Source organism: Seriola dumerili, unplaced genomic scaffold, assembly GCF_002260705.1.
Source record: "Seriola dumerili isolate Sdu_G_001 unplaced genomic scaffold, Sdu_1.0 BDQW01000138.1, whole genome shotgun sequence".
NCBI classification, from domain to species: Eukaryota; Metazoa; Chordata; class Actinopteri; order Carangiformes; family Carangidae; genus Seriola; species Seriola dumerili.
Genome location: NW_019174393.1, coordinates 18741281 through 18813369, shown reverse-complemented (window position 1 = coordinate 18813369; position 72089 = coordinate 18741281). Strand labels below are relative to the sequence as shown.

Below are 72089 nucleotides of genomic sequence, written 5' to 3'. Positions count from 1 at the left end.
TATCAAGTAAGTAAGCAAATTACACTGATCTATCATCTCTGTGTGAGATCTACTGTAGGTTTGAGACAGAATGTTGTTACAGGAGTAGAGCCGCTCATTTCAGGAATAGATCAGTACGTAGGTTGTGTGCGTAGCGAGAGAGAAGGAGAGAGAGAGAGAGAGAGAGAGAGAGAGAGAGAGAGAGAGAGATTGGTGATGCTGGCGACCGGAGAAGAGAGTGAGCTGCTAAGTTAGAACATAGCAGTGTAGCTGTGAATGTAGCAGTAAATGTTTGTGCACTTGAGGCTGTTTGTCAGTAAATAAATGCTACGACTCCTAAGGACCCAAGTCCCTGCCTCTTCCCTGTGTCTCCAGTCCAGACTATGAGCCAGGAAAGATTAACAACATTGAGGCAGGCAAATGCATGATTCTACATTGTCACTGGAGTGTGTCATTCTCAGATAATGGAAAATATTTTGCTTAGCTCTGACTTGCCTATCTGTAAACATCTGTATCTGTGGAACACGTCACAGGTGTTATAAAGTCCCTATATTGGTTACCTGTCAGCTTCAGTATTGATTTTAATATTCTTCTATTTGTTTTTAAAGCACTTCACGGTCTTGCAGCGGCAGATACGCCTCACATGCTGACACTCACGAACCAGTACGACTCCTCAGGTCCTCTGAGTCTGTTAGTTGTTTCAAAGTGCAGGATTCAAACCTTTGGCGAGGCAGCTTTTAGCTTTTATGCTCCGAGCTGATGGAACAGTCTGAGAGCAGCTGCAGGTTTTGAAACCTTTAAACCTAAACTCAAAACCTTCCTCTTCAGCCTGACTGTTAATTAAATATGGTTTTTAGTCATTAGTCACTTCATTTTATTCACTTGTTTTATTGTATCTACGTTGTGAATTGTATTTTATTGTACTTTATCTGTTGTTTTATTATTACGTTTATTTGCTTGCTAATGTTATCATAGCTTTTTCAATCTATTTTATTGCATCTCATTATCAGCTTTCTTACTTGATTTTTCCTTTTTCTTTTTAGCTCATCAGTTGCCTTTCAACTCACTTTCAACTGCACTAACCTGTATGAAAAGTGCTATACAAATAAAATTTGACTGATTGATTGTAAAAGTCTCCGCACACCACTGATTCATTTGGAGTCGTGTTTGTGTTCACCTGCTAAATGTAAGTTCAACATTCCCTCTCTTTTTGCTCTCTACCCATTTCTGAGGGAAATACTGTATCTGCCTCTGTAGCTGCTAAATGCTCCAACATCTTCACCAGCTGCTCTCTGTGTCTGTCTGCTGTTAATTCTCTGTAGGTTCATCACTAAGTTAGCTCCTTTCACATTGTAACTGTTTTCAAATCAGTGTTTCATTGCCATTGTAAAACAATCCATTATTTCTGTTTTAAAGAACAACTGGAGACTTAAAGAACCAGCACACCCTGCTATCAGCGGGCAGACCCACCTGAGGTGAAGAGGCTCTGTGGTTCTGGTGCAGTGGGCCAGTCGGAGTTGCTGTGTGGGGAACTGGGGAAACTGCACAGTCCACTGGGGAGAGGGTTTGGATGTCTGAAGTTACTGTTGTCTGAGAACAGAGACTGGGACTCTGCAGCAGCCACCTCAAAAAGGGAGTGAGCTGTGTGGCCTGTGACACTGACAGGAACCACCAGGCTGGGCTTGCTGAGGCCAGGAGGGGGCGACGGGAAGTCACCGCCCGGGAGCTGCAGCACACGAGAGAGTACAGTCTCTTATTTTATTTATGAAGTACATACATTAAATCCTGATATTCAAGTGTTTTTCAATCGGTTTCATGTGTTAGATCAAATGTCCAACAACCGAGTCTCAGGCCACCGTCACTCACACATTTAATAATGTCTAGAGTCCATTTCTTACCAGTTGTGAGGTTTCACCGTTGCCTATACTGATCATTTCTGGCAGTTTGTCGCTGGGGCTGAAAAAGAAAAGTAGGAAAAAAAAGTAGTTAGACTCAGTCACCAGAAGACTGAGGAGTGTTTTAACCCTATCTGATAATGTCACTACCAACACAGAGTAAAGGTGAACTGTTACAAAGTCCCAAATAAGCACACAAACCACAAATAAAGCCCATTTGCTAATGTGAAGAAACTAGAATCACCGCCTCATGGTTGATTCCTCCACCAACCAGTCAAGTGTCAGGAAATATGGTCACAGTTTCTCCTTCCTGAGTTACAGTGTTAAATAATGACCTGAAGTGTTTCTGCAGAACATGATGATGACACAGTGAAGTTGACCTTTGACCCTTTGAATATAAAATGTCATTGCTTAATTTGATCCTTATAGACATTTGAGTTAAACTGTGTCACAGTCATTTCATCATTGAGTTCTAGAGAATGTTTGTGCCAAATGTGAAGAAGTTCTGTCGAGGCGTTACTGAGATATTGCGTCCATGAGAATGTGACAGACAGACAGACAACCTGAAAACAACATGGCGGTTGTCTGCGCGGAGGCATTTAAAAAAAAAAAATAAAATCATTGAGGTAAAATAGATTCAGCATAATGTATTTCCACAGAACTAATTCCATCAGTAAAACATCATGTCATGTCATATTCACCACTCTGCTGAGAACAGTTTCTTCCCCCATGCGAGTGTGGAGTAAAACATCCACTTACCTATTCATTCTGTATTTAAACTCACATTGTATAATAACCTTCATATATCATCTGTCACTTGTTAAATATAAATACAGGCAGGCTGTATATACTGCACACAGACATGCATACATGCACCCACTGCACATAACCACCTACTGTATGTATATAAAGAAACTTACACTACCCACTTAATATTTATTTCAGCACTGCCTTTACTCTCCCACGCATTTCACCACCTGTTTCCTACTGGTTGACTTGATATGGATATACTAGATATTGTGTGTTGTGTGTTTTCCTCTCCCTCTGAATTGTGTATAATATAGTCATATATTTATGTTTATTTATCTTTATCTCAGCTTTGTTGTCCTTGTGTTGCTGCATATCCATGTATTTCTCCCTGGACACTTGTTACTGATACTGTGTACTGTGTGAGAGTCAAATTCCGTGTATGCACAAACATACTTGGCCAATAAAGGCTGATTCTGATTCTATACATGACGTCAAGACTTTTAAAAATAGATGACTGACCTACTTGGTTAATGCAGCCTTTGTATCAAAAGAGAATGATGAATAATCTACCTTGTGCAGAGTTGTCAAGTTAGTTAGTTTACCTAGCAACGTCACAGTCTGAAGAGAAAGGAGAGAGGTCCGGTATGGGGCCAAGGCTGAGGTCAGGTTTGGGGCCCTCAGGGGAGGAGTGTTCAGAGTCAGAGCCATCTAACGGGGGACTCTTCCTGTGGTCTGACGACAGGCCGTTGGTGGTTTTCCCTGACGGCTGTAGACTATGACACCACACAGACAGAAAGCAAAGAGAGGTCGCTCAACAATGTAAAGCTGTGCTTACATATCTTCATTTACACTGAGTAAAGTGAAGGAGAGAGGAGCATGTCAAAAGACTAGTGAGACACACAGATACATATACACAAAGACAGACTGATGCTGTTTGAATACATGTGTAACGAGTTGGCTTTGCCCTTTGGTTTGTCCCCTGACACAGCTGAGGTCTGTAGAAAGGTCGGGTTGATTTTGTAGAGGTCTTGTAGTTTCTGCTCGTACTCTTGATGCTTTCCTGCCTGGAAGCAAAAGGACAGATCAGAGAGAGCATCACACAAAAATGTCAAATACCAACAGATAGTTTGTTATGTTGGAACTTCAGCCAAACTAAGGCAAAATACAAGTGGTGTATAAGTTAAACACTGGGCTTGAACCTGTGGCTGGTTTTGCTGCCGTTGTTTAAACACTTATTGTATTAACTGCATGTCTTAGCTAAACAGTAAGCAGTAAATATTTGTATATTGATAGATGTGAATGTGAGTGTTGCAGGAACATTAGACCCCTGCAGATGGGACATTCTGAGCCTCAGTTCTGTCAAGAAGTGTAATGTAAAAAGAAAAAGCTCTGATTCATGGATTTAGTCATTCCTGTTGCCCCCCTGCTCTTTAGATTTTTCCAGCAGGGTTCCCATTATGCTTTGGGTGATGTATTATACCGCCATGGAGACAGTGAATTCACCACAACCCATTTTTGCACCATGGAAAATGGCACTGGATTGGCTGCTTGCAGTTCCTGTTTACACTGTTGCCATGGCTGTACAAATAACTGTCACCTGCATTACTTCCACTGAAGAAAATCAATCTCAATCTGCTGATTATGAGGCAAGTTCAGAGTGTCTGATTATTCTTCAATGAGCGATTATCCAAAATGGACATTTGACATCACTGGATTCTGTGAGCTCAGGTTTGACTGAGTTAAGTTTAGTTCATTCTCCGCCTCCACTGACCTGCATCTCCTCTTTTGTAAAACTAGCAGCTTCATCCCCCAGCTCGTGTAAATACATGCAGTCTGGTTTGGGGCACTGCATGCTCTTTAAAAAGTAACTGCAGTATTTTGTAGTTCCTAAAGAAGCCTGAAAAACACAAAACATATTTTACAGTTAACCAACAACCAGCCGATGAACCTTGTATAAACTCTCTCTATACTTTAATCCTTGGAGCTCACTTTCAGTGTTCTGCCATCCACCACCACATTGTTGACACACTGGATTGCTCTGAGAGCATCTTCAGACCTTATATATGTGACATAGGCACTGGCACTGGGTCCCTGAGGAAAAGTCAGACAACAGAGACAAGGCTGACATTAAAAACCAGCTTCATCAGTGTGGCCCCCCCCTGACAGAGGCCCCCTGCTGACGCTGAGGATGGCCTCACCTGTGAACCGGCGTACGACGTGCTGTTGTTGATCACCACTTTGTGAATCTTGCCAAACTTCCCAAAATATTCTGGCCTCTTTAAAACCTGTGAAACGCAGAGAGCAAATATTTAAATGTAATAATCATTTATCATCATCATGGTTATTGCATTAATGATCATTTTTTAAATTTCATTTTGTGTAATTGCAGAAGGCCAGGGAGACGTCTAAATGTTACTACAGGGAGCCTCGCACAGACTTTTAGCTGCACGTAGTTAATACTGATGCAGATGATCTGAAAATTCACTTTAAGTGCCAGTGTGGAGAGACAACCAACATGTTGCGTCATCCAAACCACTTACACTCTGACTAGGTCATGTTTCTTTCACCTCAGAAATACTGCCAAGGTAGATCTGTGGTGTCACAACATGAAATGGAGATGTTAATACAAGCTTTTATCTCATCATGATTAGATTATTGTAATTCACAAATCCTCCCTACAGTGCCTACAAACTGTGGAAATGCTGTTGCCAGGCTTTCAACAAAATCAAACAGATGGTCACACATAACACTTATTTTAACCTCCCTGCACTGGCTTCTCCTTAATTTCAGAATCCATTTTAAGATAACTTTTAGAGCCCTACATGGCCACAGAATACATCACAGATCTCCTTCACCCTCACACCACGAGCCGAGCTCTTAAGTCTTCCACCCTTGGTTTTCTAAACATACCACAAACACGCTTTAAGATCCAGGGCGATGGCGCCTTTCAGTCAACAGCTCTGAAGCTCTGGAGTATTCTCCCACTAAATCTGAGATCCCTTGACTCTGTGGACTCTTTTAAAAAGTAACTGGAAACCATCTGTTCACAAAGGCTTTTAAGTAGCATTTGGTATTTTATGCTTTTAACCAGTGTCCTATATCTGTTTTTCCTCTTGTACATTTCATCTTGTGTTTATACTTTTGCTTTTAATTGATATATTTTGAGTTTAATTCTTTTTCATTTCTTTTAATTGTGAAGCACTCTGTGACTAGTCTCTGCGAAAAGTGCTATACAAATAAACTTTGCTTGCAAAACCCCAACAAGGAAAAAACACTTCCATCTCTTATTGTTTCTCTTCATACAAAGCTGAATAAGGTCACAGTGGTTGTTCAAACCATTTCGCTGTTGTTATTATGCTGCTCAGCCTCTGTGACTCTCTATGAGACTGCAGCTCATAGATGGAGGTTTGGAGTTCAGCCATCTTGGGATAGATTTTCTGTGACAGGGTTTTGTTGCCTTCTACAATCCCTTGGTAGTAAGGTTAGCAGAATTCTCCACAAATGCGTATCTGTGGGAGCATTGTTTTTACTCAAAACTAGAATCACCGACTCGTGGTCGTTTCCTCCATCAACCTGCCAAGTGTCAGGAAGGAGACTGTGACTGTATTTCCTGAGTTAAAGTGTTGAATAATGACCAGAAGTGTTTTTGCAAAACATTATGGTGTCACACTGAAGTTGACCTTTGAACTTTTTGACATGAAATGTCATCACCTCACATCCTCATTTTATCCTTATCATTATTATAATATTTATCCATTTTGTATTTTACATTAATTTATTTATGCATGTCTGTATTTATTTAATCAATTATTCATTTCTACATTTATTCATGTATTTATTTCTGTATTTCTACATTTATTTTTATTTTCATTTAGCTAGATGGGTGTGTGGTATTTCCCCCCAATGCCTAATTTCATCAGACAGATAGACAGATTACATTGCAACATACACTGTGAATACGTGTGTGTGTGTGTGTGTGTGTGTGTGTGTGTGTGTGTGTGTGTGTGTGTGTCTCACCTCAGGGTCAGCCAGCCTCTGAGATAGCCCGACTACAAACACCAGGTTTCTCTGCACCACGCGGACGCTGGCCAGATGTTTCCTGTTCTCTGTGATCTTCTGCTTCTTCTCGTTCTGTTTCTGCTTCTTCTCGTTCTTTATCCTCTGCAGCTCCTCGTGTGACAGAGGCTTGTACACTGCAGGGTCTTCTGGGTATGGCTGCACAACACACACACACATCAGTTAAGGAAAACATCCCCAATCTAATGTTCTACCTGTCAGGTATCATACAAGCTATGGTGTTCAGTGTGAGTCAGCTCTTTGATGAGTAACAGATAATGTAAGAGATAATCAGTTAAATGAAACGGCAAAAAGTCAAGAGGAGGGGTCCAAGTGACTGTAGGAGTCTGAGGGGAAAGAAAAAGTGAGTGTGGTTCCTCTTTGGGTGCTAGCTTAAAACGATATTAGCTCACACACAATTTCTTGACTGTGAATGAAAAAAAGCAATCAGAGAAACATTTTGTGTGTACATATGAACAGACATGTAAATGATGACAAAAACAATTAACAGTTATAGAGATACAGAAATTAAAAGAATATGATGTGTATGGTATGTGTCTATATTATGTGTGTGTGTGTGTGTGTGTGTGTGTGTTTTCAAGGTTAATATGTGATGTAGTCCTATGTATCTGTCTTTTGTGAGAGGGTGAAAAGGAAAGTATAGTGGACATTAATGGTGTAAAATAAATATAATCATAAGGAGAATGTAATAAAAATAAAATTATGAAAAAAATTGTATCCTGTCAATGTAATAAAATAAAAAATGAAACAAAATATAATAAATAAATAAATAAATAAATCATACATAAAAAAATGCTAATATATTATAAAACGTAATATACTATAATATAAAATGCGTAGAATAGCGTAGAATAATATGATAATAGTGTGGTGGTGTTATGACAGAATTGTATGTTTTATTTTTATAATAATTATAAACATGTGATATTATAATAATATAATAAACATTATTATATAATGTAAGAATTATAATTTAACAATGTGACGTTACATAGCGATGGGTGTTAATTCCCCCCAGTGTGAAGATTTACCACCTTTCTGTTTCGTGTCAGTGCAGCAGCTTTTACTTTGTGGAGCTCTGCAAATTTATGATTAGCATTTTATAGATTAAGTGTTTGACGATTTTATAAAAAAGGAATTATTTAATAAAAAAAGTGAAGATTCAACAAGTATTAATTGAATTAACATGATTCCTCACATAAAGTTCTATAGTTCTGTAAAAATACACTAAATAGAAGATTTAATTCTTGATTCTTTTGTGCATGCTGGTCACCTTACAATGGTGTATTGGTCTAACATAACTAAATCAGAAGTGAGCATTAAGGTTTGCATAACTGAGGTGACCGAATCTCTTTCAGTTGGACTAGTATTAGTTATTATGAGTCTGAGCAGGCTTCAGAGGAGACTGGGGTCTACCTTTCTGCAGGCGGGACAGAGACCGTTCTCGTCCGTCCTGATTCGATGCCAGCAGAAGCGGCAGATCTGGTATCCACAGGTGCAGGGGAAGAAGTTGACGTCATCGATCTCCAGCGGTTCCATACACAGCGGGCACTCCATCGGGTCGTCCTTCACCTCGGGGCTTCGGAGCATTCTATGATTCCACTCTAACTGGACTGGACAGCTTTCACAGGAGAGGGACGGGAGGAGCCGCAGACACTGGAGCAGAGATAAACAGGAGCTTAGCTACATGCTAAATTCAACAGCACTGTATTGAACAATCACTATTGTAGAGTGATTTTGTAATGATGGAAATGTAAAACAAATAAAATACACATTGATTTATTACATGACTTTTACTGTAACTGTATTTTTACTGTGCAGTAGTTCACCAGCAGCCCCCACATCACTAACCCCCCACCTGCTGTGAGTGACCTGAACCTGAATGTCTGAAGAGTTCAGATGATGCTCTGTCCATTTCACATAGAATTTAAGAACACACCCAGAACAGTCAGCTAGCTAATGGTTACTTTTCATCATCAACCTATGTCGGTAAAATTCAGTTAACTCTGTGTGTGGGCTCCAGGCTGCAGCGTAGAAAACACACCTGCACCAACAACGGATGAACTACGACCTAGTCGGTCAAATACTGCATTTCTCCGTCTGTTTGTGACGGACTTTGACTGGATGTTTCCAGAGATCGCTCGTGTTTCTGCTCGAAAACACTGAACCATACTTTGAACGTTTAGTTCTCTCTGCCATTGTGTTTTTGTGTGTGCTGCACGGTGCTCCAGCATGAGACAAAGCTGACCACGCCCCTTATACACACAGGCTCAGAGAGAGAGAGTGAGAGAGAGAGAGAGAGAGAGAGAGAGAGGGGGAGAGAGAGATAGAGAGACATTGGACCTTATCTATACTACACTAAGGCCGTTTAATACCAGGTTTCAGTACCATCCCTACAATACAACACAAACTACAGTTGAAAGTTGGAACATATTGACAACAGACACTGCAGTTACTTCCTGGGACAGGTGAAATTGTTTACCAAGGCTGCTGTATGATTAAAGCCTCTCTGTGGTCTAGAGGATTTATTGTAAAGAAAAAAAAAACAACAACATTTATTTGTAACTAAACAAATGATCGGTGGGCCGGTCGGACTTGATTGACGGGCCGGAGTTGGCCAGAGGGCCGCCAGTTGAATCGGCCTGGTCTAGTTGTTTGTGGACATTTTAATGTGGAAAAGTTACACATTATGACTTTAACTTGAATACACACTAACACACATGGATCAGGCTAGAATTAGGTTGAGGATAGGCATTTAGTTGTGAGGGTTAAAATTAGGGTTAGGGGCAAAGGGATGCATTGTCAAATAGTGTCCTCACAACTACAGTAACACCAACATGTTTGTTCCTGTATTTCTGTGTGTGTGTGTGTATGTGTGTGTGTGTGTGTGTGTGTGTGTGTGTGTGTGTGTGTGTCTGTCTTGACATTCCAGTGTCTTGACATTCCAGAATCTACATTATGACACATTATATGACACATAGTCATATTTAGAGTTAAGTCTCACTCAGAAGACACACACTCCCACTCAGAGACAGAAACCAGTAGACTACACATCTGTGAGGGAGAGAAGCAGTCTACAGTCATGGACCACCCTGAGACAACTACCGTATCTGAGGTTCCACTAGAGGAAAACATCCCAGAACATGGAGAGGAGTGTGAGGTCAACCAGAAACCACAAACGAGAGCTGTATCTGAGGAGACATGAGAGGGAGTCTTTCCAGAGCAAAGAAAGGACTCTGAGGTCAACCAGAAACCAGAAGAAAGTTCCAGATCTGAGCCTTCAGCTTCCAGTGAGGCACAGTGTGAGGACCAAGCCTTGATGAAATGTCAGGCTGTCCAGAGCCACAGCCAGGAGGAGTGGGTGACCCACACCCAAAGGCCTGGTAAAACAGACCATGGCGGGTCTCACCAGTACAGAAGCGTTTCTCCAGACGTCAAGTATGTCAAGAGAGTCTTCAAGGCTGTGAGGAAGGACCCGTCAGTGCCTGCTGGAGTCACTGGTTGTTCTCCAGGACACAGTGGTCGACGCAGTATGAAGGTATTTTTGGTGCAAAACAACTGAGCCCCTGTGAAAGTGGAATTAGTAGTTGTATAAAATAGTCACAGAAAAGATGCTCTAGGAGTTACGCTGTTGTAGATTTTTTTTCTCTCCCACAAACACAGCAGTTACACCTTTTCAAATCCTCCATTGCAGGTGCACAAATCCTGTTTAACAAATCACAAATTAAGAAACTCATACTCTCACATTTTTGCTACAGTTGCTGCAGTGAATGTGGTGCAAAACACATTCACACACCCGTATCAATAATGTGAAGTCATGGACACTCTACAAATCAGAGTGTGAATTTATGCAATGAGAGTTGCACATCTGTAAAATATTTTTTTTCTTGGATATTTTTTAATTGCACAAACACAAGTCAATAACTAGAACTGCTTGAATCTCTTGAATCTCAAATGGCAAGTTTTGAATGCTCTGACTTTTGCACCAAATGTCTCTGTGAAATGTGCAAAGATGTGAGAGTATGAGTTTCTTAATTTGTGATTTGTAAAACAGAATTTGTGCACCTGCAATGAAGGATCTGAAAAGGTGTAACTGTTATGTTGTGTGTGTGCAACTCCTGGAGCATCTTTTCTCTGTGAGCTCAGATTTACTGATACACATGTGTGACTATTTTAAACAACTACTAATTCCACTGTCACAGGTGCTCAGTTGTTTTGCACTAAAAATACCTTCATGATAACGCAGCCATCGTCCGTCCAGTCTCACCAGATTCACCTGAAGGAGCTCCTGACTCGTCTGGCACAGAAGGATTCCTCCCAGACGCTGTGGACAGACGAGCCGATGGTCTTGGCTTTCATGGCAGGACTCTTCCTCTCTCCCCTACCTCCCTTCTTTTCTCCTCTCTCCCCTACCCTCCCTCACTTCCACCTTTCTCTACCTTACACTCCTTCCCTTTCTCCTCTCCGCCATAACTATCCCTTTCTTCTCTCTCCCCTACCTCCCTCCCTCCCTGCCTCTCTCCCCTACCCTTACTCCCTTTGACCTCTCTCCCTTACCCTCCCTTTTCTCCTCTCTCCCCTACACTCCCTCACTTTCTCCTCTCTTTACCTGACACTCCCTCAATTTCTTCTCTCTCCCTTACCTCCCTACCTTTCTCCTCTCTACACTGCCCGTACTTCCTTTCTCTTCTGTCTCTTCTCTCCCCTACCTCCCTCCCTTTCTCCACTACCCCTACCCCCGTTTTCTCTCCTAACCTCCCTCCCTTTCTCGCCTCTCCCCTACCTTCCTTTCTCCTATCTCCCCTTCCCTCCCTCCCTCCCTCCCTTCTCCTCTGTCCCCTACCCTCCCTCCCTTTATCTTCTCTACCCCTCCTCCTACCTTTCTCCTCTCTATGCTAGCCGTCCTTGCTTTCTCCTCTACTTTAACCTCCCTTTGTCCTCTCTCCCCTACCCTCCCTTTTCTCCTCTCTCCTTCTAACCCTTTCTACTCTGTCCCCTACACTCCCTCATTCTCTAGTCTCTCTACCTGACACTCCCTCACTTTCTCCTCTCACCCCTCGATCCATGCCTTTTTCCTCTCTATTCTCTCCCATACCCCTCCCTCTCTCCTCTATCCCCTACCCACCTTTTCTCCCCTACCCTCCCTTTCTCCTCTCTCGCCTACGCTCCCTCCCTTTCTCCTCTCTCCCCTACCTTTCCTCCTTTTCTTGTCTGTCCCCTACTCTCTCCTTTTTCGCCTCTCTACCTGACCCTCCCTCCTTCCTTTATCTCCTACTCTCCCTCAATTTCTCCTCTCTCACTTTCTCCTCTCTACCGGACACTCCCTCCTTTCTCTCCTCTCTCCCTTTCTCCTCACCCTCCCTCATTTTCTCCTCTCTACTTCCAACCCTTTCTCCTCTCTCCCCTGCTTCTCCTTCATTTCTCCTCTCTGCATCCAACCGTGTCTCCTCTCTCCCCTACACTCCCTCACTTTCTCGTCTCTCTACCTAACTTTCCCTCCCTTTCTCCTCTCACCCCTTCGCTTCCTGCCTTCCTCTTTTCTCTCCTCTCTCCCCCACCTATGCTCCCTCAATTTTACCTTTCTGCCCAACCCTCCCTCGCTTACTCCTCTTTCCCCTACCCTCCCTCCCTCCCTCTCCTCTACCCTACCCCTTACTTTTCTCCTCTCTACACTACCCATCCTTGCTTTCTCCTCTACTTTAACCTCCCGTTGTCCTCTCTCCCCTACCCTCCCTCACTTTTTCCTCTCTCTACCTGACACTCCTTCCCTTTCTTCTCTCTCCTCACTCCCTTTCACCTCTCTATAGTACCCCTCCTCCTTTTCTCCTCTCTCCCCTACTCTCCCTCACTTTCTCCTCTCTCCCCTACTCTCCCTCACTGTGTCTTTTTACCTGACACTCCCTCCCTTTCTTCTCTCTCCCCTACCCCCGCTTTCCCCTCTACCCTCCCTCCCTTTCTTCTCTCTCCCCTACCCTTCTTCCCTTTCTGTCTCCCCTTCCCTCCCTCAGTGTCTCATTTCACCTCTTGCTCCCTTCATTTTTCCTCTCTCCGCTACCTCCTCCCTTTCTTCTCTCTCCCCTACCTCCTCCCTTACCTTCCCTTCTCTACTCCTCTCTCCCCCAGCCTCGCTTTTCTCCTCTCTCCCTCTCCTTCATTTCTCCTCACTCCATCCAATTGTGTCTTCTCTCTCTCTCTCTCCTACACTCCCTCACTTTCTTCTCTCTACCTGGCACTCCCCCTCCCTTTCTCTTCTCTCCCCCACCCCCCTACTTTTCTCCTATCTACACTTCCCATCCTTCCTTTCTCCTCTCACATACTCTCCCTCACTTTCAGCTCTCATCCCTACACTCCCTGCCTTTCTCCTCTCTCCCCTACCCTCCCTTCTTTTTTCCTCTCTACTTCCAACCCTTTCTACTCTCTCCTCCACCCTCCCTAAGTTTTTCCTCTCTACCTGACACTCCCTCCCTTTCTCTTCTCTCCCCTACCCCCTACCTTTCTCCTATCTACACTGCCCGTCCTTCCTTTCTCCTCTATCCCCTACCTTAACTAGCTTTCTACCCTCCCCTCTCCCCTACGTCTCTACTCTATTTAAATCATACTGTTTTGTATTATAGGTTGAGATCTTCCCTGTAAAGTGTCTTGTTATGTATGTTGTGATTCTGTGCTATGTAAGTAAATCTGCACTAAAGACTTCTGTGTCATACCTGCTCATTTGTTATTTATTCAATCAATTATCTTTAAGCGTGACACTTTGAAGTTGCACAAAACAAAAGTTTAGTCTGGAGCCCTTAAATGAAAATGTGCAAACCAGAGCTCCCTACAACGACACCACTACTGATTTTGAGGGTGCGGGTGCAGGTGGGGAGAGACCAACTGAGCCAGTGAAGAAGAAGAAGTGATACTTTCAAACACCCTGGCTAATGCTGTACCAGGAAGAATAGCTGCTGCAAAGCAAATGTGCTTTTGGTGTGGAAAGAAAAGTGTTTTTAAATGCCTTTAAATGGCCTTTGTATATAAACATGGTGCCCCCGGTTGACATAAAAATAGAAGGGGCTTTGGAAGATACTTTTATGAATTACAAAACAAAACTAACACCCACTACCTCTAGGTTTCGCCTTAGTGAGCCACTTGTTTCAAATTTATAGAAATGGCAGACGAGGATTAAAGGACTCGGAATTATGGATATCCTGATGAAGTGTTTTTCTGGCTCTGATCCTGATCCAATTCCATATTAGATCCATATTTACAAAAAAAATATACTGATAACCTAACACCAAACCAAACCAGGGTTTTCATTGTCTGTGGTCGATGTAAACGGGAAGTATGATGTTGACATGGAGGCCAAAAATTAATGATGCAAACCCAGTCTCCATTTCTTTACATCTAGTCAAATTTGCATCATTAAGTTCAAATCACGTTGCATTGGCTACAACGACTTCCTGTTTACACGGGTGATATACAGACAACAATCACCAGTATCATCCTTTGATACTGAAGAAAACATCTAACCACTGGAAGAGCAGGCTGTGCTGATTCTATGAGCTCCAATTTAACTGAATAATGTCCCTGAGAACAAGTTTGGATGTAAATAGGTCGTTTTAAATGGTTGAGAACTCAGATGACTTCTGCAATAATTACAAAACACAGGTGGTCCCTGGTTAATATCAGTCCTATGCAACAATGAGCAAAACTGCAGTGCTGCAACACTAGCAGTTCCTCGTTTACTCTGCTTTCCTGCATGGTCCTGAACTGAGTAAATATGTTTCCTCCTGTGTGTGGCAGAAGAGCTTCCCACAGATTAAAATCCCAGTATAATCAGCCTCACAAAGTGCTGCACAAACTCAGGGCCTATTCATATGTTCACGGAGTAAACTGTAACCTTTGTATTGTGCTGTCATGCATGGTGTCACAAGATGAAGAGCTTTCTTTCAGGGAAACACCTGAAATATCTCTACAGGCATGCCAGCAACCTTACAACACAAACATACTTTCCTACACAGGTTCTGCTGACTAGAGCCAGCCTGTGGCCTTCACTGACCTACACAAACAACAAGGAACTAAAAGCAAGCTCACTCTGAATTTTGTCCATCATGCGATTGGGACTCTCTCGTTAATGATTAACTGAAATACATTGTCTGCAAGTTCATAAAAGAAAGATAAACACCTGGTTTTGTGGAGGAGGGCCTTTCCAGACACGGAGGCGGGATTAGACCGGAGGAAACAGGAAGAGGAAAAAAAAAACAAAACATGCACAGCTGTTTGCATGAGATGTCAAAACTTAGTATGACATGAGTACTTTGCTTATATAGATGTTATCAGACAGATCAAGAGTAGGAAGTAATTTCTCAAACGTTACATCAATAACACTATTGTGAGTCACTTTTAAACAGAGGTCCCACTATACGGCTGTTAAGAAGACCCTTCATTATTGTGGCAAATAAAGCCGGCATAATGTGTGATAGATGCCAGAATCAGAGGCATGATGTATAACACATTAGACACACACAGAACTGAAGCAGGGAAAGTCTAGTTCATCTGAACCACCTGACACCCTGAAAAACTTAATATACAAAGCCCCTTTTCAATTTAAAAAAAAAAAAAAAAAAGCCAGAATAACTCAAATGTTCAAAAGTTTTCAACATAAGCAGAAAATTTTGACATTGCCACGGACACATTTGAGAACTAAAAAATACTGCGGTTTGACACTCGGCTCTTTACACCAACAAAATCAGGCTCAGTGTCATAGCAATTAGCAATTGTCTGCTGGGCATGTAGTGTAGTGTACAGTGGGTTTATCTTTTTCAATGACAACAGCTGCCTGTTTCTGCTGGAAGGTACGCTAACGAGAGTGGAGTTTGCAGACTCATACATCCAAAACAATGAGCTAAATGAGGTTAAAAAGCTCCACAGAGCTGAGAGAAACTGCAGAGTTGGTGATAATTTTCTGTAGATGTATCACTATGAGAGAATTCTTTCACATTCTATCATGTTTTCATTTGATTGGATTGTTAGGATCATAAGTGCTGTGGTGGTACAGAGACGGCCGGTCTACAAATCATATTCTTCATTCGTTTGGTATAAAACCAACAAAAATCACATCATCATCATCATCATCATCATCATCTATATATTTTTTTTCTGTGAAAATGAGATAACAATTCTAACTGAAATCACAATATCTGCCAAAGATAATCACAATATGATTTTCAGATATACAGGTAGAAACTTTAGCCTCGTCATCCACAGCAAATTTCATGACAAGCTGGTTCTTAGCTGTAGAGAAATCCTGATTTGGAGGCAGCATTACTGCCCACTGTCCTTTCTGCTGGTACAAATACCTCACCCCTACTTTAAAAGTGTGTTGTTTGTGACAGTCTGCAATACTTATTTTTAAAAAGGAGAAGGCAGTGAAAGTTGTGTGATCAGTTCTAACACATGACAGAAAAACTTTGCCTCAAGGCACGACTGCACTCTGACAGATGGTGTTAGAGGCAGGAACAGTTCTGTCAAAGTCAAAACAGTTCTCTACACTCCTGCCTGTTTCTCTCAGCATGCAGGTTTGAATCACTAGAGGGCTGAGTGAGCCATGTAAAACAACAACAGGACCTGATCCCCCACTGCAACAAACAAATGCAACAGTAGCCTGACAACACAGGCTGAATGTCACAAATGTGACAACTACAAAATGAGGAGGAATAAAAACTGCTACAATCAACTCCATTGAACAATGGAGCAAAATGAGAAGTGTAAAGCCACATCAGCAGCTCTTATCAAACCACTGTGCATCTCGAAGAATGGCTTGTGGATAGCTAACCTTTTTAGAGCAGGATGAGTCTAATGAGAATAGCGTCATGTGTCAACACTGAGCTGTGCCATGGGGAAAATATAATGGCACCAGCACACTTTCACTTTGTCCTGACAACCTTTAGCACTTAACTTTACTTATTCATTCAAAATTAGTGGTTTGCTTTGGTGGTGAGGCCAAAAGTTGCACCTTTGAGTTGAACCATTGCACAACAATTAGGAAACTCAAGCAGCTGATTAACAGTTATACTGTATGATGTGGTCGAAGTGAATATTGCCATTGGTCTTAGTCTGTTTTTTTATCTTTTCATAGCTACATGCCTGGAACCAGACAGAAACAAAGTACATTTACTTGAGTACTGTACTTAAGTAAAGTACAGATACTGTAAAAATACACTTGAGTATTATTTCTTTTTAGAACCTTCCGACTTTTACTCCACTAAACTTAAAGACAAATATTGTACTTTTGACTCTACTACATTTCTATGAAGTACTCTTACTTTGAAGCAGAGCTTTTAGTCAGTGGAATGAATTTTCTTTTATTTAAAAAAAAATGTGATGGACCATACGCTGTATTCATCACAGGAGAAAAACCAATCACAGCCAACTCCTCCACTGTCAGTCATGTTTGAACCTGTCAGTGTCCAAACGATGGCGACGTTAGATAAAGATGAGGCAGAAGATTCTTCAGCAGAGACCTGATCTGATCTGAAGTCTGTGTTTGAAGGTTTAGAAATAACAAAATGAGCTTCTCAGTCTTTTAATTAAATTATGTTTTGTATCATATACTACAGGTTCTACAGACAGACTGTCATTAAGTCAGTACGTTGATTTAGAGTCATTAGGTTCTGTAAATGTGGAATACTACAACAATGAGTTGACATAAAAAAAAAAAAAAAAAATGTACTTTTGAATACTTGTATTACAACACAGTATTTTCAAGATCGAGTACTCCATTACAAGTGAAAGTTGTTTTAACTTGAGTACTGGAATCATATTTGACCAGGAGGATGTATACTTCTACTCAAGTAATGAAATTGTGAACTGTGTCCACATCTGCTCGAAAGAAGACAGGGCTACTATTATTCATACAAATCATATATGATCAGAGCAGGAAACCTAATACTGAAGTTGAGGTCAAGTATGCGAAGTTTGTAACCCTCTTAGCTATAATATAGACAGACAAATAGCGCCCTTGTTTAACTGTCACGCACTTGTAATAAAAGGTATGAACATAGAATCCGTGTTGGTTTGAGGGTTAGAACCGGCAGCTTTGTTGTCGCTCATGTGCCGGGTGAACTGTCACTCCAGCTGGGCGCTGCCGGTGCTCCTGCCGGGCTAAGCTAAGCTAACCAGCTAAGGTAACCAGCTGCCAGGCTGGAATGCCGCTAACTAACTGTCTGTCTTCTACGACGTACGCTAAGAGGTGTACTGCATGAAATACAACGCTCACCGTGACATGAAACCCCCGCTAAAAGTTACCGAAAGACACTAGTACTTCTTCGCACAATAACGTGTTGTTTATAAGTTGTATTCCTTACAAAAAAGTGTGTCAGGAAGGGGAGTTTACACGGCCTGAGCCCGACATAACCGCAAAGCCAACCTACCGTTGAGTTAAGCTGCCTCGGCTATCCTCCCGAAGCAGCAGCGGCTGTGACGGATGAGCTGTCGCTTGACAACTGTATACGGCTTTAGCTGAACTGTGCCACTCATGTCTTCTAATGACAATGATAATTCTGTGGATAGCGTAGTTTATGGCGTTGTGATATTTGGGATAGTCAGGATACTCACCCTGCCTGAGTGGGATTCCTCTCCAGGATGTTGAAGGAGAAGTCCGGCGTCACAGTAACAGTCACTCCCCTACAGAAAGCTGCAGGCTGCGGGACTTAACATTTGTCTTCAGTAAACAACCGGCCTCTTCTCTCTGCATGTAAAGGTGCTGACTGCCAATTTACAACACAAACCACCATCTTACACTGAAAGGAGGAGAGAGCAGGAGCAACTACACAACTCAGTGAGTCGGCGCAAATCGTGTTGATGTTGTTTGCATAGAATGATGGGTATTGTAGTGTATGCCAGGAAACTATCACCATCTTTTAGCAGGGGCATCAACAAAGGGGGGCACCGAACTATACTCAGGGAGGGGGGGTTGATGATTTTGAGATTGAGATTATGAGAATAAAGTCATTATTTTAGGTTCTGCGTTGTTGGAGAAGGGAAATATCAAAAGCCTTAAAATGTGAAATTCTACTTTAGCAGAGGTTTCACAAATAAGGAGATACTTAATCTTTTGGATCATCATCATCATCATCATCATCATCATGACATTGAAAAGATTGTTTCTTCACAGTCTATTCTATTGTTAGACAGTCAAACAGCAGCTGCCAGAAGCAGCTCAGGCTGACACTGACTGTCCTGTCCCCTGTTTGATTGGTTGATGTAGTATTCCTAAAAACTGTTTTTTTTCCTCTAAATTTTTTTTTTTAAATTTCAAATTATTGTAACATTACGAGTTTATTCTCATGATGTCATTATTTTTTTTCCTCAATGTGACCCTAATACCCTATATTATATTATAGCACCTTTCATACAAGAAAAGGCAGAGTTAGCAGTGTAGCTTGCTCCTCACCCATTGAGACCTTTGTATTGTGTAAAGGAAAATAACGCTGTAATTAATGTCCTTATGAATGATTAATTCATTTATTACTGCTCTAAAGCAAGACTGAACCCTTCTTAGTTTGCCTGGTTGTGGGAAAAAAACAAAACAAAATTGGCTTTATTTATAAATTTTTGTTTGTTTGTTATGTTAAGATAAACACCAAAGCAGCTTTCACAACCTGGCAACACGGCAGATGTTCTTTTGGCTTATAAGTGATCTATAAACAATTATTGAATTATTTACTTATTTAGCCATAAGATATTTTGAAATGTTTAATTACACTGTTTGCATTTTGGTAAATTATATTGTTGATAAACACTCTGATTAAATCATGTACTCAAATAAAATAATGAACCCAAATCTACATTTAATATCTGCTGCTTATCCAGGGAAAATGAATTAAAATCATTTTAAATTACAGGTGTTAAATCCACACGATGCTGACAATAACTTGGAATCGAAGGCAAATGTATTTTAATAACATTTTTAATTAGAGTATAGAGCATCAGTATACAATAGTACAATTATCATGGATTTGAATTTTAGTTGTTTAGGATAAAAATGCTATCTGTGCTGTATAGCCTCATTTACATTCATTCTTTCATACTGGTGTGCGGTGTAGAGAGTCAGTACAAACAGTAGATGGAGATATTCACTTAAATAAAAAGTTTTAGACAGAAGACACAAACACAAGACCATACTGAAGAACAAACATATTTCCATGCTGGTTAAAGAAATATAGTATTTTTGAAAGATTTGACACTGCTGAGATTAGCAGTTAGCAATTAGCATTGAGTATCTTTTACTATCTCAAACTGATGTTAGTAGTGACAGTACTGACCAGTCAGAGTTAAAGGGGAGATATCTTGAATTTGAGTTACTACGTGTAAAATATTTTATAATTCCTTCAAAAATATACAGAGATGTTGCTGACATTGCCTAATGGGAGTTTGTCCAGACAGATCTAGTCTTGGAGCAGTGTATGTTCTAGGTTGTTGTTGTGTATATCAAAAGATAAAAAAGTACAATCCTCAGTAGATTTCAGGGAGCAACTGTCAGTCAACTAAAGCTACTTCCTCGACGAAACACAAACAGCTGATCATCACAGATTGACAGAACCAGTATCCACAGCACCAACGTCATGTCATGCACAGTTGACTGGTGTGGTCAGAACGCAAGTAACATTTTGATTAATAACAACAGGATTACACATATATAATATTATATCATTATAATAATTATTATATGATCATTATAATAATTATTATATTATTAGTTGTAATGAGCCAAGTGGTTATACATGAGGATTATGTTCTTTGATTTTTTCAAGTGCATTTAACACCATCCCACCCCCCATTCTTAAAGACAAGCTGGAAGGGATGGGGGTGGATCCCTGCTTCACGTCCTGGATTGTGGATTACTTGACAAGACGACCACAGTACGTCAGGCTGGGTAACTGTGTCTCAGGGACAGTGATGAGCAGCACTGGGGCTCCACAGGGGACTGTTCTGGCTCCGTTCCTGTTCACCCTGTATACAGCTGACTTTAAATACAACTCTGAGTCCTGCCACATCCAGAAATACACACAGCTATTGTGGCAATGGCCTTCAGTGAATGGAGCGACAAGAACTGCCTCCTTCTGAACACCTCCGAGACCAAGGAGATGGTCATCAACTTTGGAGTTTTTTATTTACTTAGGAATAATATTTTAATAGATTTTTGAAGCTATCTACTTGTTCAAAATCTATTCTAAAATACATGGCTACATGGCCCAAAGAGAGCACACAGCCCTTCATACTGTATACTAGTATGTCTATTTATTAATATATTTTTTAATAGAATTTTTTTTTGCCACAATATCATGCGACCAAGTGGCTTAAACCTTTTTCTAAACTGTGTGCCTACATGTGCAATCATTAATGATTGGTTATTATTCTAGATTATCATTCTGTGATAAATAATAGAAATATAATCTACTGGTTCAATCAACATGAAACAGTATGAAGAAAACATAAAATGCTTAATTAAACATGCAAACATGTTTTGTGGTTATTATTTATACTAAATATCCAAGATCATGTTTAAATTCTTGTTTGACATATTGCTGTCTTGACCTGGCCTCAGTCATAACACAGGCAGAAATAATGAGGATACAAACTGAGTATGGATAAAACCCACCACTTTGTGACATATATCACTGCACCGCTAGTTTAAATGAAAAGGTTACTCGAGATGGAAAAGTGCTGGATCACAGTAGAATTTTTATTTATTTATTATTTTTATGACCTAATTCAAACTTACTTAGTCTGAATCATTGTTTTGTTGACCTCTAAATGACATGGTTAGCATGTGTCAAGGTCAGTGTGTTTAGTACATGATGTTCTGTCATGGCTGACAGGGTGGAGACAGTTGCAAGAAGTTATTGTAACTTTCCCCAAGCTGAGCAGCCAAATCACAACTGAAACCATAACAAATAGGCAGCTAATTTAGTCCCATAGCACAACAGAAACACCAATAATTGCACGTTTTAATGCATAAGAAAATACAAAGTTATTTTGGGAATTAATTTTACTAGCATCTCATGGTCTTATAATATATTTGCCTGTTCTGTTCATCATTAGCAATTAAATAATAAATTGTGCCTATTTTGACTCAAGCTATTTTCTATGTTCAAACTCAATTAATATTATTTGATAAATATGAATAAATATGCTTATTCTATACTATAATATGGTCATTAAAACAAAAAGCAAACAGTTAATTATTGAAATTGTATGTATTTTTAATACGTTGCAACCGTCCCTGATCCAAGTTGCAACTGTCTCCAGGGTTTGGGTCAGTTGCAACATCTGAATTCAAATAAATGTTGTGAATGATATGTCATATATTATTATCTTTACATGGTATGGGTTATTAGCAGACAGATGTAAGTTTAAGTTTTGTTGGTCTAGTCCAAATAATCTGAGTAACTAAGAGAAAGTGAAACTGTTGCAATGGTCCCAAGTCTCCCCTATTTCTGCAAGTTACTTAGGATTGCAAAAAGTGGAAAAATCTGTTTGTTTTTTGAAAATTTAAATCTTTCAAAAAAGCATTTGGTTGAAACTTGATTATAATTATTATTATTTTTTTACAGTGGGAGGAAAAGATCACACAATACTACACAATTTAGAAGTAAATTGATATTTTAAACAAAAACAACGTCTGGATTTAAATTAATTTACTTTATGTAACGAAGCCGAAACAACACCGGTTTATACAGCTGTTGTGCATAAATGAATAACAGGTGAGTGTGGCAATGGTGCCCGGTCGCTGATGACACACGGAGTTAGGTTTTCGGCAAACTCCGACTTGAATCGTACAAATACGAAAGAGGCCGAGCTGGACCGGAGCTGTCCGGAACATCCGGCTGTAGCCTCTCAACATAAACAGCTATGGCGGAGGCAGCAGCAGCGTCTACGGCGGCTTCAGGAGTAATAGGAGGTTGGACCAAACACGTAACCTGCAGGTAAGAAAAGACAAGCGATTATTAAAAATATTTAAGATGATTACATCGTCTACCACTGCTGTTTTGACACCAGGCCGGAGGGCGACTGACAACAGCGTCTTCTAAGGCTCGACTCAGCTGTTGTTGGCTAGCTAGCTGTACTAACGTTGGACTACTGTGGTGTTATGTTTTCTGTGTTATGGTCACATACGAGGGTGCAGTTGGAAGAATGCCGCCAGGTTACTAGCAACGTTTTGAATAATTCACACGGCTAGCATTAACGCCAGACAACAACATTAGACTAGGTAAAACAGCTGTCATACAACACAATGATAAAATATTTTATGTAAATGTGAATTAGCTGCTTAGAGACACTCAGCAGCTACACTTTTACTTTGAAACTAACATTAATCAATCTGAAAACCAGCGAATTTAAACTTCATAATAGTCATAGCACATGCTAATCGCCACATCCAGACTACATTAACTGACGTTATGAGACGCTTTGTTTGTTTGGACCGTGCTAAGATTAGCTTGACTGCGTTACTAGTGTGAAAGTGAAACACGGCATTTAGGTACACACTTTTGCTTTGCTTTGTTCAATGTTTTTTAAACGGTCAAAGTTGAGTTTGACATACAGATTTGAAAATGACAAATTTACTCTTATTTTGTATTTTCAGATATTTCATGCATGGACTTTGTAAAGAAGGAGACAACTGTCGATATTCCCACGATCTGACCAACAGCAAACCTGCGGCCATGATTTGCAAGTTCTTTCAGAAGGGAAACTGTGTGTTTGGGGACCGTTGCAGGTAAAGACAAAACTAAAATCCACGTTGTTATAAATGAAAAATAAATAGAAAGAAAAAGGCTTGGATGTCTGTACTCAAGTGGCATGTTCAAAGTCAGCTGCCACAGTCTGAAAAAGTGCTCCCAGTTGTCAGTTGAGCTGCATAATAACTTCCTTTCTAAAACTGGCCTTGGTCTCAGCCAAATGACAGCACAGCAGCTTTGCTGGCAGGGCTTCTCAGAAGTGTTGCAGTTTGTTCCTCAAGTGGATCTGACACCTGAGACTGGTGTTTTCTAATGTCAACATGTTGTTGGTCTGTGTCTGTGGGAGACCCTGTGTAGGTTCAAGGAACTAGACTCACTCATCTGTGGTGTTACAGTATTGCTCTGCTGGAAGAAATCATGTATTATGAAACATCTAGAGTGTTTGTAGAGCTAGTGTGTGTTCAACATGACTGCCAGCGTAAACGCCCTCCTGGCGGTCTCACCATAGGCCTTTGTTGAGATGGAATGGACAATAGTTGCAATACATACATGGCAGTTTGACTGATTATTGCCTCTGTGACCTTCAAGTGAATGGATGGATATTCTTTTGCGCACACATGTTGTAGTATTTAATATTTTTGACTTGGTTTGGTTTACATTCATTTCCCATTGTATAGACTTTAACTATGTAATCCCACTGAAATAAATTAAAATGTGTACACCTTGAATGATCAGGGTGGCACATGTGGTCAGTTGCAGGTTTTTTTAAATATGATTTGGAAATTAGTTGCGTGATGTCCCACTGTCAATTTCAGATACATTTTTTTTCTAAATCATCTAAATGCATACACAATGAGCACAACAGTAAGTTATTCTAAGTTCTAAGATTCCAAGTTTTCAAAGAACAATACGTTCAATTTCATCAGATCTATAAATGGTGAAAGATGGTCCAGAGAACATTTTGTTTCTAATTACATCTTTCTGTCATTTGTTTGTCATTTGGAACATAAATTAAAAGTATTTAAGTAAAGTATTAAAAGTATTTTGGATGAATATTTTTATTTATTATCTTTATTGGCTGATCTGTCTCTGTGTTATTTAATGTGTCAGTTATGTCATCGTTACATGTGCGCAGACTGGCTTGAAAAGTCTAAACTGCATTATCAAAGAGTGAGAGAGTAAAATCTAGAACACTGCGGCATGCTTTGAATATAGTCATCAGTGTATATTTGTAGTAAGTGGGCTCAAACATGCAGTGGTATGGTCCTCTGAGAAACTAATTAGGTTCCCAGTGTGTTGTTAAGTGTGAGTGTACCCAGACAGCAGCAGCCTGCTTGTACAGACAGTGTCTGCTCCATGTCTGGCTTCAGGAGCATCCCCATAGTTACCAAGGCACTCGTAGGACCACCCCATCAGCTACGGGGATGTATTAGTTATTCACATACTTGATCATTTTTCTTGAATAGTTGGCCTGTTGCCTGTAGAAGCCTTTGGATAAGTGTATATAGCACAAAGCTGCTGTTGTTGTTCTGTTGATAAGTCACATTCCTCCATTATAGTGATGGAGCTTGAGTGAGGAAGGTGTCCTCATTATTTCTGTGACCCCCACGGGGCTGTGCACCCTGTATTACGAGTCCATAGAAAAGCTCTCGCTGTGGGGGCTTATTATGGTTGAATTCCCTGAGCTCTATCTATTGTGACGGGCTCTGTCTCGCCTTCTCACTCTGTCTCGGTGTCGCTCTCCCTTTCTCTCTCTCTCCTGCAGCCCCCAGGGCCAGACAGAGTGCACTGCAGCCTGCATGGCAATTGCATAACATTCTCTGTTTCCCTCCTGTTCTCTTTCTGAGAGCCCCCACTCTCCTCCCCTCCTCCCCCCGTGCTGTTGCTGGGTTCCCCAGGTTCACTCCACTGCAGCACCCTCCTCTCTCATTTATTTATGCGTAACTCCAGCAGCCCTCCTCCCTCATTTCCCTCCCTGCTTTTCCAGTGCTCCAATGGATTCCTGGGAACAGACTGGTTAACCGTGTGTGTTGTGATGGTGCTTACCATTATGGAGGACACAGGAGGAAAGATAGGCCGGGTCTTCCTTTTGTACGTCTGTGTGCACAGGCTGTCATAGTCTGTTAGTAATGCTTTATTTTAGGGTAATTCATACCAACTCACCTCGGTCCTTCCAGTTCCATGTCATGTCATGGTTTTTTTTTTTTTTTGTTAAACATTCATATAAAAACCTCCATTATATTCACTCCAAATACTTTTTTCGTTACAAATTTTTGACATTTGGATAAATTTCCTTGCATCTGTGTGTATGTAAATTTATTCTAAGCCTCACCAAACGTTTATTTTTCACTGGATTGAGTTGAAATTTTTACTGAACGTCCGAGAAACCCAAAGGATAATTTAACAACATGTGTTGGTTTAGATTGTTTGTTGCTGATTGATTTACAGTTACAGTCAAGTTAATAATAATAATACATTTTTTGAGTCTTTACGTTTCAACAGATAATATCTCCACTGGTTTTCACTTTCTTCCAACTGTGTAGTATTAATTTACTGAAGAGTGAAGTTGTTTCCTAATGTTAATATCAATTATATTTAATGAATCAATTATATTATATTTTATATTTATATCAATTATATGTGGTCCTGTCTAAAAAACTTAATGGCACAGATCTTGCTTAATGTAGCTTGGTAACTGAAAAACACACTTTTTAAAAGATATTTTGACTGTTTATATTACTAAGAAGCTTTAGCTTTTAGCAAATAAGGAAATTTAGCTCAGAGGGTCAAACTTTGGAGTAGAGCTATAGGGTTTTTGCAGGGTCTAATGAATTTAGTAGAAGTTTTTACATGATGGCCTCTCCGACTATGGAGGTTGTTTTTAAAATACCTGGTAGGTTAAAATCTATCTAGCTTAATGTGAACTCGTTAATCTACCTTTCCCTCCCTTCTCTTTTGTTTTTCTGTTCTTTCTCTCCCTCTCTCTCGCCGCGGGTGGGTGTCACCACATGTCTTCACTTCCTGTATCTGTAGTTTCAAAGTAAAAGGCCTCTGCAGTGTCTTGTGACTTCATGACATTTAGGCACCCTTTTCATTTCTGTATATAGCGGAAACACTGGAGTTGACTTATTTTGTTTTGATAATGAGGTCACTCTCACAGACACTTCCATGAGGACAGCTGAGGGTCTTCTCTCATCAGGGGTGTTCCATTAATCATATTATAATAATGTACAAAAATATATATTTAATATTACCTTATAAAATATATTTTAAATTATTTTATTTTGACATCATAATGATTTTAATTCAGACCTCAATGTGATCTCATTGTTACATTACACTGGTTCTGCTTTATCTGTATTAGCAGGATAGTTACATTTTAGCACTTCTCATATGATCATTTTCTTATGTTCATTTAAATGTGAGAAGTTGGACAAACAACTACATCACAGAACCAGACCTTTATTTGAAGCAGGCTTATATTGGAGACAGGCTTTGATTCAAAGTTTCCTGTCATCACTGATTAATACATACTCAGAACCTCCCCTGTGTTTACTATGTATTTTTTCAGCCTTTGTTGATGACTGGCAAAACACTGCTGGCAAAGTGTATGCTTCTGACAAAGTTGCAGGACTGTGGGTATCACCAAAATCATCACAAAATACAACATGATGGTGCTATGAAGGCTACGGTGATATTTCAGGATGACAGATGAAATGTTTTTAGTAAGCGGATCAGATGGAGAGAGCTTGCTGTGCAGTGGAGATCCTGTACCAACCAGACCCCTTCTGGACTCATAATCCCTCCCATCCCCCAGACCCTAACCCCCCTGTTAATATTAATTCTGTATTATTCCAAACAGAATCATAGTTGCTGTGTCCTCAAATGCAACATGACGGCGAATTAATGTAGTTACTAACCAATTAAGTTCACTGACTACCAACTAACGTCGGTTGTCTAAACAATACATACAATACAACATATCAATAATATATAATGTCAAGCTGGTTAGCTAGTGAATTTTATTCTTGCTATATGTAGGTTCGTGATCTGGACTGCGTGTGCGTGTTTATGTGTGTTGGTGGAGCTTAATGAGTGGGAGTCATATATGTACATGTCATTGTTTTTGCATGTGCGAGTATGAACATATTTTCCTACTTTTAAGTAAAGTGTAGTCTTCATGATAATTATTGTGGCTTAACCTCTGAATCTACAGTGCATGAAAATGAACAGTATTCAGTGTAGCATATGTATTTTTGTTCTGTTGTTATAGGATACCTGCCATCTCACCACTGAGTATAGTATAAAGATAAACTTCCATTCAAGTTTGTCTGTGCTATTTGCATTTTTAGAGATCAGACTACTGTTTTTTTGCACTAATACAACAGTCAGCGTGATTCAAATGAAAAATGGGGTCAAGTTACCCCTATAGTCAACAGTAGATGTTCTCAAACTGATCTCCAAAACAAATCGGATGAATAAGATGAATCAATAAGTCATCAAATATTGGGGCGCCTCGGTGGATCACCTGGTGGAGCACGTGCCACTGGGGCTGGGTCCTGGACGAGCGGCCTGGGTTCAAGCCCAGTCTGTGGCCCCCGAAAAGCCACCTGTTGGAGACCCCTGTCTTAAAACATGCCATCCAACTACTTTAGAAATCAAATGTTTTATAGTTCTTCCAGAAGGCCACATTAAAAAAAACAAAACAAATATATGATAGAGACAGGGAAGACGCAATATCATTACAAAGAGGGATAATGTGCATATTTTCAGACAGTCTCTCCAGTAAGACATTCATTGTCTTGCACTCAGTTGTTCACATTAAAAGTACCAGGAACACTTGTGTAACAAGTTGTGAAAAAAGGGAGCTAGAGACAGTAGTACAGTGCCTGGCTCCTCCCTCAACTCCGCACATTTGGCCAGTCACAGCATGAAATGGGTGTTTGTGTATTCGATCATTTCTTTCTGAAACTGATGATCTGAGACCTTTTTATGAGGGTCCCAAAAAAACACTTCTATCTCAACAGGAAAACATAGCATGTAGATCATAAATCAAGCTCCTTGACTGTGATTTACACATTACAAAATTATGATTTTTCCCATGAAGCCTTCATTTTTCATCCAAAACAGAGCATGTGATCACAGCAGAATGCTGGGACAAAGCACATGAAATAAGGCCCTGAGTAATATGTACGCGTGTAAACATGTTGATAAGTAATCTGGATTAGCTTCATTACTTTGTATTGTTGAAGTCCCATATACTGACTGTTTTATCATTATCTGTTCTTGTCTCTATAACATGATATAACATCACACTCTGTGTCAACCTATACTTACAAACAGCCCAGCACGGGAAATGCCAGTTTACATTCCACTTACATGCTTGTTATTTACAGGAGAAGAAGAACCAAAATATTCATTCTCGTGATCCTCACTGAGGAGATCAGTTTGGGTCCTGTCTTTGACTGAGGCCTTATCAAACTAAAAACTGTCCTGGTCTGTACAAACTGAACTTACTGAAGGTCAAACTCATTGCAGTATCTTGTTGTCTTTGTCCTCTGTGTCTGTAGACTCTTTCCAGTATAAAGGTACATGACCACTGGCATAAACATTGTACAGGAGCAGTAGCTGATCCATGGTGTTTTACTCTGATGGCAATTTGAATCAGTTTTTACTGAGAATACAGAACAGTTCAGAGAGGCTGAACATTTAGGAAAGATAGGAGTTGTAAACCTGCAGGAGGAGGAGCTTTCGGCTTCTCTTCGTAGCTGTAACAGCAGCAGAGCTATTTGTTCTCTCAGGACAGAGCTGCTAGCATCCTCGGCATCCTCGTCACTGATTCGGTAATATTTTGTCCTGACTTTTAGATGTTTGGGGTCGTTACCTGTCCATATTTGATTTTGGAGAGATTCATAACACTTGTTGGAAAGCTTTTATTGCACTTTTTATGCCTCTGCACCAGCGACAGTCAGAGCGTATGGTTTTCAGGTTGTCCATCCAACCGATTCTCATGGACACATTATCTCAATAACACCTTCATGGAACTTCTTCAAATATGGCATAAACATTCACCAGAATTAAAGAATGAACTCATTAGATTTTGGTGGGCAAGGTCAAAGTTCAAGGTCGTGGTGACATCACAAAACATGGTTTTGGCCTTGTGAATGTGATATGTCAGTAACGCCTTAAATTTCTTTTAAGTCCACTTAGACTCAAGGATGTACTGATGAGATTTTGGTAGTCAAGACTTCACACAGCAATTATGAGAAAATTTCACACAAATGGTTCATATTTTCTATGACTCCGGATAAACGGAGATGTGACCTGAAACTAGTCTGAGTGGAGGAGGCAGACAACCACCAGGAAGTGATTCTACTTTCGTTTTTATTGGTTAGATAACATAACAAGAACAAGTGTGACATGAAGAACACTTAGGACATAACGGACAAACATGCAACAGTTATAGAGATGTATTATGTAAAAATGACAAGTATATGATGTGTATGTGATTTGTTGCTCTTTTGCTCTTAGTCTCTTGTCATTTGTGGTAAAAGCCTAAAGTAGTATTAACCGTTTGTGTGAAATTTTATCATAATTGCTTTGTGAAGTCTTGAGTAATGGTTAAAACGTGTTTTGTGAGGTCACCATGATCTTGACCTTTGATCATTGACCACTAAAATCTAATTGGTTCATCCTTGAGTCCAGGTGAATGTTTTTACCAAATTTTGAAGAAGTTCCTTCAAGGCGTTACTGAGGTAGCGTGTCCACGAGGATGGGACTGATGGACGGACAACCTGAAAACAATATTCCTCCAGCTTTGAGTGTTAGCATGGAGGAATAAAAACGCTCTGCCTTGTTTGCATTTCTTTAAACCAATGTAAAATAGTGTAGTGCATGCCCAGTGTACATGAATGGTCATGTGATATGCGTTTTAAGGTGTGTTTCTACAGAAGGAGTAGTAACACTCTGATACGGAGCTAAAACACTCGTCTGGACAGAAATCGTTTTTTGTTTTAAAAATGAAAACTTTGTCTAGCTACGTCCACACTGCTGAGTGAGTGATCAATTTACACCATTTCTCAACTGAACACCATGTGACTGAGTCATGAAGTTACACCACTGGTCGACGGCCTGGTCATAAAGTTTCATTGTCGGTTGTTGTTCTCTCAAAATGAATTGACTGTTTCTATGTTCTATGTTTAATTTATGTGTTTAGTGATGTTGTCAGACAACGTCACAGTTATAATATCAGGATTTTAGCAGCAGCTTGGAAATGATTGGAAGTTAATGTGTAGTCTTAATGGGTCGTGTTTCATTCACTATTTCCTTATTGATAAAGCTACAAAAACCATTGGAATAGCTTAAAGATAAATGATACCACAGGGCTGATGGCTCTCATGTAAAGAGGCAAGGACATGGAGAGATGAAAGAAAAAGCAGAACCAGGTTTTGAGTGGTGTCCTCAGCCAAGGCTCTGCTTTATTGGATGTAATTATTTGCTTTAATGGAACAATAGTAACGCTTTGATTTTCCTACTTATAAGTGGCAGATATACAGCAGTACTGTCCCATATGCCACACTAGTTCATGATTACTACACATGTACATTAGGAATCCACAGTATATATTTCAATATTTTCAATATTAAATATTTCAAAATGGATTTTGTTGAAGTATTTTAGTGCTGAAAAACCTTTTATACTTAATTTGGCAAATTATGAACCTTTTATTGATGTACTTTTGGAATGGGAGAAATTTGTTTCTTGTAGGTTTAGCTTCAGTAGCAGGGTTTTACAATCATTTACATATTTAGAGCTTTAAAATCAGCTTTGGTTTTGCTCTTTGTAATCAAGCTCCTCTCTTTCTGCCCTATATGTCCCTGCTCATTGCTGTAACGGTTGTAACGTCATTGTATTATTGTTGTGGAACCGTAGATCATTTGTCTCCTGGTCCTGTGTGACTCTTCAGGTTTGAACACTGTAAACCAGCAAAAAACGAGGAGCTGCCAGCCCCCCAGATGCTGCCGCTGCCCTCCGCCTCGCTGGCCGGCCCATCTGACCCAGAACCCAGTGGGCCAACACCTGTCCCTGGGGCGCAAGACTGGGTCAACGCTGCTGAGTTTGTTCCAGGACAGCCATACTGTGGACGCGGTGAGCGACCAGCATTGATTACATAACGTTTGATATTATTACTCACATTTTAACATAATCCTAGATTCACACTTTCACCATCTTTTACAAAGGGATGGTCGTTTTGTTGATGCTTTATGATTTGATTTAACTAGGTTAAGACAGTATGTCCTCTATGGACGGGTGATATTCTAGCCAATATTCCATGTTGAGTATTTCCCATCATATGCATTGTTTTTCATTGGATCAGTTTTGTTTTTTTTTGGCAGATTTGCAGAGGCTGATGAGTCTGACTCTTATTTCACTGCTCTGCTTACTGTACATTGTACGACAGTGTATTGGGGCCACATTGAGGGGAAAAAAATGGAAAGTTTGAGAATAAAGTTGTAATTTTAAGAATATAATCATAATATTTCAAGAAAAAAAAGTTGTAATATTACAAGAATTAAACATGCAAAATTTCAATAGAAAAAATATAATTATTAAGAATATTACAACAACCAATCAAACCGGTGAATGGCAAAGTTGAAGTATCTCCTTATTTGTGAAACCTGCTAAAGTAAAACTTCACAGGACGCTGCATGTTCCTCATTTTGAAGCTTCTGATATTCCCCCTCTGAAGCAACACACAACATGAAATTACCACTTTATTCTCATAATATTATGACTTTTTTTTTCTTGAAATATTATGAGTTTATTCTCGGAATAAAAAAAGTTATTTTCCTCAATGTGGCCTTAATGTTCCATCGTAACTTTGAACCTCAGCATGTGACAAATACAACTTTCAACTGATGTTTAGTGGTAGCATCATTTATACATGAAACATAAAACACAATAATACAATTATATTATAACCACCCCACCCCAGCAGTAATATCGTATCTCACAATATTTGGGCTGGAGGTGGATTTGCACTCAGTGAACTTTCTTTGGTGCAATTCAAACAACCTCCTGTATATTTGTCTATCTGGCTGAGTTCATTTAAGCTTGTGTGAAAAAATGGATTAAAAAAAAACTCAGACCAGGACCACCTGAAAAAGACTCGGTTTGTCGCTAACACCTTGGTTTGTTTCTAATAAGTGAGTAAGTCAACTGAACCTGAGGCACACATGACACTTTTATAATGTCCTGCATCTTTCACTGTCTGAAAATGTAACTGGGATCATGACTTCACCTCCAAGTTAAAGTTTAAAGGTTGGTGAAGTTGCATCTTGAGGCCTGCCTGACTCTGTCCGGTAAATACAAGTTGAGCGCAGGCGAAAGGGAAGGTGTGTCCTCAGATCAGATTCTCCTCACTGGATGGGGGGAAAAGCATGTGAGCATTATTGTTTGCTGATGAACTTAACAAATAAATGTTTGTGTCTGTGTAATGACGGGTTTCCAGCTGAGCAAGCGAAGGTGGAGAGCTCCGTCCCACTCATCGAGGAGTTCGACAGTGACCCGGCGCCAGACAACAAACAGCTGAGGAAGCAGCTCTGTCCGTATGCCGCCGTCGGTGAGTGCCGCTACGGAATCAACTGTGCCTATCTCCACGGCGACGTGTGTGATATGTGCGGCCTTCAGGTGCTCCACCCCACTGACAACAACCAGCGCTCTGAGCACACTAAGGTAATGGTTACAGACACAACCTGCTGGTGATCCACATGAAGTATGTCCAGCAGCACAGTGGAATCGTTAGAGGAGGATTACAGTAACACACAGAATACCTTCATACCTGTCACTGATATTGTTTTCAGTGTTTTCATTCCTCTGCCTTTTTTTGGAATCTGTGGAATATCTAGATTTCATAGCTACTGTTGCCAAACTGAGTTAACAGGTGACTTCAGACTTGTTGTCGTGGCAACCTTTCTGTAAGGCAGCTGCATTTTGAAGAGCCAGCGACTCCTTCAGTTGACATGAAGGGATCAGCCTCCTCACTCTGCTGTTTGAACTACAGAAACACTCACTGTTGTACAGTGGTGTCACAGAGCTGAGCTGCTCCTCTCGCAAATCACCTCCGAGTCCAGACACAGGTTCGCAAATCAAGGATCTGCTGCCTGAATGTTTTGTATTGTGTTAGCACTGGAGCTCAGTGAATTTGTGTATTTTGACAATCCAGGCATCAGATCTCAGAGTCACTTTCACCAGCTCTCAGCTCAGCACTTATAGGGTATCATTAAGGAGAGCAGCGCAGCAGCACTAGCACTTGGACACATCACAGTACAGTACAGTAAAAAAAGGCGCAGGAGTAGGGGTGTACATTGGAAAAAAAAAAAAAAGGCACATTACAATGCATACCTCAGTTTTGAATTCACGGTTCTGTTTGTTTCGGTTCGAGGATGAACTGATCAGATTTTGGTGGTTAAAGTTCATGGTCACGTTCCTGTGAATGTAATATATCAGGAACGCCCAGAGGGAAATTCATCACCTCTGTCACACGGTTACCTCACATAAGTGTTTTGTGAGGTTTCGTCCATAATTCACAAATTCATTCACTAATTATGACACAATTTAGTGTTAGTTCTATCAGGTACTAATGTGAGGATGAAATATGATCCAGTTTGAGTAATCCATCCCTCAGTTTGAAGGTTTATCAAACACCAGATCACTGCACAGCAGTTTATAATACCTGGAGAGTTATTTCATCCTCGTATCTCAACAATAACAACATGTACTGTAGCTTAATGTCATTCACATTATGAAGTCATCTACTGCTGTTAACACGTGTTTAATTGGCTGACACAGTGATTTCTTGATTGACATTGATTTGCAGCAAAACTTGAGCCCGGTTCAGGTTTTTTGCCAAACGAGCGCCACAGCTGCGTCGGTATAATGGTCTAATTTGAATGAAAGAGGAGGCTGTGTTTTCTAATGAAGTGCTTCTGTCATCTGAACACAGCCTGAGCACAGAACACAGTTGTGTCTGTGAGATGTTTATTGAAGCATCTGAGTACCGCGGTGGAATGAAGACAAGGTTGTGGTTTGATGATTTAACTGTTCCCTCTCTCCCAGGCGTGCATCGAGGCCCACGAGAAAGACATGGAGATTTCATTCGCCATCCAACGCAGCAAGGACATGATGTGCGGCGTGTGTATGGAGGTGGTGTTTGAGAAGGCCAACCCAAGTGAGCGTCGCTTCGGCATCCTCTCCAACTGCAGTCACTGCTACTGTCTAAAGTGCATTCGCAAGTGGAGGAGCGCCAAGCAGTTTGAGAGCAAAATCATCAAGTGAGTCACATTGTGACAAATTAGGGTTTGAACAGTGAGGGGAGATTTTCTCTGGAGAGTTTCTATCTGTTTATGAGACACTGAAGTGTGTTGTTTCTTCAGTAGATTGTAGGTTGGATCACTGTCAGGCTAAATCTGTAGCTCTGGTTGATAAATAATAGACCCTTTCCTGAGAAAATCTAAGTAAGTTGTTTTTTGGTAAAACTTCTTTTTTATCTCAGAATCTTCAGATGCCTTTTATACCAGTTTTCACAAATTTACAGAAGTTGACAGTCGCAAGCTTTGAAATCATTTCTGAACATCATTTATCAAGCTCAAAATCTCACACATTTCTCTCATGTAGTTATTTATGAGAATTTCTTTCTGCTAAAATCTATATTTGCAAAGCAGCAATGTATTGTGAATAGACAGGGTGGGTTCTGTTATGGTTAGGGTGGCCCTGTTCAGACCTGGTAGTAATATCCGATCACAAGTGGTTAGCTCTAAGTTCTGGTGTGAACACACCCAAGACATATTGAGGAAGCATTTGAGACCGATCACTCAGACCACATTCAGAGGTGGACAACTAATTTCTGTCGGTAGTGATGAATTTATGTTACTGCAGGTGTGAACAGGGCTGATGTCTCACTGGCCGAGGCCTAATGACTACACAGCTAGTCCTTTACGACTCTCAGTGCTTGTACCTGACCACAGCGTTCTTTGACTCTCTGCAGGTCTTGCCCCGAGTGTCGAATCACGTCCAACTTCGTCATCCCGAGCGAGTACTGGGTGGAAGACAAGGATGACAAGCAGAAACTCATCCAGAAATACAAGGATGGCATGGGGTACACACACCATTTCTATACTATGGGACTGTAGAAGATTCACATCCATACGTAAACAATAAGAGTATCACTGCCTCACTGAGGCCTGATTTCTACCAACTGCTTTAGATATGCTGTGGGAAACAGGGACACAATCTTTTTTGTTGCCTTATTTTAAATTTAGTCTTCTAGAGCTGCCTTACTGAACAATTGAGTATCAGCAATTAAAAATCCATTATTTTCCCTGCAGGATGGAGCAGAGAGATTTTGAATAGAAAGCTGTTGTGGGTGGATGTGTGTGCGGGAGTGGAGGGAGGCAGAGTTGGGGGAAAAAAAAAAAAATGATTAGTGTTGCTTGATGCCTCTGGTGTGTTTTTGAATTTTATGTTGAGACGATCTAACGTGTGTGTGTGTGTGTTGTGTTGTCTGGTTTCCCTTTTGGATCCTCCAGGAGTAAACCGTGTCGATACTTTGACGAGGGTCGTGGAACGTGCCCTTTTGGCTCGAATTGCTTCTACAAGCACGCCTTCCCCGACGGACGGCTGGAGGAAGCTCAGCCCCAGAGAAGACAGACCGGATCCAACAGCAGAAACCGGGTAACTTTAAAACTCGCTCCTAAAATCCTCTCATCAGCAAGTACAAGTACCAGCAAGAAACACACCAGTGCTACCAGGAGTGTGACAGTCTGCGTTTCCCTGATGGCCAAAGTTTTCAATAGTAGTTCAGATACTCACGCGAACACAGTCAAAAGACATTAGCTTTGCTTTGTCTCCATAGGAGCACCCTCTGCTGGACGTGGAAAGTAGAACATGTAATAACAGTAGGGTGCAGGGTAACCAGAAAAACAGAAATAAATCAGATGGGACTGTGCAAAAAAATACTACCTTAAAATCTACCCCAAAATGTTCTGTATTTGTAGAGTAAGTTCTTTACATGTTAAGTGAGTACTGGGATCGCCTTGTAACAGGGGGCGGCAAGTACGTTTTTGTCTAATCCATTAGATGACGGTCAGAACGTAATCAAAGGCTAATTTAAGAAATTGATAAAAATTCAACTAGAATGAACTTTGTTACTGTTCACATGTTACAGTCACATAATATATGTTTGACTGATTTACTGGTCTTTTTTTTTTTTCATATCGCACATCATGTCCGCTGTTTCAGAGGTCTGTCAAGTAAGCAACAGAACCTTTGGAGCTTCCTGTCAGAACTTTTCAGAATTAAAGCTCACAATACCTTGAAATAAGGAAAAAAAAAAAAAAACTTTCTTGTGCTATATTTTTGGCAAAATGGCTAAAGAGAAAGTGATTCTGTGGGTAACTGTTGCTGCCATGATGGAGATCTATTTTATCACCAAGTGCTGTGCACTGACCACAGTGCAGCCTGATGTGACTGTTTGTGTCTGTCATTCACTCTCAGTTTTTGCCCACGGGCCGCCAGTGACCAACCACTGCCTTATAATATATTACTGTCTAGTACAACCTCACCACAAGCTGCAGACTCAAACATGACCTCTCTGATTCTCTGAGTCATCAGCAGTCAAAATATATAAAGGCAGTAGTGTCGCAGGCTTTATGACAAAATTTGAATAAAAAAATGAAGCCAAGTCAAAATGAAATTTTAAATTACGTTTATTTACAATTACATTACAATTGTATTTGTGTTTATTACCTTGTACACGATCAGCAGCTTGTTTTGTCATGTCATGTTCTAATGATGAGTCATCCTCATAAGAACAGGATCTTGTTTATTGTAACTTTGGTGAACAGTGACGTGTCTGTTTATGTGATGGGCTGTTTAATTAACCACATCTCCTCCTTTGTTTTCACTAAAACCTTTTGTAAGAATCATTGAGTTTTAGTTACAGCATGAGACAGTTTGGGCAGCTCTGGACAAATTCTATATTTTATTAATATACAAAGTAAAAAGAAGTAAATGCTGCATAAAACACACTTCAGCAGTTACATTTCTTCAAATGTTCAAAGTTTTATTTCATGAATTTAAAAACTTAAAACAACTTTAAAAAATTAAACGATAATTGTTGCACATGCAAAAGTTTGGGCTAAATCAGATCTTACTACTGCTACTTACAACTTACTGAGATATTTGTAGGCCGTCTTTCATGTACAGCACGTTTAATATCTACCCACATTAACAGTGATGTGTAAGTCAGTGGTTTGTGTTGCTTCTTCCAAAAGCTTCAGTTCATGTTTCTTCAAGTAGTTCATGTTGAGATTTTAGTAGGATCATTAGTGGATCATTGTCAGACTCTTTTCAGTTTCTGGACATGTTCTTCCAGAGTTTGCTGAGTTTGCTGAGTTTAGTGGAACCCAGTCTTCCCTCTCTAACACATCGTTGGTGATTGTGACTCTGGTCTATCCAGATGTTTCTTTGCTGACTTCAGCCATTGACATTGATTAGGTCTTAGATTAGGTTTCTCCTCTGATAACTCTTCCATTTAGACCTTGTATGTGCATCAACACTGCACAGTGGGACAGGGAGCCACCACACTCAACAGTGTCAGCTAAACCTTCCTGCAGGTCGTTTAGTCATGTGGAGGTTTTGTTTTGTCTGTCTGCCTGGCAGAGCCGCAGTTTTATCTGAGGTTTGAAGAGTCAGGATTTAGTTGCAATCATATGACTTCCTGCTCCTCCTTCACCAGTTCAGATGGTGTCAGTCAGTTAAGGCTCAACGAGTTAAAGGCCTGAGTGCTGCACTAATGAAAGGGTCCAAACTTTTGCACATGCCATGTATTGTGGCAGTTTTTACTTTTTAAGGTCATGAAATAAAAACTAACAGAGCATTAATATTTCATAAGAAAGGCTCAATTCAATGTGTGTTTGCTGCTTCACTTCAAAAATCAACAGAACTCGTCCAGAGGAGTCCAGATTGTAAATGATTACAGGAGGTTTCTGTCTGTCTTGTCGCTCACTGGTGTTTCTGTCTGTTAAATCTGTTAATAATAAATGAAATGAAAAATATTCACACCAGTGCATACTTCAGTGAGAAATATTGAACAGATCTGTGATGCAAATCAGACCATGATGTCTCCCCTCATTAAATCAAGCTTGTGTGAATTCAGTCTTTCATAAACATTATACTTCATTTTATAATTAGTATCGTATAATGTCAGTTGATGTTTTGATGATAATTTCTTCTCCTAGTGTAGATAAAGAAGCAACATCTGGCAGGGAGGAAACACTGATTAAAAGTGTCAGAATTAAAAATTTTGATTTACTTCATAAATATTGAGATACTTAAATCAAGATTACAAGATTATGAGCTACTAAGTTAAATTGTTGAGTGATTTAGCTCAGTAAGAGTTTGACTTTCTGTGTAAGTTTTTACTTTTTAAATCAAGATTCTGAGATGGGAAGTCAAAATGATCAGGAAATGACATGTTTTTTCTTTTATTGTTGTTATTTTTATTTGGTGAATCAAGATGAAGACAAAGAAAGTGATAACATAACGACACATAACACGCCATAAGATAACGTAACATGACGGCATACACTTCTGCAGAGAACGACTGACAGCTTTTTCTTATTGCTATAAATTTAGATACATGACTTGTATATTTGGATTTATTGAGATGGAGAGAAAAATCAAAAGAATTACAAAAAATAAATAAATGTTAGGGTTAGGTTATTTTAATGTTTTTTTCCTTTCCTTCTTCGCAGGCAGGAAACAGGTACTGTACAGTGGAATGTAAATTTATCTCACGAGTCTGACTCACCAAGTATAAAATGTCCACACGTCTGACTTTCCCCCTCAGAACTCGAGGCGAACGCCGTTGTGGGACATCTACGACGAGAGGGAAAGCACCGACTCCTTCGACAACGAGGATGAGGAGATGGTAACGTTTGAGCTGAGCGAGATGCTCCTCATGCTGCTCGCCGCAGGAACCGACGACGAGGTGACAGACTCAGAGGATGAGTGGGACTTGTTTCACGAGGAGCTGGATGATTTCTATGAAATTTACCTATAGCAGCCCCACCCGCTAACCCCCCAACCCCCCCCTCCCTCCCCCCCCCCCCCCCCATCCCCTCCCCGAGCCCCCATGTATACTAGACACTAGAATGGACTGTCTTGTGTGAGTGATGGACAGTAGCTTTTTCCCACCCCCTGTATTGTGGCAGTGCCTTTAAGCAGGCCATTAATAAATGAACTTAAAAGATAAAAGAAAAAAAAAATCCGACAAGTCAGTGCGCTCGTGCTAAACATTTTCTAGACATCTATCCTCGTGAGTCTTATCTTGTGCGGTTCATGTTGAAAATAATAAAATGACAAAATGAACTCAATATAAGATTTAACAAAAATTATAACTTTCTTCAAATATTGCTAATAAAAATTGTTAAGTTCATTTGTGGGTGTGGGTTTGACTTGTTTATCATCTACCCAGGTGTTTGTACATAATACTGAGACTCTGAGGATGCACTCGAACTTACTCGGCACCATTTACTGTAACAGTGATGGGCATGTTTTAAGATTTTACATAAGGTTTCTGAAGGCTGGAACTTTTTTTTTTTTCTTTATTAAAGTTGCTGATAGCCAATATATTGTGCTGATGTTTAATAAATTTACCATAATCACTTCCATGTTGTACTGAAAAGTATTTACCTTTTCATATGGGACATTAAAATCATAACAGAACACGTACATCAAACCCCTAAAATGAAATTCATGCAGGCTTTGTGGCTTTGTAAAGCAGGGTGAACGCTAGCCCTGATCCTGGATCAACCAGCTTTTGTTATTGGGACATTTCAGTCACTGAGCAGCTCATAAAATTAGATACTGGACGAATGTTGAAAATATGAAGGCACCACATGGCTGGCAGTCCTCTTACAGTCTTATAAGGGCTGCAAAAGCAAAATGACACAGGGTTTATTTTACACTCACTGGCTGGAGTATATGGAAAAACTATGGGTCAATAAGATTTTGAGATTGTTGAAATGAAGGTTACCAATGATTGATGATGAGTTGTAGGATGTTTATAATATCTGCACAAATTCAGCTTAAAAAAAAGGCAGAAAAAAACATTTATTCCGGTGTTTACAGGCTGATCTGCAACCACTTTCTCAAGCACACTTATTATGAGTCCACAGAGCTCAATGCTGCCACTGACAACGGGTCTATATTACAGTAAATACTACTACTGAACAAAATGGTAGTCGCCTTTGTACACTGTTTCTGTCAGGGTGGCAGTAACAGATTTTAAGCTGCTCAGTGACTGAAGTGTCTTGGGTTATGGAGATGATGATCCTGGACCATGATTCATTGTGTGACAGGTCTTGGACCAGGGCTAAGTGATAAATCTTCAAAGTGGCTAAGAGCTGCGTGAATGATTTTACTGTGCGACTGAGGTCAAATGTTGTGTTAGGTTTTCCAGATATATTTGTCTACCTACCTTTCCAATCGGCCCCAACTATCAGTCAGACAGACAAAAAAAAAAAAAAAAAAACATTGAAACATCTTCCCTTCAGCCATTCTGAATCTCAGCATCCAGGAAGACCAAGTCCTTCCTCAGAACCCGGCTACAGAGTCGACACCTGTGATTAAACATTCATCAGCAGACTCACAGCGCAGAGAATCCAGGAGCTGAGAGACTTTCCATTTCCCACAGCACCAGTGTGTAGATTCACTGTTCTGTTTAAGCTTAATGTGTTTTAAGCTTTGCTGCTAAGATGCTCATCTACTGACTCCTAATAGCTGGTCTCAACCTGTTGAACTCCATTGGAATGCATATGTTAATACTGAAATGTGTGTTTTCTATGTTCCACAGCCATCCATCTTAACATGAAATTAAAGTTTATTATCAATCTGTGTTCTGTGTGGAGTCTGAATCTTTATGTGTCTTGTCTGTTTGAATAACAGAGTAATCTGAGAATCTGTGCTCCCTTAAAGGAGACATGTGTAAGTTTTGCAAGCCAGCGTTAACTTTAACTGTTGTTTAATTACCAATCCCGCCAAGAGCTTTAGCCATTGTTTATTTTACAAGACAGGAGGTTATAATACGTCCCCTGAGCTGCGCTACTTCTTCAAGGCAGACTGGACCTTACAGTGACTCAGTATCGGAAAGGCATGCTAACCTCAGTAGAAGAAAATAGTGACAGAAATAGAAGCAACACAAGAGGTTTGCTTTCCCCTCCTGGAGACAGCTGTTGGTGAGTAAAGGAATAAAATTTGATGCGGAACTCACAACGTTTCTTCTAGACTGGTAAGCAAACAGCTGTTAATGCTAACGCTAGCTATGTAGCGACAATAAAACAGCTCCTTTAAAATTCTTAGTTAACTGAGTCAGTCTGAATATTTCTGTTTGTGGATCAAAATACGGTAATGTGAAATGTTTTGATCGCAGTCACAAACAGAATTATCAGCACATCTGCAGTTCCCCTCTGTTCCACTGAGCTTTTTATTGTCTGAGGTCTTTGGTTTGGTTTTATCTGCCCACAAACTCCACTCTTAACAGCAGTGTTTTCAGTGAAAAAGCTTTGATGAACACTTGCCCGGCACCAAACAGCCAGTCAACACAGTGAAGTATTTAACGGCTAGGTGAAATAAAATAATTGCACGCTGCTTTAAAACTACATTAGCTCTCCCAAATCATTTTTAAATTCATCATTTCCTCTCAACTCAGCAGCTCAAGCTTTCAAAAGTTTCAAAACATCAACAGCTGGGAGAAAATCTTAAAATTGAAATTTACACACACACACACACACACACACACACACACACACACACACAAACACACACACACACCTGAGCCAAACAGAAAGTGGATGTGAGTTATGGTGGGGTCAACTCACGAGGTCTGTGATATTCTTGTATTAAACAAATGTGGATACTGAAAAAGAAAAGGCTAGAGTAACAACAAAAGGTTTCTAGACTTTATTTGTTGTGTTATAACAACTTTAAATGTGTTGAATCCTCTATAATGTTCACATTTTATAATTGAAGGAAAGAACTCATCAGGAAGGTTTTAAGCTCACTAACCCTTTGACAATGTTGTTACTGTTTCATATAGGGATGTAGTTTAACCATCTTTCAAACAAGGTTCTACAGCTTCTTGCCCTTTCTTTCTAATGCTCATCAGATAACATATTAAGATATAACCAAATTAAAAAGATTCATCAGTAATGATTACAGACTAAATTCTAAAAAGAAAAACCCGGGGGAAAGGAATCAAATGGAAAGTTCCCTACAGACCCTCATAAAGCTGTTTCCTTCTGCTGCAAACTCAAAGCGTTAGAAAACAAACTACAAAGAGAAACCTTAATTAGTTTTGCTGATCACAAGGATTTAATCAAATGAAATTAGTTTAAAAAACACATGAAGTACTGATACTATAACTATGAGCTGCGAGCATCTTTATAACTGTTGGAGGACTATTTAAGATCTTTATGAAATTATATGTTGTGTTCACGTGAGAAGTTCACGTCGCTCCGGTCAGGTCAGGCTGCGAGATTCATACAGTAAATTAACATCATCAGAGCGACTTTGAAACTTGGCACTCCTGACCTCTAGTGGGTGGAGTCAGTGTGACATGCAATCACTTCAGACACCTAATAAATGTTTACTGATATCATTCATTTAAAAAAATCCATTTAGTGCAAAATGGTAACTTTACCAAAGTAGTCTGTCATTATAGCAACATACGAACTGTAGGAGAAAACATCTCTAAAACCCTTTACCTGTCGTGAAGTTCTAACAATTTGGTCTCAATAGATTAGAACATTATTAAAAATAGAAATATTTATATAACACTTTATTTTTAAATATCTCAATAAATACTTCATACTTAAATATTATGTTTTTTAATCACATTGGTGAAATGAAATGATTTTACATTTTCTGCTTATTTTCAAGAAAAGAGGTGCAGGCTCACCATTACTTTTTTTTGAAAATACATTTTTTAGATATGTTGAAGAAGTTTATCAAAGTAAGTGTCTAGTCTAATATTTAGACAAATGTACCATCTACACACTGAGGTTATTTTGTTGTGAGTTTGTGGAGAATTTTTTGTTTTTTTTCTACATTTCTACTAACTAATGAAAGGATGAATAAAAGACTGAAAACTTAAAAACTAAGAAATAAAAGAGTTAAACATCATCTACAAGAAATGAAAGAGTTATCTACTAACTAAAAGATTTTTCTCTTTTTTTTTGAAAAGGAAACCAACTAATAAAAAATGAAAGCATTAAAACTTATCTACAAACCAAGAGGAAACGATGGTTATCTAGCATGTAAGAAAAATGTTTTGGTTTGTTTGTTTGTTTTTGAAAAAGGAAACATAGCAACCAACTCTAAGAAATGAAATACTTAAAACTTATCTACATAAGAAAAAGATTTTAAACTACAAACTACTACGGAAGTAAAGAGTTCAAAATTATCTACAAACTGAGAGGAAATGAAAGAGTTATCTACTAAAAGATTTTTTTCTTTTGAAAAAGGAAAAATACCAACTTACTGATAAGAAATGAAAGAGTTTGAACTAATTTACAAACCGAGAGGAAATGAAGGAGTTACCTACCAACTACAAGATTTTTAAGAAGGAAACTTATCAATCAATTAATAGGAATCGAAAGAGTTTAAACTTATCTACGTCACAAAATGAGTTGAACCTTCTAGACATAAGACTTCAAACTTAGAAGAAATGAAAGCGTTAACAAAAGATTTTGAACTTAACTACAAACTAATAAGAAAATAGGGCTAAAACTTATTTACAAACTAAGAGGAACTGAAAGAGTTATAAAAAATTTTGAAAAAGTAAACTTACCAACTAACTGATAAAAAATGAAAGCGTTAAGACTAATATACAAACTGAGAAGAGAGTAAAAGTGTTTTTTCTTTTAAAAAAATGAAACTTATCCACTGACTAAGAAGAAATGAAAGAGTTAAAACTTATAAACAAACTAATAACAAAGTAAAGAGTTAAACCTGATCAATAAACTCAGTATCAAACAGTAACATCTACCAACTAAAAGATTGTTGTTTTTGAAAAAGGAAACTTACCAACGAACTTATAAAAACTTAAAGCGTTAAAACTGATCTTACCAAAGAAAGAACAGTTAGTTAGAAACTTACAAAAAGTTAAAAAAGTATACAAAACTAAGATGAGTAAAAACTCACCTGTAAACTGAGAAGGAATGAAAGTTATCTACCAAATATCTTTTTTTTGAAAAAGGAAACTTATCAATCAACTAAGGACATGAAAGAATGAAAACTTATTTACAGAATAAAAAGAGGTAAAACTTATTATCAAACTTAAGTGTTAAAACTTATCTAGTTTTTATTTATCTATTTATTTTTTAAGAAAACTTATTTACAAGCTAAAAAAAAGGTCAAACTTGTCTACAGAATGTGTGTGTGTGTGTGTGTGTGTGTATGTGTGTGTGTGTGTGTGTTACTGTTGCTGGCCCAGCCATGAAGCGCTGCACCTCACATCTCCCGGTTGAACGGAGACTCGGTCAGCCAGGCCGTCAGCATGTCCGACACTACATCAAAAGCAGTGGGTGGGAGACCATCGGGCTGGGGGCTGTAGGGGGAGGGCAAGAGGGGCAAGGACATGACGTCATCATACTCAACGTCAAGGGGTCTGGGCTGGATCTCCTGCTGCCCCTTCTCCTGCTGCTCTTTCCTGAACATTAGAGAGAGACAGACAGTGGAGGAGGAGGGAGGTCAGACTGGTTCAGCTACAGCCTTCAGACTGACGCAGCAGAGACCGAAGGTTCTGACCAATAGCAAAGCAGGAGGCAGGTGAAAACCAGCGCCTGTAGTACTCACCTCCAGGTCTGGCCTGTGGGGTCGAGGTTCAGGGCTGGGGGCTGTGGCTCCGGGGTGACGGGTCAGCAGCGGTCTGAAGGAGTCAGATGATGATGGAGCTGCTCTCCTGCTCCCTCTTCCTGCTCTCTGCAGCCTGTTCATGAATTAAAATATGGAGCTTTGAGGAAAAACACACAGTGTTTAACGACTGGACACAGTTTAGGATGTCAGATACTGACTCACTTGATCTCGACATGTGTCTGTGTTAATTACCACCCCGGCCAGACGATGACCTGCCAATGAGCCCCCACTGACAGCAGTGATACAGACTGAGGACTCCGCACACCTGCACACCTCGCTTCAACCGAACCCTCCGGTCTCTGAACGGCAACGACACGTCAAAAACCAAATGCACAAAAACACACTGTCATCCAGGCAGCGCATGAAGAACCTGGAAGAAAACAAACAGTCAGTGGGTCAGCTGTCTGCAGCACATGCAACTAGAGAGACTGAGGACAGATGATAACAGCTGCTCTCAACAGGACCAACAGTGTGTGTGTGTGTGTGTGTGTGTGTGTGTGTGGGGGGGCAGCTGGATCTCCTGTGGGCAGATGTTGTCTCGTCTTGTGTAATGCTTTTGTTTCAGGACGAATGTTGGGATGGTCCTCTATCATCCTCCCCTGGTTATTTTTGATGAAAATCTTACCTTTACATCATCTCTCTGCTCAACAAGGTGGAGGGCAGAGAGACGCTTCGGTCTTCAGGAGTGAAGACTTCCTGCCAGGAGTTGTTGGGACTCTGTATAGAAATGATCTGCCTCCCACCACATCTCCAGCAGAGGGAGCTTCACACTTACATCTAATCCTCACACACAGATCAGCGGAGCCTCCTTCACAGGGCTGGAGGTTGGAGGCATCGCCAGACTGCATCGTTCTACTATCTGATATGTCCACTGACTTCCACGGTAAAACTACAGCGGACGCCCTTCAAGCTAAATGCAAATAAACTGTTTTATGTATAGAAACAAAGGAAAGGGTGTAGAGAGGACAGTGGAGGAGATTGGGTGGGGTGGGGTTACAAAAGCACTGGGTATGTATCAAAATCCCTTTGAGACCATGCTGCCACATCTGCAAGTTGTTGGAGACTAACATGTTGTTTGACATTACTTATTCTTTATTTCTTTCAAATTACATTTTCCCACAATGAACCTTGATTTATGAGGTTTTATTTACCTGAAATATTGTAAGTAAGGTAAATTGTTTAATTTAGAAGCAGATGTAGCCTAGTAATATAAACTGGATCATGTATTTAAGTATTCTGTTAACAGGATAAGCAGAACCCCGGCGAAGGTTTAGAGATTCTTTATTTACTTTGGATGCATTAATAACGTAAGATGTCTTAGGTACCTTTGCTTTATTATTTTTGTTGTGGTATGGCAATGTATTTACCTTGGTGTTGTTGGGTGATGCTGCAGGACAATGACCCTAAACGATAAACATCAGTCGACTACAGAATAACTTCAAACAAAAGAAATCCACCTGTTGGAGTCAGAGTTCAGACCTTAATCCAGTAGAGCTGCTGTGGATTGATCTGAAGAGGCACCAGACATCATATCCTGCATGTCTGAGCTGCAGCAGCTCTATCAGGAAGAACCATCCAAGGCCTGCACATTGTGCAAGTCATCCAGCAGCTACTGGAAGAGCTGGTGCCAGGTTATTGGAGCCAAAGGAGGTTTAAGTTAATTAAAGAGTTATTAGTAAAGAATCAAGGTTTCTCTTACTTTTTACACATGCGCTGTAAATGTTTAATATTTAAGATAATTCAGATCACATCATATTTTAGGACCAATTAATGCAGAAAACCAGGTCATTCCAAAGGCTTCCCTGACTTTTTCTTACCACTGGAAATCATTGACACTTTTCTTTGTCATTGTAAGTCACTTTTTTTTTTTTTTTATAAAGGCTATATATATTTCTTTATTCTCTCCTCTTTTTTATTTTATTATCCTGTATAGTAGACATGTTTGTGCATATAGACCTTACTGTAACAGAACAGATGGTGTGATTAAGAGTCTAAATCCTCTTGGATCCACTCCAAGTAATAGACACTGAATTTTTCCATGCTGATGGAAATATGTGATTGTTACAGTGTAACGAAATAGTAAATAAGGCTATGGAAGCCGCTGTAGTCCATTCCATCAGATAAAGTCCGTGCCTTTCTTTGCGCATGTCTCTGTCTCTCCACCTTTTAAAGCATCAGGAAGGCAGAAAAGGAGAGAAAGGGAGGCGACCGCAGAAATACAATGATCTCTGAAACTGGGAAAGACAATCTGAAGGCCGACTATCTCCGATACGAAGCGAGCTACTGCCCAGACTCCCCCGACTCATCTTCGCCGGAAGCCGGGCAGCTGAGCAGGAGGCGGGACACCCAGACCACCAGCGGCAGTATCATCCCGGAGGAGAGCGGCAGCATCCAGCCCCTGGTCTCCTCATCCGCGGCCGCCACCTGCATCATGACATCGGGGGAGTTCATGCAGACCGCTCCCCTGCTGGCGCACAAATCCAAGAGAAGCCTGCTGTACAAGGCGCTCTGCTTCCTCCTCCTCATCTTCCAGGGAGGCATTCTGGACTTCTACCTCATCATCTTCACCGACTTGTACTGGTGCTCATGGATAGCCACGGACCTGGTGGTGATCTCGGGCTGGGGGATTTTCTTCATGAAGAACGCGCGGAGCAAGAGGGAGCGGGCCTGCGGCTTCCACCAGAAGAGCTCCATCTTCGGCTGCAACCTCGGGGAGTTCACCTACGCCTACCTGGCCTGGCTCATATATGTCATCGCCTGCACGCCGAAGGTGGTGCTCATCCTGGAGACCTCCATCCTGGACCTGATCGCGCTGAAGGTCCCGTGCGGAGTGACCGGCTTCAAAATCATCACGCTGCTCTCCGCGCCGCTGCTCTTCTGCCTCATCAACTCCATCATTGAAGATTTGAACGGGGCGACGCGGCACCACTCCCAGAGCTGCTTCATGAGCACCTGCCTGGACCTGCTGGACAGCTTCACGCTGCTGGAGATGCTGCTGAGGAACGAGATTCCCACCGTGTACCTGAAGTACACCGTCATCACGGTGTACTTCGTCGCCCTGGCCGTGCCGGTGATCTGGCTCTACGAGCTGACCGCGTCCGAGCTGCGGTGTCGGTGGCTGTGGGCCCGCTTCTCCACGGGCCTGCTGGTCAACGCGCCGCTGCTGGTGGTCAGGTGTTTCCAGGTGTACGTCTACAAGATGCCGGTGTCGGTGTTCATGTTTAAAAACATCTTCTTCCTGGTGTGTAAGTCTCTGGAGCTGGTGGAGCAGTGCGTGGCGGTGCGCGGGGTGCGCAGGTTGGCCGGCGGCAGCAACCCGGCCCAGTTCAGCCACTGCGTGTCCGAGAATGACATGTGTCCGCACGGATACGTCAACAGCCTGGCCGTCACCCAGTCCTAGAGCCCGGGCCGCCTGGGGCGCTGGGGGGGGAGAGCCGTGTGACTGATGTGGTGATGGCGGGAAAGTGGAGTCGTGCTGCGCGTCTGAATTGCGCTTGAAATGGGAAAATCCCAATTAAATCCGAATTACAACTCAAACCTCTGCGTCCGCACACTTAGTGATGACCCGAGAGGAAGACTAGCAACAAACAGCCCACATGAAAGGTATTGAACAACAATGTACCAATTATTTCCCCACTATTGTCGGGAGAAGGAGGCTAATTGACTTTGCACAGTTATTGGTAAGTAAATTAAGATTGAAAGAGAAAACTAAATCTTATTGAATATATTAAATAGGCCCAACTTCAAGGGTTCCCCTCATCCAAATGATAAAAATACATATTTCCTCAATTACTTCTAGTGATAAATTGAGATTTTTTTCCCTCCAATACTCCAGTGTTCCATACATCTGATCTGCAGGGCTGGATTAACCTGCTAACAGGCCTATGGGCAAAATAAGAGCTGTGGGCCCCTGTTGACCCCCCCCGCCCCCCATGCCCCAACTCAGTTTGATTATAAGTAGATTAACCACTAATTTATCTAAGGATATGCACAATACAAGGTTAATATCAACTATAATATTAACAGTATTAAAACTAGATTTTGACATTGGACCAATGGATCAGTGGTTCCCAAACCTTTCCAACTAATGACCCACTTGAAAATCGGCCTCGTTTTTGTTTTTTTTTTGTTTCTTTTTTATTTTATTCTTCCTGTTTTTAACCAGCTATCCACTTAGATACTCCAGTGTCTGCCATTGATGAGATCTCTTAGTGTGCAATCAAGACTGAAGCTGTGTCCCAATTCTACGCAGGCTGCATTCAAAGGCCAACTGCGTCACAGACAGGAGCCACGCTTGACTATGACGCAACAGTAAGGGCAGGTACAGCTGGTGCGTAAAGCTGAAATCCTCTCTGTAGATCAGACCGTCTCATTTCGGTATGACCTTCGCGGTCTACGGCGGCTACGAAGAGCCGTAAGACCACATCCTGCCAAGGATGTGGCCCCTGCATTGGGACACAGCTTGAGATAGCAAACAAGGTGGTCTTGCTGGTAACAACATGATAATTCCTGCCATATCACAGTGATAGGCCTTAATACAAGAAAAAAGATCATTTCACTTTAAAACATTTCAAAACTTTATTTAGATTTTTTTTTTTTTTTTTTTTTTTAATTACATCTTTTGACCAAAATTGTTGTTCTGTCGGCCCACAGGTTGGGAACCACAGCTCTAGATGGACCATAGGGCCCCAACAAGGGGTACAACAGAGGTGAACTGTTGGTACTGCTCACACCTTTAAAAGCAATATGTCTTTCCAGAAACAGTGTCCCTGTTAACTCTGGGTAACTCACAGAGCAAACTGCACACAGTTTTCATTGGAACTGCTTTACAACAAAGAAATAGTTCCTATACAAACTGCCTCTGTGTGTTCTTGAGACGATGGGACGATGGAGCTTTTAAAATGTGGTGAGCATGAACTGAGTTCCATCCACCTCCTTTGTATTGGGGTGAAGGCAGATATCTCAGAGATAAATATACAACCATTGGTGCAACTCTACTTTTGAATAACAGGGATTATAAGATTTCTTCTTATTATCATACACACATCATATTTATACCTGGGGCACAGATAAGTATCAATTAACTTAACATGGAGCCACGGGGTGAACGAGAGCTTTGGGCCGCCATTGAGCAAATAGTTCCAGCCCTATGTTAAAATTGGGTCCATCTATGATATAGGGCCTTGTAACTGGATAAATATGGTGCATATTACCAAACAGCTCTGTAATTGATCAAATTACCACAAAGTCATCGCCACATTCAGCCTGAGGCGGTCGCCGCTTGGTAATCCAACTATGAACAGGTGTGTTTAAGCAATCACCACACTGGAGTTATGGTGGACTTAACATCATGTGATGCAAAAAATAGAATCTATAGATTCAGTGTTATAGGCAAAAACATTCTCAAAGCAGTTTGATTCTGTTTAGTGTTTACAGCATATGTTGCTACGTTTGAATGGCGTCAGATAACTGCATCTCTCAAAACCTGGAGCTGACTCATCACCTGAGATTTTGACTCTGATGACATTTCACATAGCAGGAGAATGGGGTTTTTTTTTTCCAATTTTTGGACAAGTCTGGAACGCATCATCTGTACCAGCCTTACAAATGCTCCTTTTTTCAGACCAGTCTACAGGTGCTACAGTCAAACCCAACACCTGCAAGAGCTTACGACAAAGGGAGAACCAACTGTAGTGCATTGGACCTTGTTGAGTTGTGTTGTGTTTCACCACTGCACCTGAAGAGAATACAGAGAGAGACAGCATGTGGACTGTGTCTAGTGTTGGGACGTAAAGTGCAATTTGAAGAATCCTCACCTGGGCTCTGCTCCACCCATGTACATTAGTGTTTTCTATTGACGACAGTGTTTGTCTGCTGCTGTGTGCTGGTTCTAAATGCTAAAAGTGTCTCGTACTAAGGTTAGAGTAGACACGTGTGTAAGTTAATGCCATGCATAAAGATCCAATAGTGCCATGACAAACAGGTTTTCTATAGCCCGACAACAGGAGTTTCTACTGGCTCTGCTACTGTTTTACTACTTCTGTCACTTTTTTGGATCAGGAGTCCTAAAAGATCACTGGGTACTGTTCACTCTGTCAGCAGAATTTTTTTAAGCAGTAGTTCTCCTAAGGGCTCAGCTCTCAGTTTCCCCAAAATACACCCATGTATTCATTTATCAGTCCACAGTCATTTTTCTTTGCTAAAATCTTAGACTCTGAAAAAGTTGGTGTCATTTTCAACACCTGTGTGTCAACTCTGTTACTTCCTCAGTATTTCATGAAATCTCAGTTCTCTGACGAAATTCAGTCAAAAAGGACAAAAAATAGTAATGATAAAAACAGAACAGTTTTCAGTACGGCACACAAAGTCATTATGACAGTCTCTCACCACGTCAGATACGAGATATGAAGTCTGGACCTACTAAATCATAACTTCTACATAAAGCTCAAGTAATCAGTACTTTGTGAGGAACCCACAAAGAATTATCCCCAGTTCCTCTCAGCTCTCTTTAGCTTCTTTTAGCTCATTGTTTTGGTTTAATCAGCTGCCAAACTCCACTTCCATTAGCCGCAGCTAATCCATTAGCTATACCGCTTATCCTTATAGGATATATAGGACTTATAGAGTTGCGGGGGTGCTGGAGTCAATCCAAGCTGACACTAGGCAAGGCACACACTGGACAGGATGCCAGTCTATCATTATAGAGACAAACAACCATTCACATCTATGGGCACTTTAGAGTCGCCAATTAACCTAAACCTGCATGTCTTTGGACTGTGGGAGGAAGCTGGAGCGCCTGGAGGGAATCCACTCAAGGCCCCGGGCCCCCGGGTTCAAACCCAGAACCTCCTGTGGGACAACAGTGCTAACCACCGTGCTGCCCCACAGCTGCAGCTGATAAAGATCGAGACCCATTGAATGTGGTACAATGCATACTCCAAATTCATTCAGAGGAAACCAAGTGTAGTTCATCTGTTCATGACTCGTACAACAAGGTCCACACCACTGAAGAAATTGGTGAAAATCAGTTTGTGCAGCTGGTTCTTGCATGAGGCCCAATATTTACTCAGTGTTAAACTACTGGTGAAGAAAGTGGAACATCTGGCAGCTAAAGAGCCAGGGGCCGGTTTCACAAAAAACTTTAAGTTAAGATTTTCCTTGAATTAAAAACAGTTGCACAAAAGACCTTAAGTCTTCTCCTTGAGGTTTCCTTAAAATGTTCACTTAGTATTTAAGGTTTTCTTCTTTACTTCGTCATCTTATCAAGTCAGTTAAACCGTTGCACAAAAGACCTTAGCAACCAAAGGAAGGAATAAGACTAAAGGTACCTCTGACTCTGTCGTAACTGCAACATGACTGAGTTTAAGGTGATAGATGAAGAAAATGAAGAGTTTCTGTGCCACACCCTCAGCTAAGGAGAAATGAAACCTTAAGTGAAATACTTAAATGGAAAATATAAGGTGTTTTGTGCAACCAGACTTCACACAGCATCTCTGAAGCTCTGTCCTCAGGACCAAGCTGCTGCTGCTGCTGCTGCTGCTGCCACCAGATCTGAGCTTGGATAACATTACCGCCTTGCTTCCACTCTTTATGCTAAGCTAGGCTAACCAGATCCCAGACCTGCCTCTACTGGATGCACAGAGACGACATCAACATCATTTTAAGGAAGTCAAATAGTCGAACTAAAAAAAAGTCAGACTGTTTCATTGAAATAATCCGTGGACCACCTTAAACAAACGTAAAGTGACACACACACATGTATCCAACAGGTCGTGTTGAAAATCCACCTTTTTCAGAGTGTATGTAAACATGAGTTGTAGTGGGAGACAATCTGCATCCTGGTGCTGCTGGGAGCAACACGGGAACAAGAACTCCCTCTCAGTGAGTCCGTGCAGTAGATTTACTAGAGTGACACTATATTTATGTTTGAACAGTAGGTACAGTTTGTCATGGCATGGTCACCGTCCCCCACGATGAGCTCCTCCCTAAGCTGATAGTAATCAAAGTGAATTATGTGACTGAGGATAATGTACTGTCAAGAGTTTGTGCAATATGGGTCAGAGGGGTTCAGTCTGATTTCAGTGCCTATTATTTAAGAGTTGTGAGTGAACTCATGGTTCATTGAGGTGGATTTAATCACACTGAGGGTATATGTGCAATTCCTCATCTTTCTTTGCTTCTCTGAGCGATCAGTGTCTGCAGGCCACAGGTTCATGTGAGTTGTGCCTTGTGAGCAGTGTAAGATGACTCCTGAGGGGGTCAGGACTTGATGAGATAAATGTCTAACACCAGAGTTGTAGTCAAATTTGAGCCCTTTTACTACAGATCACAAATACTTTGCATTTTTGCTGTGCACAGTGTATTGCCGTGTTCTCCTACCTCCCAGGCTGACACGCTGACATGTATTATATTCAAGGTGAAGGATTAAAGATGTGCAGGTTTCAAGCCTCTTCTGGTGATTTTCATGCTGTATTGAAATGGACTGAGAGGAGGAAACCAATCTCAAAACACGCAGTTTGCTTAGAAAATGATGCAAAGTATATTGGACTTGCAGGTAAAGAGAGTCAAAAAGTTACAGTGCTTTGAGCTGTCAGGGCCACCGTACAAACATGCAAACAGCAAGCGTGACTTCACAAATAAGTCACCTGTTGTTTGACCCAGCCCCAGCAGAGCTGCAGTGATGTAGGTTAGCCTGGTCTCAGGCCAGTTCTGCTCTCATGGTTCTGGGTGTTAGGTAGCATCAGCAAGGATGAAGAGCTCAGTTTAAATCAATTTAAAATGAACTTCATCTTGGATTAAATGTAAAGATACATTGTGAGGATGTTTATAGCTCCCACTAGCGTTCTACATATTCAGAAGAACACACTACGCGTACATTTGGAGATTTGTGTTTATTATTGTGCACTTTGCCAAAATCAGGGAATTGTTCATTTTACCTTAAAGGGTCCTCACAATCAAACTGACTTTAAAGAATTGGTGCTGTCAAAAGGGTTGAGTAGAGCCAAACACAGCCTGGTGTCGGGGTCTGCAGACTGGATTCCATAGAGGTTATATTCACATTTTAGACTGAGATGGGATCTAAAGGCTCATATCGACACCATAATGTGAAAATCTTCTGAAGCTTTAACAATAATTCCATGCAGGAAAACTAAGATGTTCAACCCAATCGAATCCTAAAGAGACAGTGAATTTCTAGTATTTTGTGCAGCTGAATTGTCGGTTTATGAATCCCTCCACTTTCCCCTGAAAGCTCTGACCTGCAGCTGTCAGTCATTACGACACAGATCATCGTCCTCGGGTGTCGCTGTTGTGTCCCTTATCGTGTCTGTCTGACACATCTATTAATTATTCTCAAACCACTTATCATGTCGTGGGTGTACGTCCTCCAGAGAGCTGCCTGAGGCCAAACAGGCTGCTGCCTGCAGGTCAGCTGGGAAAAGGACGAGACTCGTGTTCAGTCAGTTCAGCTGAAGGCAGTGTCATGGATTGTTTAGTCTAAATCAGTGGTTCCCAACCTTTTCCACCTGATGGCCCATTTGAAAATTTCAAAAAATGTTGGTGGCCCACATTCGACTCCATAACATATGGAGACCAAATAATGCTAACATGTTTTCAGAGCATGTTTCAGAACATGTTTTTTATTTATAGTGATTGAACATTCAGGACTAAACTGAAAGCAGGGGAAGCTCAATATTCCTTTTTGTTTGATGGGGGAGAGATCACTTGTCAACTCACCATCTGTCTCTTGACTCTCCTCTTCTTTTTAATTCTTCCTGTTGCTAAGCAGCTATCCATTTTGATTCTCCTTTTAGTGCACAATCAGACTGAGATAGCAAACAAGTGTATGATGTGGTCTGACAGCAGCAACATAAATGAAAAAGAGAAAGTTTTAAGATCATTTTTATTATTATTATTTCTTTATTTATACTGTTTTGCAAATGATTTGTCCACTTGCGATACCTTCGCGGCCAATCAGTGGACCCCAGCCCGCAGGTTGGTTACCACTGGTCTAGATGATAATAACTGATAATAGTCATTGTTATTTAGAAAGATTAAACAGATAATTAAATAGTTTGACAAAATAACCTGAAGGACAACTTTGCTTTTTCCAGAGCTCTCGACAACATCTCACAGTCTTCCCCAAAGTTTGATCAGGTGTCATCACGTGACCTTAGTGTGAAACTTGAGTCACTTAGTAATAAGTGGTTGTACATGGGGGGTAGATAGACACAACAGCAGACTTCCTCAGTTGTCCACCAATAAAATGTCACCTTGTTTTTACATGAATGAAGCTCCATATAGGTCACATGATGGAATCAGAAGTGTCTCCATGACAACGACTGCACCCGGTGCTGTAGACCATGAGATGTGGTTGAAAACTCTGAGACATCAGCAGATTATTTTTGTTGAAAGTCAAAGTCGAGGCTGAACTTCCCTCTCCCGGATCATTGAATCTCATCAGATCTTTTAACTGAGCTGTTGTTTATTCACGCTGCAGACATCAGGGTGCCGCTGTGAAGTTGACCTCTGACCTCTCTGTGGGGGGGGTTACAGATCACAGAGATGCTGCTGTACAAACAATATGACATGCTGACTGCTTTGTTTCTCATATTGCACTGAGAATAGAACGGCTTCTGTTTGTTTGTTGCTTATCATATCTTTGCCAAAGTATTAAAAATGTTATATTCTATACTATTTTGTATAATTTCCTTGTGCCAGTAATCTCCTGGACCTTTGCGTATGCACTGTATGCTGATGGAAAGGCTCTTTAAAAATCTGTATTTGGATTTGCACATAAACCTTTACCATAGTTGAATCACAAGCAGGATCATTTATTTACATGAAACTTTAAACTTAAATATAGTGGGCCTTTAACCTGCATGAATAAGCACAGTGCATAACGACACTGAAACTACCAAAGGCTTTCATGGACATGGGTCTTCAAAGGAGCCAATCCTGCTACACAGATTCATGTTTGTGTTTTTTCTTAATTAGGCAACGTGTACAATTTGAACACTCGTACCTTAAAACACATGGGTTTTCCTTTTTCTTTAAACTTGTTTACAGGGAAAGAATATCGCTGTTGTTTACACATAGGACTCTATACCTGTACCATAAAGTCGTGTGGTGTATATCTGTACTGATATAATCCAATCTATGTACTGTAGATGTAAGTCAGAGTATTATGTGGTTGAAACCTGAAATAAATCTGAGGAAAGTACTGTACGTGTTTATTTGTTACACATTCTTTTACAAAAGAGGAAAATGATTGACTCTGAAACAAAGATAAGTGCTGTTAGAATTAGTATTTAACAAAGACCTTCAAAGAAAATTTCACAACACAAACACACTGATAAAAAAATTACATGTGATATATCCTCCTCTAACCAGGAATACTTTCATTGTTTGTATCAATGCACAAAAAAAACAAATTTAAAACCTCACTTTTTGTTTTCAGTCCCTCAGATCCAAAGACGAAGGCTGTCGTTCTAGATCCAACATTATTCATGCAGATTGACTAGTCAACTATGTGTATGTATTAGTTAGGGGTAACCTGATTAAGAACAAATGTATGTAGTAAAAAGAGGATTGAAAACTAGATTTGAACTACATTTTCTTGGAGCTACATCTCTACGAGGTGTTGCCTTCAGGCTCCCATTCTCTCAGTTTAGAATTAGTTTAAGTTATTGCCAAATTGTGGACCTGAAACTTTAAGGCCCCCTGAGAATCTGGGGCCCCTAGGCAGTTACTAGCCCCTTTTAAATACAGATTCTGCTCTATTGCTGTTAAGAAGCCCCGGCATAATGCTGCCCCCATGGTGCTTTTAGATAGCACGTGAAGGCTTAAAGGCAGAGCAACGATCCTTTTATACAGAATGGCAAGGAGGGACAAAGGTGCAACAATACCATCTTGAACAGGCTGTGTAAACGGGGCTACTGTTTTGTGGGTATCAATAATGTCACTGAATAAAGTAATTGAAAGTTGGGTACTTTCGGTACTGTGAGCATCAGTTCCCTTCAGGACCTTCGTCAGAGTATCTGAGATTCTGCTCAAACAGCTCCTCCTGCAGCCTTGCCAGAGCCACCAGTGGATCCGCTTTGAAAGGTGCTTCATGCTGGGAGGACATTTTGGAGATGTAGCCTTGATCAGATCCACTGTTTGGACCACTGTTTCCTCTGGGCTCCAGAACCTCATCATCATCCATCTCCACAGGCTCGGAGTGGAAGATTTTAGATGGAGGGAAATAGTCACTCTGCGTGTTTGCACATGAGGATTCTGGATGGTTCGAGTCAAAGGAGTTCTGTAGAGCTGAGTTCCTCGGGTCCCGATCAACCGAGGGTTCGCTTCTAGGTTGTAGTGAGTCCTCTTCATCATCCTCAGTGGGAATTTGATACAGTGGCTCCTCCTCAAGGGGGACAAAGTTCTGTCTTGGTGAGGGCAGCCTGTTCAAAACAGGCTCAACTATGTAGAGAGATTCTGGGCTTGGACTGTGAGGATACAGGTTTGATGGATACTGATGTCTGCACTCAGGGTTTACTACTGGTTGAAGTTCTACCACTGACGACACCTGGTGCTGCGGGTTCAGCTCAGGTGTAAGGACATGAACACTGTTACCATTCTCAGCGATTTCCACCTCATGGATGTAGACAGGAGCGCCCTCTCTGATTAGAGGAACACATTGTAGGACTGGAGGGATCTGCATGGGCTCAATGAGCAGGTTGGCCTCAGTCACGACCTCCTCCTCACTGCGCACACACTCCTTCTCAAACCAATCGGGATTTTCCAACTGGTAGGCCTGGAAAGTTTCGATGGCATTCTTCAGGTCTCTGCCTGAGGGACAGTTGAAATACTCATCCCCACCGATGCCCCCGATGTGGTTGACCTGACCTGGCTGATACTTTTCAATGTCTACAATGCGGAAGTACAGCTCTTCAAAATGCTTCATCAGCTTGTATTTGACTGCGATGTCAAAAACCGATGGTATGTCTTGCTCGCTGCTGATGTCATCAAAGTAAGCCACCATGTATTTGCCCAGCATGCCTGCCTGGTGCAGGTCTGGTAGGAAAAGGTGGAGAAAGGGGGTGAGCATGTCGTCTGTCGGGGAGAGAACGTCCTCCCTCAGCGTCACCTGGCCTTGACCGCACAAGGCTCTCCACTTTGCCTGGACGCCTTTCGAGCACAGCACCAGAATTTTATCTGATGGATTTTTCATCTGTTGCCGTTGCCACTCAAGCCAGCGGACTCGACCCACCATGCCAACTGAGGTGGAGTCCAGCAAATCTACCACCACCCTGGTGCCACACTTGATCTTGAGGAAGGCACAGAGCTTTAGCACTATGTCCCTGTAGAGGTAGTGGTCATGGGAGTAGATGAGCAGCACTTTGGGAGGTTGTTTAATCTGCTGCAGATTCTCACCTCCCACAAGAGGTTCAGCAGCACCAGCTTTGACTGAAAGTGCACAAGAGCACAGATATGCCATCAGCAAAGTAGGAGTTATTTTAAACCAATGACAACAAAAGCACAAATCGAAAAAACTAAAAATTTTTAACTGAAATGAGAAGAGTTTGAAGTTAAAACTCAATGGAGATACAATAGAATTTTTATTTGAGACTAACCTGGCTTCCTGCAGAAGACAAACAGCATGACTGCCATCACTACAAACATGAACATCACTCCCACTCCGAGGATGACGAATATGAACGAAGGATCATCTGGGGAGTCTGTTGGAGGAACTGTGAAAAACAGAACACAGTTGATTCATTTGATGATGATTTGTTGAAGCTATCCCATAAGGTGCTGTCTTAGTCATAATACTGACGATGGTCTAGGGTTGGCAAAGTTACTCAGTCTGTTGCTATGGCTATTGGATTAAGTACCATGAATTTTTGTATAGTTTTCCATGGTTGGATGTGAACAAGATATTCCGATAACAAGCAGCTGCATATTCTGAATTCGAAAACATGGAGTCTCAACATAGGGAGAGTCTATCTATCTATCTATCTATCTATCTATCTATCTATCTATCTATCTATCTATCTATCTATCTATCAGCACACTTCCTCTTCACTGGCAGCACAGAGGCGATCACTGTGGATCAGCAGTGAGCACAGACGGTTGAGGTTTGAGAATGTGAAGAATGTTGACAACAGAATTTCACTCACATGGCCAACTGCCATTGAAAGCACGTGAGGCTGTTCAACAACACTCCTTTGTATGTCCTTTGTATGTATACATGAGCCATAATGGTGTTACATGAGAATCTCTTACAGACCTCTGAGGTATGGCTTGAGCACTGAGGGGCAGGGGTAGTTAAGCGCTTTGGTGGTGAGGCTAAGACACTGTTGTGTAATCACCAGAAAGAGCATTCAGTCACTCTCCTACTTTACCTTGATATTGATATTCCATAGCTGCCAACATACCATGACAAATATCCAGAGTTGCTTTCTGACGGACACAGTCCGGGCCACATTGTAGGAATAGAGGTTTGATCTGCAGTGAAGAATGAAGTCATGTTAACTCTAACATGAAGGTCAAATGAGATCATGGAGTTCAGTAACACACAAACATCACTGAGCAGAAAAGATGTGAAAAGATTTACCTCAACGTGAAACAGGCAGCAGGAGCTTGGCCATTTATCAAGGCTGAACGCTGTATTCAGAGTCGTGCGATTGCCCTGGAGAAGACATTTTTTTCATGTGATTAGTTTAATTATTGAGCTGCATCATTTAAAGGTCCATATTTTATACTTCTTCTGTGTTTTATTTGAAGTGTTGATCTATAAGAATATGTATTTGTGGTTTAAGAAGCAAAAAACCATCTCAGTGTAGTTTTACATCTCCTCTCTCTCTGGAGCTCTAGAAACAACAGGTCAGTGAGCCAATCAGAAGAGAGGAGGCTCTGAGCCTCTCTTCTTATTGGCTGACTGTTTTCTGAGTGATCCAATAAAAATATAGCAGATTTCAGGTTAACACTCAGAGAAACTATTTTTGTCCCAGTTTGGGCGATCACAGAGGCGTGTAGCTAAAATCAAGATGCCTGTAAAATAACTTTTCCTGTTACTGATGATGACCTCATATGTCATCATCTCTCTCTTGTGCAACTCACTTTGCATTTTCCCATCAGTTTGACACTTTGTTTGATTCACATGCAGTGTAACACATTAACATCAACTCCAATAAATCCCATCAAGCTTTGTGTTTTAACGACAGCAGATTATATACTGTATTAGAAACACCTTTTCAGTGTTTTGAACAGGAGGGCAGCAGTTTTATCTAGTGGGTGATAACTCTGATAAAGGATATAGGGAGATGCTGACATCTCACTCCTAATGAACTGCAGCAATGCTCTGAAGCTCAAATTAAGTCCTCAGATAATGTCTAGTGTGAGGGTACCTTAACACACCAGAGACCCTGCAGTGTTAGAATTTCAGAACTGTGCAGGAAGATATGTGAGTCTAAATGTATCTGTGACTGTGGAGTCACATACATTCAAGTAGTTTGTAAATATAATGAACAATCATCAGAAAAATATTGCAGGAAACAGACAAATTTCCTGCTTTGAAAAGAAAGAAAAAGAACTGGGGTAAAAACTAGGCTAAGGTACAAAACACACAGGATGTCGTAATGAGCACTGACAGTAATGTTCTGGGTCACATCACTGAAAAGGAAACTGCATTCATCTTCTGTGTGAGGCAGCCTATTGCACAAGTACTCTTCAAATACAGAGGCATTTGAATGTGCATCATGATGTGACCTCACCTTGTATATACGGTCCACTTCTTGTTGAAAACTGGAGCACCTGACGATAACCATGTACTCCTCACACAGTTCATCAGGAGTGAAGCTGACAGTCAGTGCAGAACTTCCCCCGACGGAGGTGGCCTCAGCCAGACTGATGTTAGGCTGCCACAGACTTCCTACAGTGCAGCGACAAAACAGCATGTTAGAAATGGTTCACATGATTTACTCATTGTAACTGGACAAAAGACAGTCAGCGACTCACCACTCTCTATGCAAAACTGGGTCATCTGCATTATGGAATCTCGACAATCTGAGTAAACAAGAATCAGAGAGTTTAATCAAAGTCAAGAGATGAAATCAGACGCTCAAAATCTTCCTAGTTTGTTTGTTTCTCCTGAAAAAAAAGTTGTTGTTTAGTTGCATTAATGTATCATGTCACATTTTATTTTTGGTGTTGGAAAAAAAAATGTTTCTGCAGAAAATTATGATGTCACAGTGAAGTTGACCTTTAACTTTTTGGATATAAAATGTCATCACTTCATTTTATCTTTATACACATTTGAGTTAAATCTTGTTATAATTAGTGAATGAATTTATGAGTTTTGCTGACTGTTTTCTGAGTGTCCAATAAAAATATAGCAGATTTCAGGTAAACACTCAGAGAAACCAAATCCTGCAAGTTTGGATGGTGGGTCCAGGTGGGCGGGGCTTGGAGCATGGCTGAGGGTGGTGACTGCTTTATTGTGACATCACAAAGTTCCAGAAGTCCTGAATACAGGCTGTGTGCATTTCTCTGTGGACTGAGCACTTTCACAGTATTAAAGTAATATGCATCTTTATGTAGCAAAATCTAATCAGTTTATCTCCATATGGAGTACCTGTGGTTTAAGTATGAAGTTTCTATTGTGTATTGCTCTTGAGTTATTGTACTGTCTACAGAGTCACAGATGAACAGAGTCACAGATGGCAGGATGATGACATGTCAAAATGAAATCAAACTAACTAAGCAGGAGCATGAACAGACCAGGACAGACTCTTTCCAGTACAATTTAATCTGCTTAATCTAAAACAGCAGCAACAACAAAAAGATGATTTTGACTCACCAGGAACGATGACATCAGTGTTGACATTGTAGCTGCTGTGGCGCAGCTCAGGTTTGGGGATGTTGAATACAGAGACCCGGTACCTCTGACCTGGGTCCACCACCACCATATTAGCTGAGAATGACCACTGCAAAACACAAAACAGGCTGTTAAACTTTGACAAACTGTTAGCACAAACAACAGCGTTGCTATGACAGAGGGCGTTTCTCTCTGATCCTGATCTGCAACATTTAATGATGAGTCTCTGCTAATCTCAGTTGAATTAATTAATTATTTATTTTATAAATTGGGAACTGAATTGTGTCCACAGCAGTGAGTAAGGACTGTCAAGTAATGAAAGTTAGTGCTAAAAGTTTGGTCAGATTCTCAGTCTCACTCTTATTCTGGTCATAAATAGTTGATCAAACATTGCTTCATTTAGATTATCAATGTACAAAAACAATAAGAGCATGATGATGTATTTAGAAAATGAAAAAGAACTGTTTTCTACCTGTGTGCCCATGAAATGTGAATATAATCTGAATAACTCAATGAGCCACCAACCTTTTCCCCTGACGGACTTCTCATTGGGAGTCTGTGTTTGAGTGAATATCGAACACACAGGTTCTGATTGGTGGACAGCACCAGAACGTGGAGCTCAGTGGCGGTCAGGGAACTGATACTGCCTGAGGAGACACAGCACAGCCGAGGTCACTTCATGTCTCACTGCTCCCTCCTGTCCTCAATATGCTGCATTAAAGGATGGTTCATTGTTTGTTTTTTTTTTTTTTTTTTTTTTTTTTTTTGGGGGGGGGGTCTTATTTTTGGATATTTGGATTATCTAACCCACTTTATACTGACAGTTAGGGTAATTTTTTAAACCATTCACTTTCCCTTTCTCGTCCAAATAATTGTTGGTTTGTTTCCAACTTTCTGATTCTTTCTTGCCTCGTCAGAAATCTTTTTAGTGACAACACAATGTTCCCATATACCTGCTGTTAGCTCAGTCTTAAAGGGGCTATTTGTAAGTTTTCTATGCCAACGATTTCTGGTTTCTGGCCAGGAGCAGGTGGTGGTGATTGTCACTTGATAAGAGCTTCAGCCATTGTTGTGTTTACAAGACATGAGATTATAATACGTCCTCCAATCTTCAGGGAATATTGGAGGCTACAGTGAGTTGCTATTGGAAAGTGACGATATGGCCCGGGGCTAGCTGGTTAGCATGCTAGCTTCAGTAGTAGAAAAGACATGATAGAGACAAGAGGTGTTGCTTTCCACTTCTGGAGACAGCTGTTGGTGAGTTAAGGAAAACAGTTTGATGCTGAACTTGCTAAATTTCTTCTAGACTGGTAAGTAAACAGCTGCTAATGCTAAAGCTAGTTATGTAGCAATAGCAAAACTTACAAATAGCTCCTTTAAGATCAATCACTCGTTCTACATTAAAAATACTCAGTATTTGAATTTATAATGAGCACTAAATTGACATTTCAGATACTCATGAATCACTTTGTGTCATAATTCAAGTGTAATCTCCATATCTATAGAATATGACTCATTGCTTAGTAGTAGACCATACTTTTTTCCTTAACCTTTACTTATTTACATAGTAAATGTCACACTGAACACACTAAAATCAAATGTTAGATGGTAAATATAGTATATGGCAATATTTAGTAAATAAGGAGGGATGTTGGGCACAGTTATTAACTTGATATATATAGTGTTATTTTCGCTGATATAAATTATCGTTAAACTGTTAAAAAGACACAAGAATCAACTCCTCACGATTGTCTGCCTCCTCCACTCAGACTAGTTTCTGGTTACATCCCTGTTTATCCAGTCATAGAAAATATGAAACATTTGAGTGAAATTTTGTCATAATTGCCGTGTGAAGTCTTGAGTAATGGCTTAAAACGTGTTTGTAAGGTCACACTGACTTTGACCTTTGACCAGTTCACCCTTGAGTCTAAGTGAATGTTTGTCCCAAATCTGAAAAAATTCCACGTTACTGAGATATCATGTAAACGAGAGTGGGACGGACGGCTCTGGCTGTCGCCGGTGTAGAAGCATAAAAACTGGAATTATCCTTTCAAGTTTTTGATTTATCATCTGAACTCTACTGTCCAAATTTATTTTGGTTTCTGAATCTGAAATTCCAACAGAGACAAATTCACTGATCATCGAGCTGTTTCTTCACCACTCACCATCATCCTTAAGCTTCCAGTTAGCGCTCAGCACAGGCTGCAGACGTCCTCTTTCATCCTGCCTGGTATCCACAGACACCTGCAGATCCTCTGGACCGCTGGGAGTGTATTTATAAACATTCAGCCATCCCCTGTCCATACAGTTACCTGCATGCGTGCGCGCGCACACACACACACACACACACACACACACACACTGAATGAAAAACCTGACATCACATCTGGCTTTTCCTTGCACATCCAATCAAACACGTGTTTAAAGCATGTTTGTAGTTGTTTTTAAATGTATTTTTTAATTTAAAGGCAAATGTTTAAGTATAGAGGATTATTTATAGTCAGCCACCTTGGTAGGAGGTGAACTTGTGCCAGGAATCCCTGCTCTGCTTCATTTAATGCAGGTAACTATTAAACAGTTTCACAACACTCAGTTAAATTTTAAGATAGCTGATAGATGATTGGTGACTTATTGGTATCAATATATAACAATATTATTATAACACCCCAAAACTCAAATCTGTCACGAGGAAACAGAATACTGAACAGCAAGTAACGATAATAGTGATTTAGAAGAGGAGCGTTTACTCACTTGTGGTGACTTTACACTCCAAATCCTGTGGCAGGAAAAAACAAAAGCAAAAGAGAAAATTAGAAAAGAGAATTGTATCATTCTTACTCCAACTTTTCATCGATTACACGTAGTGCTTTAGATAACAGCATCTCATCACCACTGTGCTTCCTGTAGTTATTGTGTCACAAAATTTGTTAGAGAAAGTCTATACTTCACTACACATGTAGCTGTACATGTAGAGATAAGAATTATTTGTTCTGTTGGATAAAACTTTCTACACCTTCTAAAGACAGAACACTCATGGTCAAGATAAATAAATGCTGAAATATCTTCGTTTCCTTCCCAGTTGTCAGGCGGTGCTTACCTGTTTGGAGCAGTTGAGGGGCGGCCATGTTAACACCTTCACCGCGGACGACAGTGACGCACACAGTAAAACCAAAACCCCTGGAAGAAACATCCTCAAGATTCAGTCACAATATCAGTCCTCGTGTAGAAAGTCTTTGTTTTCTGCCATTACAAACTATTACAAACAGACTTTCAAACGACAGCGGTCTGAACTACAGCGAAGACACCATGAGCTGCTGTGACTGACGCCGTCGATTATTAATGAAAAACTTCCTGCTCTATGGGGAAATAACCTGCTCTGCTTACAGTAAATTACCTCATGATGCCTTCACGCCACATGGGAATAAAGACAACTCCGGCTGCTTCTTCAACTTTTATTAAGTAAATTACAAACCTAAATTTGAGCAAACAAGCTTAGTGTCAGGCCATTTTAATGTGAGAGCTTTTGCTATAAAATAAATTACTGATACCTTATTTATTTTTACAACAGAATGCTGGAAAGACTTGTGTCAAGTTTTCCACTTGTGTAAATGGGTGTAGATGGGATAAATCTTCCTCTCTGTCCAGCCAAAACCCCCACATTCTTTACAATCATGTTTCTGCATTTGTACGGCGAGGCTACATTGAGCAAAAAAATCAGAAATTTCGAGAATGAAGTAAAAACATTACAGGAATAAAGAGAGAGAATTTTATTTTGAGAATAAAATCATAATATTTCTAGAAAAAAAGTCATAATATTTCTGTAATATTTTTTTTCCCTCAATGTGGCCCTTATACTCCGTCGTACATTTGAGACCATAGATAGTCCAGTTAAAAAATTTCAACTAAATCTGAATTAGCACTTGGTAACAACACACACATGACTGCAATAAGCTCAATGCTTAAAATTTCTTTCTACACACATTTCAGGTACTAATTTTATATACAAAATTTTACAAAATTGCACATACTGAAAAGCTAAGATAAAAAAACAAAAAAAACAAACAAACAAAACAGAAACAGTATCTTGTATGAAGAATATGGACATAGATTCTCTCTATGTAGGGTCTGTGGGGTAAATTCTACCATGTTTCTATAGACCTTGAAAGCACCATGACTAGCGATCCAGGTTTCTTTCCTTGCGTGGGCTCTTTCACACAACTTCAAAGTGAATGACACATTTCTGCTCGGTCGTTTATCTTCACCATGATAATAGAAATGACATGATCCAGTTACATTCTCTACAGTCAGCGAAGAACCATGGACATACAGTTGGCCTCCTACAGTACACACTATCAACTGAACACTGAAGGAAACAGAGGGGGCGAAGGTTGTTGCACAGGTGCACTGTCACATATTCACCACCAGATGGCACAAAAAGATTCAACTGCAGCTGCTCGATCTTTTGTGGACTGCTGCAGTCTGTGCATTGGAGTCACTGAACATCATGATCTGTTACACTTTTCTGTCGTATTTCATGAACTTCAGTGAGATCCATTCTTGATGCAAAAGGGATTACAAAACATAGCATCCTCAGATAAATGATGAAGCCTTCATTTAATTTCTTGTGTGGCACTATGTAAACAAAGGCTTATTCATTTTTCATTCATTCATCTTTACTATAACAACAGAGTATCTCAAAGAACACCTCCACAGGGCTGGGGAACTCATGCCCACCAGACTAGAGCCAGTGCTGCTGGTTTGTGCTTGTGGAGGTTTAAAACCATCATGGGTTCCTGTTTCTCGAGGTTCTGTGGTGCCAGGATTAGGTGTATTTTACCTTTGTACATTAAAAATAATAACAAACAACCACAAACCATCTTTTTTTTTTTTGAAAGGTCAAATTATGGCATATGGGGAAAAGGAAGACTAAAGGTATTTCAGAACTTTTACTGCCCTGCAGCACGGTTAGCCGGTTAGCACGGAAAACATTAAAATGATTACCCAAGATGTTCATGGATAAACATCCATCACAATTTACAGACCCACTTTCTGCTTCAGCTTTGACCTGCTGTATGTACTGCAGTTGTGTAGACACAGTGAAATGAAAGACATTTCAGCTTGATCTCAAAATAAAGTGTTTTAGATCATCTGGACAAACTGTTGGCTTGTTTCCAACCTGACTGTGCTCAGGACTTCTTTTTAGTGATACCATCATGTTCCCAGAACTCAGAGCACAGTGTTGTCACAACTGAGGGAATGATGGATTAAACTGTGTAAATAAGACATACAGTAATGCACTGGAATTATCCTCTTTGAAATATTTTGTCAGCCTCATTAACCAAGCATTACTGAGAGAAAAAGTAGTCCCTCATATATTATCCTATCCTTTCCTGACACCTGGACCTGGCAGTTTAATCTGCCACACCTGAATTGAAGCACCCCCAGCCTGCAGAGACAGTACTGCATCATCATGGCAGCTGTGTTCAGACACAAAGAGTGAGAGTGAGAGTAACAGTCATGGATCAGTGTGCTGCTGCTGCTGCAGCAGAACGGGGGCCTCTCCACAGCGGTCTGAGCCGCAGAAAGCTGTTGGCTGATATCAAACCAGGATACTGCGCCTGCTGTGTTTGATGAGGGCTGCCCTCAGTGAGTCCAGGTGTGTGTACAGATGTTTTAGACCCACCAGAGATAAGATGAAGCTTCTTTTCAGAGGAGGGGGGTGAGGTGGGGGTGGACAGTCACTGACAACATGTGTTGGTGGTGTAAGACACAGGAGCCACTGTTGTGCTGAACCATCTGACAGGATCTTTTAGCACAGCTCAGTGAGATAACTGTGCTACATGCTACCACCATACAGATGTGTCCAGACGGGATCAAAACATTTGTGTCTTGTCTCCTGTGTTCCAATCTGGTTACAGTCTCATGTCTTGGGGATTGGGGTTACTATAGCGCAAACAGAACTTTGTAATACAACATGCTTTACAGAAAAACTGATGAACTAATCAACAATAATCAGATGCAGTAAAAACACGCAACAAAGCCGAACCTACTGAAATAGTCAGGATCAAAATGAATGTTATCAGTTTGCCTTTAAACGGTGTTAATGTTGGAGTACATCAGGTAAAGACCTCCCTTAGCATGGACCATAAAAACCAAAATCAACTTACACTCTTGTCTTTACAGACAAGAAGTCCATCTATCCATCCATTATCCATACTGCTTATCCTTATAGGGTCGCAGGGGGCTGGAGCCAATCCCAGCTGAGACTGGGTGAGGGCGGGGGAAACCCTGGACAGGTTGCCAGTCCATCACAGGGCTGACACATAGAGACGAACAACCAGTCACGCTCACATTCACACCTATGGGCACTTGAGAGTCGCCAGTTAAACTAATGTGCGTCTTTGGACTGTGGGAGGAAGCTGGAGAACCCGGAGAGAACCCACGCAGACGCGGGGAGAACATGCAAACTCCTCACAGAAAGGCCCCAGGCCCCGGGGTCCAAACCCAGAACCTCCTCACTGTGACAAGAAGTCACATTTTGTAATCAAGTCTTCAACTAACTGGAACACAATACAAAGAAATACATTATATTCCTATACGTATGCATATACTGTGATCACAGTGTCCCCAGTTTGATCCAAGTCAGAGCACTTGACATCCACCCTCTCTTTCCCTGTAAAATCTAAAGATCTAAAAACAGGTGATATCTGTTATCGAGAGCAGCCAAAGTCCAAAGACTCAGTCCCAGCTTGTTGTATTAGCTGTAGTCAGGCCACAGTCTTTAGAAGTAAACCTGTGAGGAAAGTGTAGCAGACCAGAGGTAATTACGTGTAAGTTTTCTGCATCAGCCTACTCCAGCTGGCCTCTTACTCTAAACATATCTTAGGAGACACAAAGCGGATTATGTTTGTGACGTGACACTGGATTGTGAGTTTTTCACAATATACCCCAAATATCATGGGAACTACTTTGAACCAAATACTCCTCCAGTGTTTTCTGTGGATTATCCACAGTTACACTGCGTCTGGAAATAAGCAACACAAACACAATTCTATATAACCGAGGTCGAGGTCTAAATCAAAACCTGGACAACTAAAACTAAAGCTACCTGAATGAAACGATACCACCAGAGGGAAAAGGGTGAATAATAGTAAAGTAAGCCTTTAAAACTAATGGAAATTACCATTTTACTTCTCAGCTCTGAGTTGCTGCAGTTTACTTCATGTTTCGTGAACAGAGCACGCCTCTTTCCATAACCCTCTTGCCCTTTTATTCCTGTGGGGGCTGATGTCACTGCAGTAAATGTCTGTTCTGATGTTTGAAGTTATTCTGGGCTTTGTTGCGTAATTAGGAGCTCTCCATCATTATTTATACTCACTTCAATCTCTGACTATTGCTTTATATTTGTCTATCTATAAGATATCTGCAGGGCGGCCAGACCTTTCCTTTCCATTAATAGCAGTGAAGTCTGTCTGCCATCCATCAGAGCTGACCCATATCTGCAGCCCTCAGCCTCAATCTGCCGCCCACCCCTACTGCACAGCTGAGTGTCAGCTAATGGGGAGGGAACAGTGATATTTCAAGCTAGACTATTGCCTCTCAGTTGTCCTCATTCTTATAATCAGTCTATTTAAATAGAGCAGAACCACACTGCACATGGACAAGACAAAGAGAAGAGTTGTCTGATGAGATAAGGAAGAAAATAACAGGGTCAAGGCTACAAGACCATCTCCAAGCAGCTTAATGTTCCTATGATTACTATTATTATTTTTATTTATTATTTTTTTCTCATTTCGTTTATGTTGAGATGAGGTTTTAACATAAGTCATCACCAACTCAGTGACGAGGCACTCGGCTGACCCAGTGGAGCAAACATGATCAGTCAGTCAGTCAGTCAGTCAGTCAGTCAGTCAGTCAGTCGTAGTAGTCAGTTTCCTTTTCATACCTTTATTGTAACTGCAGCGAGAGAAACAGGAAAACTGGGGAGAAAGAGGGAAAGAGGGGGATGACGTGCAGCAAAGGGCCAAGGGTCTAATTCAAACGTGGGCCGGCCATTGCAGTGAGGATTTTCCAGCTGAACTACACCACATGTTGCACGTGTTGTACATGTACATCACAAAGCTGCACGTTTTTGTCCACTTGTTTAAAGCAGGACATTAGCTTATTTTATCATCAACACACAGTAAAACTACATCATCTCTACAGTGCCTACATTCTTTTTGAAAGTAGTGTTACATGCCGTTCTTTCACATAAAAGCCTTTTCTTTTATTACTCATTTTTTTTCAGAATTTTATCTTTTGTTCTCTTCTTTCAAAGCAAAAAGGAAAGAAAGATACAAAGAGACAGATACATGCCATTTACCCAGGGTCTGGGTAGATTACAGTTTGAGCCATGTAGTCATGGTTCCAGAGGAGAAAACAGGAGCGCACTCCCTGAGATAATTACTGCATAACCTCTGCTTCCATCTATTTAACACTCATCTGTCTCTGGCTCTGTATGTCTCACCTACTTATTTTCCTTTATCTGTGAACTAAGGGAAGATAATTATGTTCCATACATAACCTCCTCCTCCTACAGATGAATGAGTAAAGAGCTCTCTGTTTGATGAAAATAGTGCTCTGACATTTCTCCTTAATGGATCTCTCTATTGTCAAGTGGCACTCAGTACAAATGGGGGCTGCGGGGAAAGACACCCACATGCAGCACTCTGTCGTCAGCACGGCTTGTTTTTTTCTGTTGTTGCTGTACTTCACATTTTCATTCTACAGAGGCCTGTCAGATGATTTCCTTCACCTGTAGAGCAACACGATAAAGGGAGCTCAATGTCACAGATGGAACAGATGCAATCCTGCTGTGATTTATAAAAAATGTTTTTGGAAAATTCAAAAAGTAAGAAAGAAAGTCATTTGGTTCTTTAGGTTGTCTATGTTGTTTTAAGAATTAGTGTGAGAGTGGAACGTAAAGTGATAGTTAAGGATATTTAATGTGGGGTCGTGTGACGACTTAGTCAGTGTACCCGTAGTAAATTCAGATAGGTGCACTCTCAGTTCAGAGAAACAAACAAGAGAAGAAGCTGAGTGATGAAACAAAAAGGTGTTTTAACCACTTTAAAAAAAAAGAAGCCTGTTGTACAGTTTAGCTCTTTCAAACAGCAGTGTATGTAATACAGTGTGCACTGTAGGTGTGCTTGTGCATAGGAATACGGTAGTTCCACGGTTGAGAAAATGAAGTTCCAAAGGAAAGGTCTGTTTGATAGTAAGATAAAGTGCTGAAAATATTCAAAACAAAGTGTACACTTCAACTGATATTAGTTTTACTCAGTGGGCATATTTTAAGTGATAAAACAGCAGCACACTGCTCAGCTTCTGTGCTGCTACTACTGCTGCTTCTCTAAACTGAGAGCGCACAGATGTGAATCCACTGCAGGTAACACACTGACTACAGAGACGTACCTCACACACATCCCCACGTCAAATAACCCCAGCTATCACTTTAAGGTGCCCAAAGATGGCTGAGAAAACAGGTTTGGTGAACCTGAGGTTTGGAGTGCTGTACTGGAGAGGTCAAGGGAGATCGATCTGCATGTGTTTTATTGATTTAGACAAGACTTATGACTGTGTCCTTAAAGGTGTAATGTTGGGAGTACAGAGCCATGTATAACTACAGTAAGAGCTGTGTCTGTATCCTCAGCAAAAAGTCAATCACTTTCTTAGTGGGACATGGGTTGTGCCTTGCCAGCTTGCTTGTGATTGTTGTTGCGACCCTGTGGAACTTAGGGCATGTTTCTGACTTCCAATTCTGCAAAATTAGGCATTTGGTTAAAAGGG

General features: G+C 40.7%; 4 protein-coding genes across 8 annotated transcripts in view; 2 read left to right on the top strand and 2 right to left on the bottom strand.

Moving 5' to 3' along the window:
- The window catches only part of LOC111224834 (CCR4-NOT transcription complex subunit 4-like), a 19643-nt gene extending 11352 nt beyond the window's left edge, over positions 1-8291 (bottom strand). For 3 of the 5 annotated variants that reach the window (XM_022749502.1, XM_022749506.1, XM_022749504.1), the window contains exons 1-8: positions 8118-8291; positions 6642-6839; positions 4823-4909; positions 4614-4715; positions 4396-4521; positions 3567-3688; positions 1878-1935; positions 1450-1705 (exon numbers count right to left, since the gene is read on the bottom strand). In XM_022749502.1, coding sequence (XP_022605223.1) covers positions 1450-1705; positions 1878-1935; positions 3567-3688; positions 4396-4521; positions 4614-4715; positions 4823-4909; positions 6642-6839; positions 8118-8291 — 1123 coding nt within the window. Of the gene's footprint in view, positions 1-1449; positions 1706-1877; positions 1936-3545; positions 3689-4395; positions 4522-4613; positions 4716-4822; positions 4910-6641; positions 6840-8117 lie in introns of all 5 variants that reach the window. The other 2 variants (XM_022749501.1, XM_022749505.1) reach the window with 1 other exon arrangement.
- Positions 8292-22555: 14264 nt separating this feature from the next.
- Positions 22556-39560, top strand: mkrn1 (makorin ring finger protein 1). The gene is made up of 8 exons (XM_022749316.1): positions 22556-22669; positions 23329-23460; positions 31389-31570; positions 32934-33157; positions 34541-34755; positions 35469-35579; positions 36010-36154; positions 39333-39560. Exons 1-8 carry the CDS (start codon positions 22596-22598, stop codon positions 39543-39545), a joined length of 1296 nt encoding a protein of 431 aa, XP_022605037.1. The 5' UTR covers positions 22556-22595; the 3' UTR covers positions 39546-39560.
- Positions 39561-47621: 8061 nt separating this feature from the next.
- On the top strand, positions 47622-48800 carry tmem121b (transmembrane protein 121B). Its single transcript, XM_022749173.1, has one exon. The coding sequence runs from the start codon at positions 47622-47624 to the stop codon at positions 48798-48800; it is 1179 nt and encodes a 392-aa protein (XP_022604894.1).
- A 7808-nt stretch (positions 48801-56608) lies between these two features.
- On the bottom strand, positions 56609-65608 carry LOC111224772 (interleukin-17 receptor A-like). Its single transcript, XM_022749401.1, has 11 exons — positions 65359-65608; positions 65013-65037; positions 64427-64573; positions 62787-62908; positions 62244-62370; positions 61403-61450; positions 61159-61316; positions 60000-60074; positions 59821-59890; positions 59017-59133; positions 56609-58849 (listed from the first exon to the last, which is right to left on the bottom strand). The coding sequence occupies exons 1-11, from the start codon at positions 65449-65451 to the stop codon at positions 57408-57410; spliced, it is 2424 nt and encodes an 807-aa protein (XP_022605122.1). The 5' UTR covers positions 65452-65608; the 3' UTR covers positions 56609-57407.
- Between the last annotated feature and the right edge of the window lie 6481 nt (positions 65609-72089).

Coding starts and splice junctions, on each gene's coding strand:
- mkrn1 (XM_022749316.1), top strand. CDS start 22,596: ATGGCGGAGGCAGCAGCAGCGTCTACGGCGGCTTCAGGAGTAATAGGA. Junction 31,571..32,933: donor ACAGCCATACTGTGGACGCG/GTGAGCGACCAG, acceptor ACGGGTTTCCAG/CTGAGCAAGCGAAGGTGGAG. Junction 34,756..35,468: donor TTTGAGAGCAAAATCATCAA/GTGAGTCACATT, acceptor GACTCTCTGCAG/GTCTTGCCCCGAGTGTCGAA.
- LOC111224772 (XM_022749401.1), bottom strand. CDS start 65,451: ATGTTTCTTCCAGGGGTTTTGGTTTTACTGTGTGCGTCACTGTCGTCC. Junction 62,371..62,786: donor GAAGTCCGTCAGGGGAAAAG/GTTGGTGGCTCA, acceptor TGTGTTTTGCAG/TGGTCATTCTCAGCTAATAT. Junction 61,317..61,402: donor CCAGTTTTGCATAGAGAGTG/GTGAGTCGCTGA, acceptor GCTGCACTGTAG/GAAGTCTGTGGCAGCCTAAC.
- tmem121b (XM_022749173.1), top strand. CDS start 47,622: ATGATCTCTGAAACTGGGAAAGACAATCTGAAGGCCGACTATCTCCGA.